This window comes from Natrix helvetica (assembly GCF_964273705.1).
Source record: "Natrix helvetica genome assembly, chromosome: Z".
NCBI lineage: Eukaryota > Metazoa > Chordata > Lepidosauria > Squamata > Natricidae > Natrix > Natrix helvetica.
The window spans coordinates 92,455,456-92,527,544 of NC_138554.1; the positions used below are offsets into that span (position 1 = coordinate 92,455,456).

Here is a 72,089-nt window from a genome sequence, read left to right on the forward strand (position 1 = left end):
CTTTGCCTTCGAGCAGCTTGCTGCTTCCCTCAGGTAAGCAACTAAGTGTGAGGAGGGGCAGTGGCAGCGGTGGCAGGCTAGCTTACACCAGCTCGCGGCTTTCGTGAGGGAAGGCCTTCATGCCTTGCCTCGCGAAAGCTGCGGGCTGGCATATGCCGCATGGCTGAAAGGAGGTGGGCGGCAGCGGCAGTGGGAGGCTAACTTACCCCAACTCGCGGGTTTCGCGAGGGAAGGCCTTCAGGCCTTGCTTCGCGAAAGCCGCGAGCTGGCGTACACTGCATGGCCCAAAGGGGGTTTCTTGCTCCCCCCGCACCTTCCTCCCATCTCCAGCCTCGCCTGGCTGACTAAGCCTGTCAGGCGGTGGCCTAGCTGACCCGGTTTCCCTTGTCCCTTCAGTCCAGCTTACCTGCTGCCTCGTCACCTGCCTGCTCCCTGCTGCACCCATCACATCGGAGAGCTACTGATTCTGCCTGCTGGTAAGTGACCCATTTTTTGTTCTTTTATGCTTTTAATGTTTTTTAAAGAATCTTTTATTTATTGTGTATAGAATTTTTCTAATCGTTTTATTTAAAAGTATTGAGTATAGAATTTTTAAAATGGTTTATTTCAATTTATTGTGTGTAGATTCTTTTTTTAAATTGTCTTAGACTATTTAAAAAAGATTCTATCAAAAATAAATTAAAATAAACCATTTTTAAAAATTCTATACTCAATACTTTTAAATGTATTGTATATAGAATATTTTAAAATGGTTTTATTGTAATTTATTGTGTATGGAATATTTTTAATGATCTCATTTTGAATTATTGTGTGTGGAATACTTTGAAATGGTTTCATTTTAAATTATTGTCTGTGGAATATTTTGAAATGGTTTCATTTTAAATTATTGTGTGTGGAATCTTTTTTTAAATTGTGTTAGACAATCTAAAAAATATTCTATCAACAATAAATTAAAATAAACCATTTAAAAATATTATATTTTTAAGTATTTAAAAGTATTCTGTATAGAATATTTTTAAAGGTTTTTAAGGACTTTTTATTATTTATAGAATATATATTTTTAATTACTTTAGGAAATTTTTATTTATTTATTGTTTATAGAATATGTTTATTACAAGAAATGTTATTCCTTTTTGCAAATTGTTTATTTGTGATGCAATACGTTGCTTTTAAATGTGCAGGTTGGTGCATGGTTTATGTGTCTCAAAGTGGCTGCTTTTCTATGGGCAGGCCAGATTGGTGCAAGGCAGCTTTGCCAGATTTTGTGTGTTTCTGTGTGACCCCTGGTTGTTTAGGTAATTGTGAGGTGGTTGCTGGTTCTGTGAGCTTCCTGGCACTGTCTTTTATAATTTCCCACAATGCCTTGATGGTTCTTATACCAGTGACTTTGTCTCTCCTGTCCTTAGAGTTAGGAAAAAAACTGGTTTCATCTGCGGTCTTTTGGGGGGAAATTGTTGTTTTTTTGGTGTTTTCTTGGCATTGTCATAGTTTGTGGGTGTGTAATGTCCCGCAGTTATGTACACATTAATAATGATCAAGTACTAATAATATTTCCTTATACATTTTAGTGACCTTTCCTTACATAATTGGTGTTTTCTTTCATACTTTTAGATTTCTAATTTCTGTTTCTGTTAGTTAGCAATTGCTAAAACAAATCCCACATGAAAAAGTATTCAAAGCCTTCTTGATTTTAATTGTCAATTTATTTATTCCTGAACATTCTAATATTTATTCATTTTCATATCTCCGTTTTTCCTTTGTTGTGCAAACACAAGTCCAGCAGTTGTGTAAAATTAAATATATTAATTAAATATATATTGTACGCCCTTTCAAATAGCCAACAAAATATTTCTGGTTTTAAATCCATATCTTGCTTTACCATTGCTTCTAACCACTAACTCTTGAATAGCTACTTGGTCTGTCCTAAGTACTGAACCTAATTCATATATTCCTGTTTTTTTGAACTGAGAACTAAATTTCAGAAAAAGAAATCTGTATTGCTCTGTGAATCTACCTATGACATTCATTCTTGATCTAACTTCTTAGATGAAAAACTATATCTTTCTTGCTTGTTGGGGGACATCCTTCCTGAAAAGACTGAACATTGTTGGGTGAAAATAGGTCCCTTCTGTTACCTGTAGTGTAGTCCTCAGCTTACAAACACAATTGAGTCCAATATTGTTTTATTTCTTCTGCAGTTAGTATTAGTAGTCCCTTTGGGGAGAGGGGGCGGTATAAAAATCGAAATAAAAGGTAAAGGTAAAGGTATTTAACAGGATGAAAAGGCAACAGAGTATGACCGCTAGGACACTCATCTTTCCTATGTAAGTAGCTGTTTTATTGCTTTGTGTGCTTGTTTCATCCTTAATATAGTAGTGCAAGGAATTAAAGAATTCCTTTCTGTATCTCTTTGTGCAGGCCATTTATTGGAGCAAGGTGGTCAGTGGGTGACTTCAACACACAAAAGGACAGTAACCTTCCTTTTCTATTATTTTGTGTGCTTGTTTCATCCTAATGCAGTGCATGCGATTAAAGTTTTCCCTTTCTCTGTTTTTTCTTTGTGCAGGTTATTGGAGCAGGTGGTGGTACAGAAGATGGAGAAAAGGACAGTAATCTTCCTTTTCTATTATTTTGTGTGCTTGTTTCATCCTAATGCAGTGCATGCGATTAAAATCCTCCTTTCTGTGTCTCTTCTTTGGGCAGGTTATTGGAGCAAGGTTGTGGTGTCCAGAAGACCCAGCAGGGCAGTAATCTTCCCTCTGTAAGTAGCTGTCTTTATTGTTTTGTGTGCTTGTTTCATCCTAATGCAGTTCATGCAATGGAAGAGTTCATTTCTGTGTCTCTTCTTTGTGCAGGCCATTCATTGGAGTCAGTGATACTGAAGACTGACAAGGACAGTCATCTTCCTTCTGTAAGTAGCTCTTTTATTATTTTGGGTACTTATTTTAATCTTATTGTAGTTTATCCATTGGGGCAAAGAATTCAATGACATCGTCTTGGCCACTCCACCCGGTCACATGGGCAGCAAGCCACTCCCACCCGGTCACATGGGTGGCAAGCCACTCCCACCCGGCCACATGGGCAGCAAGCCACTCCCACCCGGCCACATGTGTGGCAAGCCACTCCCGCCCGGTCACATGGCCAGCAAGCCACTCCCACCTGGTCACATTGGTGGCAAGCCACTCCCACCCAGTCACATGGCCAGCAAGCCACTCCCACCCAGTCACATGGATGGCATGCCACTCCCACCCAGTCACATGGGCAACAAGCCACTCCCACCCAGTCACATGGGCAACAAGCCACTCCCACCCAGTCACATGGGTGGCAAGCAACTCCCACAAAGCAGGCCACACCTACAGAAGATGTTCCAAAAATTTTGAAACTCACCACTGATGCGCATGCATCAACCAGTTTTACCTGGGTGAGAGAAACCAGAAGGAAAGAAAAAGCTGCTTGAGATAAGTGATAGAAGAAAAAGAAAAGGAGGAGGAGGAGGAGGAGGAGGAGGAGGAGGAGGAGGAGGTTGCCTGCCCACAACTTATCCTATTTCCCTGTCTTGGTGTTAACATTTTAAATAATGAAAGCTGATATTCTAGTTGTCAAGTGAACTATTCTTGTTCTGCAATTCTCCTCTTGCTCAGACAGAATGATAGGAAAAGTTGGTTCATTCTTTCTCTGTCTCATAGGGGGGGGGCAGGGAGAGATTCCAGAATAGCATTATTTTCAGATCAGCTGCACCCATGTCCAAAAATTCCTTTTCAATTGATCAGCTTCAGTTCCCTGCTTGCTTTTTTTTTTTTTTTAGACTTTTCTGGCAGGGATAGGATTCATGAGGAAGAACCTTCAGTACATTAACCAAGCACTTTGAGAAGGCCTGGTAAAGCATTACTCAGGCAAATTTTTCCCTTGAAAAACAAATATCCAGTGTCTTCCACTGACTAAGGCAAAATGCCCATGGAAATGCCAAGAAATCAGAAGAGAAGTGGTAATAACTATGGCAACCCAAAGCAGTCAAGAACAGTTATGCGAATGCAAGTTCAAGATGATGTCATCGATAGTTTTAAATATAAGTTATTGTAGATTGTTCATACTGCAATAATTACATAAAATGAAACTGCTGTTTTATCACCAGAAGAGCTAAAAAAACAAAAGCATGCTGTCCTTTCAGTAATCTAGAGATGTGTGGAGTTCACTATCATAAGGATATTTTCTTTAAAAATGATAACCAGGACATATTCGTGCTGCATTTGATAGAACAAGATGATGAGCCCATTATGACTCATTCCTGAGGGCTAAACATACCATAGCACTAATTTATATCTAGAATATAACAATAACATATACATTGGCCCAATCAATCCAAGGTTGTTTTTAAAATATGTTTTGTGAAAATTTTGCAATTATCTATTATCCTTCACATTTTTTCAAACAATTAAACTACATGCATATCAGAGGTGGTATTCAGCCAGCTCTGACAGATTCTGGAGAACCGGTAGCAGAAATTGTGAGTAGTTCAGAGAACTGGCAATGAGGATGGGCCCCGCCTGGCTGTCTCCCAGCTGATCTTCTTTCATTGCCCTGAAGAGGAAAACGGAGCTGAAAAGCAGGTTAGTAAGGTGGGGAGGGAATGGGGATTTTGCAGTAACCTTCTCCCAGGAGTGGGGAGGGAATGGGGATTTTGCAGTATCCTTCCCTTGCCACATCCACAAAGCCATGCCCACAGAAGCAGTAGTAAAAAAATTTGAATCCCATCACTGATGCATATATAGCTTAATGAATAGATCTTTTAAGAAGTTTTCTTTCATTCTCTTTGCTCCGAGTTGATTGAAAAATTGTGCCTTCCAAAATTCTTATAAAGAGGCAAACATTTCTTCTATATACACCATCTTAGAATTATATTCCAATATATTGGACGTGGAGGACTGTGATCAAAGATTTGATTCCAAGAACACTGAACTGGCATTTGAAAGATTTATTGTAATTGAAAGTTTGCTGTAACTTGCTCAGCATTTCTGCCAGATTTCTGTTTCCATATGGTATTACTGGTCAATATCTAATCTCAGTTCAATGCTACAAATCAAAATATAGTGATATCACTATATCTGTGATATCTCAAACACATATTGTCAGCATAGTGATGAACAATTATTCTCATGCCAAATGTCAGTGCTTTTAAAGATCTTCAGGTGTTGACATGCTGAAAAATAAACAGCACAGCAGGCAACACATGACTGCCCTAACAAAATGTGCTGCTGCTGCAAAATATTATAAAGCAATTATATGCTTGGGAAGTACCTGAATCTAGCTATCCATGACTGAATCTTCCCACTGTGGATAACAATGAAAAGAAGCAGTATTGTATGTTCAGAAGGTCCTGTTTCTTTCATTTAATCTATAATATCATTTGTGGGTGTTTACCTTTAATCAATCTTGATTCCTGGTGACCATGTGGACAAGTCCATGCGTTTTTTTTCTAAGCAATATTTCAGAAGTGTTTTGCCCTTTCCTTTTTCCTAGGTCTGGGAGAGTACAGCTAGAATTAAGTTACCTAGCTGGCTTCCTTGCACAAGGCAGAACTCCCATTTCTTAGATTTTAATATAGTTCTTTAATTAGTAATTACTAAAGTTAGCCTAAATGATTATTTAAAGAAACCATATGCTTTGGTTTGAGATTTCTCTCTCTCTCTCTCTCTCTCTCTCTCTCTCTCTCTCTCTCTCTCCCTCCCTCACCCCCTCCCTCCCTCTCTCCCTCCTTGATTATGGAGTACAGACATTTGATACCCCATTAGATAATAGCATCAGTACAGGAGTTTGGGGGGGGGGGGGGAAACAAGAGTTGTTATTTGGAAAGAATGATATAGCCTTCTGGTTTGCCTTCTTTGCATGTGCGTGGATTGTATGCTTCTGTGGGTGGATATTGTTTTGCAAGAGATAAATGCTTTCTTGTTGGCAGATTATTTGTTTGGCTGAAAAATAGTGGTTCTGTTTATCTCTGTCTTGGTAGCTGGCTATGTAATAAGTTATGTTGATAGCTGCGTGATGGAATAGCTCCTAGCAGTAAAAACCATATTGGAGAATAATGCTTTTATTTTCTAAAACTGGGGAAACCATCATTTTGTTTCTTGTTAAGTGTTGGATGAAATTGGACACCAAATACCTTTATTTCTAATGTATAGATACAGTGAACTAACATAGTCTTAAGACTGAGCCTAAGGCTACAAACCTCGTGAGTATATCTGCCCTAATTTTTACACTTTTTACACTTTTTTTCTTTACACAGAAGTTTTTCCTTTCTCTCTGGAAAAGGGAAAAATCTGAAAAATTCTATATGGGAAATTTACCCTACAACTCCATTTTGGCCTTTCTTATTAATGTCCTTAAATATTATCTGTGCTGGACTCCCAGATTCATCTGCTCTGATATTTTTGCATGCACAGACGCATCTACAGACAGCCTATCATCCTGGAAATTTAATATCCAAGAGACAATTGGTAGCTTGATATTTGGTTCAACTTTCAAAAATCCAGTTCCTTTATTCTAGCCAACATATCACTTGGTAATTTCTGCAAGAACTACAGGATTGATGTTTGTATATATATTTAGTTCGCTGAAACTTTTATTCCTGACTTTGTCAACAGATAAGCACAAAATGGCATTAAAGATACCAAAATTCTAGGTCTTTGCTGACATCTAGTCATCCAGATTTGTAAACCCATAATATATAGATATAGTAGACATACAGAGAGTGTTCTTATCCATAATCTAGTGCTCTGAGACCAGTGATTGAAGCCTGGGAAACAGGCCCCTCATTGGTCAACAGGAGTGCTGATTTACCACTACCCTTTCAAGTATTTAGAAGAAAAGAGTTGGGAAGCACAAGCAAATGACAGTTAACAACTTAAAAGCCAGCCATCAACACCCTCCAATCAACATTTTAAAAGCCTCATACAACAGGCACCATAAATACGACACCATACAGAACAGCACACACTCTGCTAGAGAGAAATTCCCTGAAGATGGGCTCCAATACAAATCTGAAAGCTAGGAAGACAACCTCTGGTCCTGTTGACCGACTCAGATCAGATCCTGCAACATTATCCTGGGACATGTATATTTGTCTTCATTAGTCCAAAACTAGTATATGTGTGAAGGCTTTGAGTCTTGGGTTTTGTTTTGTTTTGTTGTTGTTGTTACTTTATGCATATAGATACTGGCAAATGAGTCACCATGGACACTAGTGCTATTCAAAGACCATTTGTGGTGGTTAACTTGATTATATTCTTAAATGCAGTTCTACATGCAGACCAATCATGGTGATTTTTGAACTGCTGAAGTGTAGCCTGCACTCACAGTTCATTCCAATCACTGCACATTGTCTGGAAGTGACATTACCATCTAGTGAAGTTAATGAGAGTTCTCTCCACTTAACTTATTAAGAGCTACACAGAAAAAGAGATAGCTGATGAGAACCACATGATGTAAGCAAGGCAATTCTCTCATTACTACCCAAATAGGTCACTTTCAAAAAAGCCAGCTACTACAAGGAAATCACACTGAGTTTATGATCAAGCTAATCAATGAGCTCTGCCATGACTGGGTTAGAAAGAGGAGGAACAGCAAAAACACGGTGGAGATATCGTGTTTCCCTGAAAATAACATGTCCTGAAACTAAAGCTTTGCCACATTTTTCGGGTGGGCAAAAATATAAGCCCCCACCCTGAAAATAAACTCTTGGACAACCCCTCACCCCCCAGCAAGGCAGAGCACCGCTTACCGACCTAGTGGTATCGCAATGACACCAAGCCGCGGGAGCTAGGGGGGTGGAAGAAAGGCACTCACGTTGTTTGGCACCTTCAGGATACTGCTAGGTTGGAGGGTGGCATTCTGCCTGGCTGGAGGGGGGAGTTGCTGGGTGGCTGCTCCCTTGCGAGTGGGCTCCCAAAGAGCCCGGCACAGCCTCAGGGGCGAAGCAGCCATTAGGTGACCATGCTCACGAACAGCCACTCGGCAAACCCTCACTCCAACTGGGCAGAGCACAATTCACTGACCTAGGGAGTATCCCTAAGGCACCAAGCCATGTGGCGCTCTGCCCACCCCCCAGCTCCCGCAGCTTGGCACATTCAGGATACCCTAGGTCAGTGCATGGAGCTCTGGGGGAAGGGGGTTGCGCAAGCACCTGCTCTCATGCCTCCCAGCCTCACCATGCCCTGGGCCAGCTGTCTTTGCAGCCATCGCTGAGCTCTGAGCAAAACTTCTTGTTTGGCGTTTTGCTCAGAGCTTGGCGGCAGCTGCAAGGACAGCTAGCCCAGTGAGACTAAGAGGTGAGAGTAAGAGGCATGAGGGCTGGGGGCGGAGCAGGCACTCACGCAACCCCCCTCTCCAGCCAGGCAGAGCTCCATGCACTGACCTAGGGGGTATCCCGAATGTGCCAATCCGCGGGAGCTGGGAGGCAGGCAGAGCGCCATATGGCTTGGTGCCTTAGGGATACTCCCTAGGTCAGTGAATGGTGCTCTGCCTGGCTGGAGAGGGGGTTTGCCGGGTGGCTGCTCGTGAGCATGGTCACCTCATGGTTGCTTCGCCTCTGAGGCTGTGCCCGGCTTTTCGAGAGCCCGGTCACAAGGGAGCAGCTGCCCAGCAACCCCAAAACAATAAGCCTTCCCCCTCTAATAACCCCAAGGCCATATTTCATGTGTCAAAAAAATATAAGACCCTGTTGTATTTTCGGGAAAACACGGTAGCTAGAGGAGGAGGAAGGAGAAATTTCTTGGAGGAGGAGTAGGTGGATAAGCATAGCTATTGGAATTTATCCTTTCAATTCCCATACCTTTAAAAACTTGATATTTTGGTTTAGTTATTAGTGGTACGATGTGATGTATATAGCAAGGAGATTACTAGGATTAAGTAATTTCTGTAACTTCAAGGCTTCAGATATTTTGCCTTGAAGTGACTGTTCCTTAGCACCGCCCAGAGGTCTCATGTGACTTAAAGAATGTCAGGGAACAAAACATTTATAGGTCTAAAAGCTGCATATGATACATGGAGATATAGATTGTTACATAAATTAATACAGGTAATACCATGCCAAAAAAATATCCAATTTATTGATAATATGCTTGCTGACAGAACTTGTTCTGTAACTATGGGAGACGATATTAGTACTAAACAATGGGCTACCACAAGGTTTGAATAGAATAGAATAAGAGAGTTGGAAGGGACCTCGGAGGTGTTCTAGTCCAACCCCCTGCTTAGGCAGGAAACCCTACACCACTTCAGACAAATGGTTATCCAGTCTTTTCTGTAAAACTTCCAGTGTTGGAGCATTTATAACTTCTGGAGGCAAGTTGTTTCACTGATTAATTGTTCTAACTGTGAAGAAATTTCTCCTCAGTTCTAAGTTGTTTCTCTCCTTGATTAGTTTCCACACATTGCTTCTTGTTCTACCCTCAGGTGCTTTGGAGAATAGTTTGACTCCCTCTTCTTTGTGGCAACCCCTGAGATATAGGAACAGTGCTATCATGTCACCTCTAGTCCTTCTTTTCATAAGACTAGACAAATCCAGTTCCAACAACCGTTCTTTATGTTTTATCTTCATATCCCCTAATCATCATTGTTGCTCTTCTCTGCACTCTTTCTAGAGTCTCAACATCTTTTTTGCATTGTGGTGACCAATGGATGCAGTATTCCAAGTGTGGCCTTACCAAGGCATTATAAAGTAATATTAACACTTCACGTGATCTTGATTCTATCCTCTGTTTACGCATCCTAGAAGTGTGTTGGTTTGGTTCTTGCACACCTTCTTTTCAACTTATACATTGCCAATATGCCTCATACAAAGGCCAGGAAGTTTGGCGATGCAGATAATTGGATAATTATGCCAGTCAGCATAAATTCTTTGCGGTAACTGAAGATTTCCTCACTTCTGACAGATGTATTAGATAAGTACTTTTGTAAATTGAGGTTACAGCCTAATCCAACCAAGACAGAAGTAACAAAGCTTCCATCTTTGTAACAGATCAGCAGGCAGAGAACTTAATGTACATTTCAAGGGAAACCAATTCAATCAAAATAAATATTTCAAATATCTTGGGGTTACCCTGGGAAAGAACTTTGCTACAAAGAACAGTTGATGATGACTGCTGACAAATTGACAAGTGGAAATAACATCCTGCACAAATTATGCAGAACTAGTTGGGACTCGGCAACAGACAGGCTGTGAAAATTTGCATACAGCTTGGTTTATTCAGCATCCAAGAATTGTGCCCCAATATGGTTTAATAGCACATGCATAAATAGGATTGATATACTATTGGATGAATCAATGTGCATCATCAGTGGGATGATCCAAACCACTGCCACCTATTGGCTGCCTGTTTTGAGTCATTTATCAACCCTCAGACGTAAGATTATTGATAACTCCCAGCTATACTAATATTGAGCAACATAGAGTGCCTGGAACAAAAGGAGGTTGAGATCTAGACATACAGCTATTTCTATTGCTAAAGTACACGAAGAAGATGATTTTAACATACACAATATGTGGAAACAACATTGGATAGAAAATTGCTATCTATGATGACAAAGTTTGCCTTGCATTTTGGAAAAACTATCTGGATTTGACCAGCCCTGTGCAATATGGGCAACACTGCACTGGTCCTGGACGATGTGCAGACACACTCCATAAGCGGAGCAAAATACCATCACCGAATTGTGACTGTGGGACCAAAAAACAAACTATTCAACATAGAGTCAGATGCCAAAGTAGAGCCCATAGTGGATAGTTTGCTGGCTGTGACAAAAGAAGCAAACAATTATATCTGTAATCTAGACATACCTTTATAATATTTTAGATTTCATATTTTGTATTTTTATTCAATGTATTTTTATATAAATGTGAGGTGAATGTGCCGATAGATAGACAGACAGACAGACAGACAGACAGACAGACACATATGTAGATAGACAGACAAATAACAAGGACTGTGTATTATTCATATAATCTGATCAAGTTGGGGAAAATGACTCTCTCTCTCTCTCTCTCTCTCTCTCTCTCTCTCTCTCTCTCTCATGCACACACACACACGCACACGTCATTCCTTTAATAAAATGTGTGGTCTAGAAATGTGATAGACAGAGAGATACAGGAGAGATACAGGAGAGAGTGGGGGGAGAGAGAATTGTTATTTTATAGCATTTATTCTGATAAAAAGAAAAATAATGTACTGTAATAATAAAAGAATCAGTTCTCTAATCTATACTACAAAAACAAACTTACTACTATGGCTTTAGTGCCATCATGTGGTCAGATTTTTTTTCTTTCATAATACCCTAGATTTTATTCTTTCTTTGTACATAAATAATAAAATTAGCCCTTTGTTTTCAAAATACATATATATGTTCAAAATGTGAGTATTTAGGTTAGGGCACAGAAAACATGTTGTATTAGCAACTGACAAAATTCAACCCATAATTTATGCTGACAAATAGGCATGCAAATTTATTTATTTGTTTATTTATTTATTTATTTATTTATTATTTATTTATTTATTTATTTATTTATTTAAACTTATTAGTCGCCCCCTCTCCCCACAGGGACTCGGGGCGACGTACACAAGCAAATTGAATAAATAATACTTAATATGTATTATTTAATACTTACTAAGCCTGCATGCATGTGACTATATATACCTAGGAGGAAATTAAAATAAAAAAAATATTAGATTCCAAAGAGGGACTAGTTTGAGAAACTGTTTCAAAACTTTTATCATGCATTCTAGATAAGCTCTGGGTGATCAGACAATAGACAAAAACTCCCAATAAATGGGTGATGCCAGGATTCATGCCGTACTAGGATTTAGATTTCAAAGCACACCAGGTTAGGATTAAATTAAGATTAGAATGAAGAACAAAGACACCAGAATAGAGTCAAATTAAGATAGGATTGAGAACTCTGAGATGCCAAGTTATCAAACATTTTTGAAATTTGTACTTTGGGAATTATTAATATTATCTACCAAAAAAAAAAGCCAACACAGTTCTAGGCTACATAAACAGAGGGATAGAATCAAGATCATGTGAAGTGTTAATACTACTTTATAATGCCTGGTATTATAAGGCCAAACTTGGAATACTGCATTCAGTTTTGGTTGCCACGATGTAAAAAAGATGTGGAGACTCTAGAAAGACTGCAGAGAAGAGCAACAAAGATGATTAGGGGACTGAAGACTAAAACATATGAAGAACGGTTGCAGGAACTGGGTATGTCTAGTTTAATAGAAAGAAGGACTAGGGGAGACATGATAGCAGTGATCCAATATCTCAGGAATTGCCACAAAGAAGAGGGAGTCAAACTATTCTCCAAAGCACGAGGGCAGAACAAGAAGCAATGTGTAGAAACTAATCAAGGAGAGAAGCAACTTAGAACTGAGGAGAAACTTTCTGATAGTTAGAACAATTAATCAGTGGAACAGCTTGCCTCCAGAAGTTGTGAATGCCCCAACACTGGAAGTCTTTAAGATGATGTTGGATAGCATTTGTCTGAAACGGTATAAGGTTTTCTGCCTAGGCAGGGGGTTGGACTAGAAGACCTCCAAGGTCCCTTCCAACTCTGCTATTGTATTTGCATTTGCATTTATTTATTTCTTTATATTTCTTGAAGCAGCTGGCTTATCTGTGGTCATAAAGTACTGTTTGCAATGGAAAGGGAATATATTTTCTGAAAGTTTAAATTTAATTTCTTTGGACAATACATCCAATAGTTGCTGTATTTATGTCTACCTTTGATAATTCTAGAACAGTAGTTCTATGTAAGATTCTAATTAATTGTTTTTACCTGGGGGGGAATATATATATATGTTTAAGCTTTTCTATCCTATAGAGCTCTGATTAAATAAAGAACATTTACTGGATGAAATTAACATTGAAATATACAGTATATGCCAATCTATCACAATGAATAAAAGCCTATGCTAATCCAAACTAGGTACTTAACATTCTTTTAATTCTTTCTAAGAAGAAATAAATGTGGTAAATCTGCACAAAATGTTTCCTCTTTCAACTCCACTCCATGTAAAAACCATTATGGTATAGTGGTTAAATGTTAGAGATTCAAATTCAAGTCAATTCTTGGTCATAGAAGTTTACTGGATGACTATGGGCCAGTTACTCTGTCTTACGGAACCTAGTCCACAGGGTTGTTGGAAAACCTGTATAGGAAATACTCTGTGTGCCATCTTGAACTCTTGAAGGAATTCAATTCTTAAAACTGACAAATATATTAAGTATATATAAAGTCTAACACACCAAAGTAGATGAAAGTAGATGTCTACTGGCAACTCTCAGTCCTATACAGTCTAAGAATGGCTTCCTGCCATTTCATACTAGAGGAAAAATTCAACATAAGTTTAATTAAGAAATAATAAAAATTGACTTTCACGTGATTATAAAGATAGGAATGTTGATTGCTGTTTGCTCCAAAAAATATTTCTGAAAGTGAAAGCTTGTATGCTAATATGCTGCTGTACTAGAACTCTTCTGAGGATATGAATTTTGAAAAGAAAGTCAGTGTAATCAAGATGTTTAACTAAGTGTAAGGAAACATAGGTTCAAGTCAATCCTCAGCCATGAAAGCTTATTGGACAGCTATGGGGTAATTACTCATTCTCAGCTCTTAGCTCAAAAGTGGTTTGAGGGAAAAATCCACAGCTAGTATGCCACTTCGTATTTCTGGGGGAAGATGGCATAAAAATATTACCATGAAATACCATAAAATGGCAAAATTTAATTTATCAAAAGCAAAAGTGTTGAATGGCAACTTTTCTTCCAGATTATCATTGGCACATACATAACATTCCTTATGCTATAACAAATATTACCTACCATTGATTTCCCCAATTCAAACTGACATTCTAAGATCCAATTCTACCCTTAAAGTGAAAAACTATAAAGCATGGGTAATTAATTTTGGCATAATCAGTAGCTAAAAATCAAATTCTTTTTAAAGAGTTCCAAGCACACATATCATGTGCATTAAAGCAGCATTAAATTAATTACTCTTATTCAGATAATTTTGTAAACAGCTGTCTTACATGATTTCTCAATGCCATTTCATTAGTTTAATCTGGTTAGATACCAACAGTATATTACCAAGGCTATTTATATAGTAAAGTCATATATTATACAGTAAAGAGGGCTGATTATATGGTAAAAAACTTTTAGAACTTTTGGTATTCCTTGTCAGGTCCAAACATATTGTATGCAATTCCACATATAAAAATAATATTTTCTGGGATCCTACCTATTATAGATCTCCTTCAACACATTTGAAAACTGCTCTGAAGATTTGGGACACAACTTCAAACAGGATTCAATGTGACATGAAAGACTATACAGGAAGTTAAAATTAAATTGAATAATATTTATTGTATAAAATAACTATGGTGGGTTTGATACGTGTTTCTGATAAATCCCCAGTGCTGCTGTGCGGAATATAGCCACCTGCACTGTAATTCTGGACTGTTTGTTCTTAAACAGCTACTGAAGATAAGCAGTGTCAGAAGGGCCAGAATATCTAGCAATTATTGGAAAGATATGTTTTTTTCCGAATCTCTCTGTAAAAGGAACATCGAAAGAGTATGTAACCCACAGTTTCTACATCTCCTGGGCCACAGGAACAGAGCTTTTCAGTCAGTGGTATCTTTTTATACTTCCCATATAGGGCAGCCCATGGAAGAGCTTGACAACGTGTCAATGAAAATGCTTTCTGATGGTTTGCCAAGTCCAAATGGCTAAGATATCTGGTAGAAGTAACAATATATCTAATGGTATCTGAAACCAGAAACAACAGAGCTTTCCCTAAGTCCATTTGTCTTTCAATGTTCTCCACCCTGTGATGCAAGGTTTGTTTTGCTTGGTTGTAGTCCAACTTGAGTATTGAGGCTGGGGAGAAGCATAGTCTGGCAAGGTTGAACTCGACAGTCTTGATCCATGATGAGAATTTGTCTTGCAGGATTATTGGAACAAGACCTTGTGGAAAGAAGTTAAGCTTTAGCCAGAGATTTAAATATGCTATACAGATTGTTTCAACTTTTGTCAATCCTGTGTGTAGGCGCAGAAATGCATTTGAGACACATCTGGAGAATTGCGCTAATAAATTTGGATTGAACTTTTTCCAATAGTATAAAGCACAAAGCTGAGTGTCCGAGCAAGGTCCCATAAAGAAATTGTGCTAGTGACATGGCCAGAAAAAGCTTAATTGCAGCAGGAACATAGTATTCTTTCTTTGTGCAAAAAAAATTAAGGATGACACTCGCTGATCTTTGGCCCAAGGCAGCTGCATATTCTCCATCTGCTTTTCTTGAACCATTGGCATGAATGACCACCTCCAGGTATTTGAAGGTGGTTACCTGCTCTATTTTGTGGCCATTTAGATACCATGAATAAAGTTTTGGCCTTTTTGCAAAGGCCATGATCTTTGTTTTCTCATAATTTATGTTGAGTTTATTGAAATTACCGTACTGGAGAAGGGCTTACAAAGCTCTTTTAAGGCTTATTGGTGTCCTAGAGAGGATCACAGTGTCATCTGCATAGAGCAGCAAGGCAATGCTTCAATCACCTATTTTTGTGGGGTGGTAATTTGGTTTATTTAACCATTTTACCATGTCATTTATATAGAAGTTGAATAGCAAGGGGGCTAAAATGCACCTCTGTTTAACCCCGTTTTGAGTTTTGATTGGCTTTGAGGGGGACCCTTGCATATTACACTTCACCTTGAGGGATGTTTTAGTATGTAAGGCACATAATAAATGAAGACACCTGAAGTCAATTGACACAGCTTCAAGCTTCTCCCATAGTTTACTCCTGGTAACCATATCAAAGGCTGGCTTGAGATTTATAAAGCTGGTGTATAATGATACAGGTCTATTCGATACATATTTTTCAATCAGATGATGGAGAACTAAGCACTGATCTATAGTGCTTCTCTCCTCTCTAAACTCCGCTTGCTCTTCAGCAATCAAGTTCTCAAGATCCAGCCACTCCTTTAATTTATCTTGGAGGTAGGATTAATTTATTTTGGTGTAGAGATTGCTACTTATATTTAGCATGCTTATTGGTCTGTAATTGGCAGGGCCATCTCTTTTTCCCTTTTTAAAAATTGGGACAATTGCCAAGCCCAATATTCTGGGACATGGAAAGTGGAGTTGATATGAGTGAAGAGTGCCATCAGAACTGGTATCCATAACTCCAAATTGTTCTTTAATAATTCAGCAGAAACAAACAGCTCTTGGCGCCTTCCCAGTCCTGAGTTGGTCAATGAGAGATTTAATTTTGGACTCTGAAACTGGGGACTACTCAGGTAAATCCTTCATTGTATACCTTATACTCTCACTGGGAAGGGGGATTTCATACATTTTCTCAGGTTGTAGGAGGTATATTGGCATCTAGTGGGGTATGAATTGTCAGAGTAACTAGCTATTAGATGCCAGAATAGGGAAGAGTTCTTTTGCTTTGCTGTCACAATAAGCTGTTCCCAGGAAGACCTTGTGTTGTGTCTCTTCTTAAGGGCAATCAATTGCTTAAATTGTTTTTTGATTGTAAAATGTTCAAAAGTTGTTTTATTGCCATTCCCAGACTCGCTTTTGTATATCTTATAGGCCAGGTTGAGAGCTTTCTTGGCTTCAACACAATCCTCATCAAACCATGGTGTGGAGATGATATAGGGTCTCTTAGCTGAGAAGTTCCAGTCATGTGCTAGTAATGGTTGTAGCTTATTAACTATGTTTTTATATAGTTCTAATAAATCTTGGGAAGGGTTGGTTGTGTATTATGTAGAAAATCAGCAAATAAATTCTAGGAAAAAATATGTTGGCCTAAGTGCTTGGGATATTTGGATATGTTTGAAGTCAAGTCATATTAATATTTAGAAATGATACTTTCATTTATGGAACATATAGAAGAGATAGAACAGTAAAACATTCTTGATAAATATCTAGAAAGTTTTCAGGAAATAATTAAGGCAGGATATAAGTAAATATGACCATAGGTTGCATCTGAAAGAAAGGATGAGATCCCCAAGATGTCTGTCTGAGGACATCTTGTTATCTTAAGCAAAATAACTCTCATAAGACACAATCAAAAACAATCATTGCAGTAATATCAGTGTTAACGTATCAAACAATCAAACCTTGCTAGAGTTCTCTATTATATGAGTGCTACAATTATAAGCTGGATCCATGTCCCTTCTGCATACTTTTGTGTTGGTGAAGGAATGTGAGTAACTGGATTCAAGAAATGGTAGATACTTCTTTAAGAGGGGAGGAGATGAAGAAATCATCTCTTGATCCAGCTATATTGGTTAACTATTTCTCTTTCTCTGACTTTTCTTTCTGGGAAACGATTGTGGGAAAGTAGTGGTGGTTTGCCTTTAGAAGCAGCATTGGTCACTTTGGTAGATTGCTTTTATCAGCATGCCCTTCTAAATCTTTTAAAATTCTTAGTGGTTTTTCACACCATCAACCAGATCAACCTACTCAAAAACCTGGGGCTGCAAATGGGGATGAAAGTTATAGTACTGTTTTGGGACGGTTCTAATTTCCACTCCTACCTTAGAAGTAGTTTCTAGTCAGAATTAGATAAAAAGTTGGACAGTGTCTAGTGCTTCAAGCTACTTCTTTAACATCTATATGAGGTTTCTGAGAGAAGTACTTCATCAGTTTGGGGTGGAAATATCAATTTCCTGAAGATCCATTGCTAACCAGCACTGAGCTGCACATAATGTGGAAGTTCTAAGTCTTGAAGATTGTGATGATCGGATAGGTAGAAACAAACAAAAATTAAATGCCAAGACAAACACAATTGATCGTTGTCCATGGCTCAGGAAATGTTAGTTCTTGAAGGATTTGTTTTCCTCTCAAGGACCAGATGTGCAATTTGGGATGATTTCTGCATTCCCAATTTCTTTTGGTAGAAGTTACATCTAGGCAAGTCTTTGTCACACTGAGACTGTGGTGTTATTTGGCTGGAAAGCCGTGGCAACAATTCTCACTCTCATCTCTACTCACTTATATTACTGTAATGCACTCTACACTAGCCTGTCTCGGAAAATGAACTGGAAGCAATTGATATAATACAGAATGTGCTGTTGATCAGTTATGTGCATGTAGTATCTTTTTCTCAACATTGTACTTTTACAGACTATCAAGTTCAGTTAAAAAACTCCACATGGCAAATGTAAATATACATGTGTCATGGCTCTCTCCTGCCCCACTGGAATCCTTATCCCTCCCCCCACCGCCCAGTGTGAATACCTGGCTGTTCCCCCAGGCCTTAGGGCTAGACTGTTAATTCACTGGAGCGCTAATGTGTGTATATAATCTATATGAGTAGAATAATATTTTTATAAGGGCCTTGATTTGGATTTTATTAGGTTTTTTAATGGTTTGCAATTCATGTTCTTTGCCTAGTTTCCCGTGATTTATTATATTTCTGTGAGATATTTAATAACAAGCATTTTCCTTGTGCTACCTGATTCAGTTATTAGAAGGTTTTCAACAACTGAGGGCCAATTTGATATAAGACACAGGGCCAGAAACCAGGAGTTTTGGACCCTTATTAAGTATCAAGCCAGCTGGGCAACCTTGGGCCAATCATTCTTTCTTAGCCCTAATAGAAGGCAATAGAAACTATTTTTGAAATCCTTGCCAAGAAAACTTTAGGGACAAAGCCAGGCACTCATAAGGAGTGAAAAACTGATTCAAAGGCACATTAAAAATGTGCAAAGGTTGTCATAGACTTGGAGAACAGATGCATCAAGTTTAACAAGGATTTAAATTTGCTTCTGAAACAAAAGAGAACAGGCAGCTTCTGCTTTAACTTTGCTGTAACTAAATCCAGTGCCATTCAATAGACTATATAGTAGCACCATATGTAAACAAGAACACTTCTTAACCCAGCTATTTACTTTTACACACTTAGAAATTATTTCTGCAAACTCTAGAAATTGAAGATGTTAGGATTTTAATTTAGGCAACAACATATTAGTTTAATATCTTCCCCAATTATATACAAATTATATACAAAAAATATACAATCTTTAACTTTTTATGTTAGCCTGGATGTTAGGCATTATTATCATTACTCTTTTAAACAAAAAATATTTTATATTTAATTGATACCTGTTTCTAACACTGCATTTTCAATATTACTTTTGTTTAAAAAATTTACTTTTATCATTGCTATGAAGTTGGGTTACTAAGACATTTTATGATATGAAGCTATCTATTCTAGATAACACGCAAAACATTGATATTTAGCAAATGGAAGTAATTCCACTAGTTAAAGTTATTTGCAGATTCCAGGGCTTTTCACCGAACCAAGAACTCATCCATTTACTTAAGTAAAGGAAGAAAATAATCGGCTCAGAAATGTTATACAATGGAAGAATTAGTAAATAGATAAAAGAATTGGGAACTTAAAAAATGAAGAAAGATCCTTGACTACTCTTTCTCTTTAGTGTGCATAAACATAGCACAAAAACTGGATTAAAGAAATTCAGGGCATACTTATTTATTTAGTTAATAAATTTTATTTGGCCTCCTAACCTAAATACATGACTTTGTGTGGGTAACAGTTTAAAGCAAAATAAAAATGGGATAAAATAACCTGAATTACCTTTTTGATTTAGAGTAGGTGTTCACTCACTTCAAATTTTCTGTTTCAATTATTTCAGCCACATGAGGTATTATGAATTCAAAATGTTCTGAACTTGAAACCTTTCGCATCCTTTTAATGAAGAAGTTCCAATCCTCAGAAATTCAGCTGAAACAAAGCATTTGTTCTGACCTAGGCTTCCCCAAAAAGCATGAAGCAGATTCCTGGTCCCGACAAAACCCCTTTTATTAAACGAATGTGAATTCCTCTCATTCACATTCAGCAAAGGTCTGGTAAACAGTATTTCAAAGGTGAAGTTATAACCACAGACCTTATCTAGCTTGGAAAGCTATCATGTAAATATTTTCCAAATGCAATGCTGTGCAAGGAAAGACTTGGCACAGTCTCCGAGATTCACAAACAGATCTTCACACTCCTGAAACGAACAAACAAACAAACAAACAAACAAACAAACAAATAAATTATTTCCTGCAAAATCACCTTTCCCATTCCCCCTCCACTCCTCTTTTATTTCCTATGGGAAGGGTCATTCACCGCCCATCTGTGGGTTTACTCCCAAGTCAACCCTGATTTCTTAGCTGTTCTTTTCTTCTGGCACCTCTGCGCATGCGCACACTGGGAAGAGGCTCCAGCTGTTCCTCTGCCTCACTGCTATCTAGCTCCAAAGACAGCTGACAACTGCCAGACAGCCTTGGTCCCACCTGTCTGACGCAGAGACCTCATCTGGGCCTTCCCCAGCCTCCAGGACTGGCCTAAGTTCTTCCCCAAGCTCCTCACTGTCTGACTCTGCTGCCAGCTCTGCTGGCTGCTTGCGGACCACAACGGCATTCAAAAGAACAAGCAAGCACTAGTAAAAAAGATGTGAATAAAAAATAGACAAATGATTTACATTTATACTTATATTTTGTTGGTATGTAAATGGAGGAGGGAGCATGGTACTTACATATAGAGATTGCAATATTAAATACTGGCAAAACACAATGATGCATTAGTTCCACCAAAACCAAAGGAGTTGCTAAGAGCAATACGCCGCTTTTTACTTTTCCATTCTTGTGGTACTAGTGGAACATAATTGAGATCAAATAGTGGCTCTGTCTGATCCAGATTTAAAGTAGGTGGCAAAATTCCATGGTAACAAGCTAAAGCAGTAAATGCTGCCTCAATAGCCCCTGCAGCACCCAAGAGATGACCTGTTGCTCCTTTAGTTGAGGAGACTGCAAGAGCAGAAGCATGACCTTTAAAAAGGTCTTTGATAGCTTGATTCTCTGCAGCGTCTCCTAGTGGAGTGGAGGTAGCATGAGCATTGATGTATGTTATATCTTCCAGAGAAATTCCAGAATCTTTGATTGCTGCAGACATGCACCTTTGGAAGAAAAAGGAAGATATTAGCTTATCGGATATGAGAAAGTTATTTCAATCCATTTGTGTGCCTGAAAATAATGAAACATGCAACACTGTAAGGATATAAAATGTGATATATGTAAATGAGATTCTCTGGGATCCCATCTACTGCAATCCTATACTGAAGATAAGGAGATCCTCACCCAAACTAAGAAGTATGAAGAACTTCACATGACATCTGTTATAACTAAATGTTGAATTCTTAAGCTGGGCCTTTAAGACATGGATAGACACCCTTTTCTTCTATATTATAATTTTAATTGAAAAGTGATATTCTATACTATGTATTGCCAGGTTAGTTGAAACTAGAAAATTAAATTCTAGTGAGCTGATGAATTTAATTATCTTGAATCTTCAGTTGTGCTGGTTGGTAGAATATTTCATTGAATGCTGTGTCTCTCCTTAACTGTATGTATTTTGGAGCTGAACAAGCAGAAACAATTAATAGCAGTAAATGTAGGCTTTTTTTTACATAATAGGGAATTATCATTATTTTAAGAATGGACAAGATAGATTAGTTTAACTTTTTATGCAATAGTATCATCAATTCTGACACTATGTAGGTACTATGTATGGTAATTAATTATTTCCTTATTTACATTGAGCCAGCATGATTGTCTCATGATTATCTCCATTAATCACAACAGTATTTCAAATGGCTTTATCCAAATTCAAATTTAAAACTATATCAAGTTCACATCCTTTCTAAATAAAAGCTTTGCTTTTATTTAAATAGTAAGTCACAGTATCTGCTCACTGACCATGGCAGTGCACCATTCTCTTTGCCAGCAGTCCCAAAGGTGCTTTTTCAAAAGGCAACTGGACTTTCTGGTTAACAATCTTCATAAACACTCTTTGCCAGCAGGCTCTTCACACATTGAGACACATATTTATGTGAGCTTGCACACACACAACCACCACCACCACCGCACCCAAAACTGGTATTGCTTGCAGGTAAACAGATTTCTCAATTAGCTAGTTAATGTTCCCATATAAAAGACCCCTGATCAGCCTGAAAGCAAGCCATTACTACATTAGGAAATTATACCAATGATTTATGATAATAGTTATTACCTTAAAGCTCCATCTCCATTTGGATCAGGTGCTGTAATATGGCAGGCATCAGCTGACAGTCCATAGCCTAAAATTTCTGCATATGGTTTGACTCCTCTCTTGATAGCATGCATGTATTCTTCCAAAACCAAAACTGCAGCACCTTCTCCCATAACAAATCCTTCTCTTAGTGGATGGAATGGACGACAAGCTTTTTGAGGGTTAGAGTTAAAGCTAGTGCTCAGAGCCCGAGCTCTGGCAAATCCAGCCAGAGACAATGGGCTAATACAAGCTTCTGTTCCTCCGGCCAACATCATATCAGCATCACCATGAGTTATAAATCGAAAAGAGTCTCCGATGGCATGTGCTCCAGTGGTACAAGCAGTGGACACAGCATGGTTTGGTCCTTTCAATTGATGTTTGATACTAATATGACCTGCTGCCATATTGATCAAAATCTTTGGAACAAAAAATGGACTGACTTTGTTGTAGCCTTTTGTTTTGAATGTCAAGGCTGTATTGGAGATATCTTCCAGTGGAACCATTCCCATTCCTATAGCCACACCAGCTTTCAAACTATCCTGGTCAGATTGCGGAGACCAACCAGAATCTTTTAATGCTAGATCAGCAGCGCCTATGGCCATGATGGTGGCAGAAGACATAGTTTTGCTGTCTGATTTTGTTATAAAATTTTCTTCATGGAAATGACCTTCATCAACCCCTTTTGGCACGCAAGCAGCAACTTTACAAGGAACAGAAGCATATTCTTCCCCTTCAAGGGCAACAATCCCACATTTTCCTTGGAGAAGATTGTTCCAAACCAACTGGGTTCCAACACCAAGAGGAGATACTAATCCTATACCTGTGACAACAACCCTTCTTTGACCATGAATTAACCTAGTATTCAGACACCTTTTATTGATATTAAGATACTGCTGTACTTGTGAACTTGGAAGGCAGAGGCTTGTAGCTCTGAATACAGTTCTCAAATGCTGAAGAATCGTCATTGTACTACTTCAAAGTTTATTCCTATGAAGGGGAGGAAAATAAAATTATTATTTACAAGCTTTCACCATGGGTAAAGTTTGTATTTCTTATAACAGTAAAAAAAAGTTATCAATATACCAAACATACAAAATATGATCATGCAAATTTAAGTAAAATGAAATAAATAGTTCCTACATTCTAATTTTCAAGTCTAATTGAAGAATTTATGATTGAAATTTGAAAACAGACGTAAGCATTTTCTCATAAAAAGTTTCTAGTACATTCCAGAGTCAAATTATTCATACATTTGCAAGAAATTATTCTTTGGTCATACTAAATTCAATGTATTTGATGTATTAAATTCAAAAATATATGCATGGAAATTTTCAGCTCAAACTTTAAAGTCTTTACTATTATAATTTTATCTTTCTTGTAAATTTTTGGAAGTAGGACAAAACTTTGGTATTTTACTGCTTTGCAGGAAATAATCTGAAAAATAACTCACTATGTCATAGTTTTGTGTCAGGCTTGATTAATGATTCTACGGGACACTACCAAAGACTATCAAGCCTGAAAAATAGATTCAGATTTTTTTTTAAACTCCTAGGAAAAGGAAGGACACTGTTGTAATGAAAACTCTGTCTATTAAAATCACTTTTTAGTCAACAACATCATCAAGAACAAACTGCAGTAGCCAACTTCATGATAAGCAATTTGGTTCATATCTCTGATTTGCACATATAATTCTCTGACGTTAACTTGAATTGAAGAGAACAAGGGCCAAAAGGGATTATGATAGCTATTCAAAATCAGAGACAATTTATATCCTTGCTACTGTTTACTTTATACCACCAACAAATCCTTACAAGTCTTTTATGCCAAGTCTTTTATGCCATACAAATCTTGATCATATACATTCTAACTGTATTGCATAGAAAGTGTAAGTAATCCTGTGATCCTATTGATGTTACTAACCTATGGTTCTGCACAATTTGCTTGTGGTAATACAATGTAGATAGATTTTAATTCCAGATCACCAATAGTCAAGTATATGAGCAAAGAATTTACTGTACTAAGGAGCTAAGCCATAACGAATTTGGCAGCGTTTGTTTCACTTTCAACTAATACACAATTTTTCAGATATAGGAAGAAACTCCCATAAAGGTAATCAAGATTTAACTTTACAGGAAAATAAAAATACATCATTTAGCAATTTATATGAATATTAAAATGCATGTTTAGGATTGCAGTGCAGATGCATCCAGTTGAGCATGCAATTCATATAGCTGCCTTGTCTCATTCACCAAACGGATCTAGGGTGATAGTGTTTTCTATTTATAAAACATCTTGATTTCCCTTATAATTTTTCCTCTTATTTTCTTAAAAGAAAAAAATGGGAATAATGAGAATAAGATCCATTGTGTTTTTTGATTAAAGCTGCCAAAGCTGAATTGCAAAAGCTGAATAAGTACTAGGTTACAGGAAAGTTTTCTTGTCTTCTAGTTACTGTCTGGATTCTGCCACATATATTAGGCAGGCATAAAAGACACTAGCATTAACAAAAATAATTTGCTCGAAAGCCCTGTAGGGTTACTATATCTGGGGATGTAAAATCCAAACTACCCTAATTGGCAACAAAGAAGGTTTATTTTGCTGTCACTGCCATTCAGTAGCTCGAATTTCTGTTGCCCGGCGTCGGTAAACCTTCAAGGAGTCGCCTCTCGACACGTAAGGTTCAGGAAATCTATCAGGTGATGTGTGTGTGTGTGGGGGGGGGGTTGACAATGTAGTTGCTACGTGTTGCTCATCGCGGGGAGGAGAAAGCGGTCCTGTCACACGAATGAAGGCGTCATCGCCATCCTTTTCTGAGTCTCCGTACTCGGCGCCCCATTTAGACGCACAGTACTCTGAGTCAGGAAGATTTAGAATTGAGTGCGGGCGGGCGCGCCGCGAAAAAGAAGTTTCTGTACTCTGGCGTAGACAAATGCCATTGCAATGGGATGGTGGCCGCGGTGGAATCTGCCACTACAACAGTCTCGCGAGTATTAAGCGACTTGTCCCAGAATTCTAGAGAAACGTTTTTAGAGGCCTCGGGGTTGCTGCTTACCTACGTGTGTAATATCACCAGGTGAGAAGGACGGACGGGTCCGCCAACAGGAGGTGACGACGTCGGGGGTCAGTTTTTCCCTGAAGGCCGTCGGGATAGGACTTCCCCGGGTATATATTTTAAAAAAAAACGTTCTGGATCGGGGGCATAACAATTGATTTTAGTGTCGCGGGCGGGTAACTAGTTGACAAATTCAGTTGCGCAATTTCCTGTTTTTGTGTTCGTTCAATTGCAAATTTCTCCTGCATTTGTTTAAGGAGAAAAAAAATCACCATTAAGATTTGCATTGTATCAATACAGCACTGCTGGGGCATTACTAGTTTATCCGTACATTTGTTCAGAGTAATACGAAGCTGCATTCCAGCATGTCCATTATATTGTGGGAAAGGCGAATCTCTTGTATTAGCTTTTTTCTTCCAAGTAGATGAATTTAAAACATGTTCTGTCCATGCACATGCAAATTTGAGAGCTGTGTATAGTGGATATTCCCTCCACAAAATAATGTGTGTGTGTTTTAGATTGAATAGCAAAGTGTGATTTAGTATAATTGGAGTTGCAAGAATTCATTTTAAAAATTAAGCATGTAATTTTGGAAGCTGTAATATCACAATAGAAAAACAAGCAAGAAATGCAGCTATCTGGAACACCTATTTAAAGATCAGGATAAAAGTATAGGTTAAGATTGGAATAATATGCCTCTGGATGTTTGGGGCAGCTTCCTTGTTGGTTAGAAATTACATTGATTAAATTAAATTGATGGCCATTGCAGGAGATTTGGAAAGGGTATTAATTGTTAAAACATATGTGTGGCTCAAAATATATTAAAACTAAAATTATCAAGTTCCAAAGAATCAAATAAGATTAGTTCGATACTCATTCTTATCCAATTTCTGAGATGTTTGACTGCAGAAAAGATAGTTGTGAAGAATAACACTATATTGCGCTCTTCTAGTTGTATGTAGCACAAAACATTTGAATGTGTTAACATTGGGAATTTCAGTTTATTTTTATTTCTTCTTAAAGAAAAGAAAAGTGCAGCTCTGAAGGAGTCTTTGCATAGACTAATTACATCAGTCAGGACGAAAAATACATCCCTTTTTTGGTATATCACCAGAGGATTGGGGAAACCTCCCCTACCCCCCAACTAATCAGATACCGATTCATGCCTGGGAAGAATATTTTAGGGAGCTATATACAGACCCTGACTATGAAACCAAGGAGAACCAAACTAGTTTGGACCAAACTCCTTATTGGCCCCCTGCTACACCAGGAGAGATATCCCGGTTGATCGGAGCCCTAAAGGCTAATAAGGCACCTGGTGCTGATAATATCCTGCAAGAAATAAAAAAATAAAAAAAACACCAGTTGGTGGGCTCCACTTTTAGCATCTCTGTTTACATTTATAGATAAAACAGGCCATATGCCAAGAGATTGGGGAGTAGGAATTATCATACCAATTTATTTAAAAGATAATAAAAATGACCCAGGCAATTATAGACCCATTAGTCTTCTGAGTGTTATTAGTAAACTGTATGCCAAACACCTAAACTATAAACTTCAGGATTGGCTAATTTCAGGGGGGATAATCAAAGATGAACAAGCTGTTTTTAGAGAAGGAAGATCTACAGTGGATCATATCTTGGTACTCCACCTTTAGTACAAAAATACCCGTATTAAAAAATCCTCTTTTTTTGTGGCCTTCCTTGATTTTAAACAGGCCTTTGATTCAATATCTAGGATCACCCTTTGGGAGAAATTAAAATGCACTATTATCGATAAATGCCGCCTCATACAAAAATTGTATGCCAATTCCACCTTGAGGTGCAATCCCCAAGGGAGTTTAACCAGCCCAGTAAAGGTACAAAAAGGGGTACTACAGGGTTGCATCCTGTACCCCTCCCTCTTTAACTTCTGTATCGATCCCCTGATCGATCTCTTACAGAACCCTGATTTCCATCCTCCTAACCTAACCTAACCCAGCACAACGTAAAATTCCAATTCTCTTATATCAGCGATGGCGAACCTTTTTTGGCTCGTGTGCCACAAGTGGGGGAGAGCAGGGGGTCGTGTGCGGACTGCCGCACCCATAATGCAATGCACGACCCCCCAGTGCGCATGCGCGCACTACAGCCACTCCCCCCACATTTTTATATGCTTTTTTCGCCTTCCCCAGGCTCCAGAGGCTTTATAGGAGCCGGGGAGGGGGAAAAGAGCCTCCCCCGTCCCCCCGGAGGCCCTCCGGAGGCTTCAGGGATCGTCCGGAGGCTTCCATGAAGCCTTCGGAGCGCTTAAAACGACCCTCTGAGCATACCGGAAGTCACTACCAGTTTGCTCGGAGGGTCATTTTAAGCGTTCCGAAGGCTTCAGGGACCGTCCGGAGGCTTCCCTGACGCCTTCGGAGCGCTCAAAACGACCCTCCGAGGACACCGGAAGTAACTTCCAGTTTGCTCGGAGGGTCGTTTTAAGCATTCCGAAGGCTTCAGGGAAGCCTCCGGACGGTCCCTGAAGCCTCCAGAGAGCCTCCGGGGGGCGGGGGAGACTCTTTTTGCCCTCCCCAGGCTCCTATAAAGCCTCTGGAGCCTGAGGAGGGCGAAAAATGGCTTTTAAAAACGGTGAACTCAGCTGGCCAGCACGCGCATGCGCGCTGGCCAGCTAACAGGGCAGCGCCTCGCGTGCCCTAACAAATGGCTCCGCGTGCCACCTGTGGCACGCGTGCCATAGGTTCGCCATCACTGTCTTATATGCTTATGATGCCGCTATTATTTCACAAACCCCTGTAGGACTGAAAAGAGCAATTAGGGCAACACTCAGCTATTGCAGGCAAAACAAGCTGGTCCTTAACTTTGATAAATCAAAAGTTTTAGTTTTTGCTAAAAGACCTAGCCAATACCCCTGGAAAATAGAAGGACATAGTTTGGAACAGGTTAGAACATTTAGATACCTTGGAGTGGTTTTCCATGGACATAGAAGGCACACCTTGCAAGCAGCCAATAGGTCCGCAAATGCAATTAAACACTTCTTTTACACAGGCAGAGGTCAGCTAGTACCTGCTGCCTTAAAACTTTTCAAGGCCAAAACATTGGCGCAAATTCTATATGGGGCACAAACAGGAATCCTTGCAAAGAAAGACTTGCTAGAAACCATACAAACCAAATTCCTGCGAGCCATCTTAGCTGCACCGAAAGGAACTCCAAATGCCCCGTTAAGAATTGAGACAGGCATGCCTCAAATTCAGGTAAGAGCCTGGAAGATGATGCTCATTCATTGGCTTAAAATGCATTTCTTTCCAGAGGGACTAGTGTTGACTGACAACTTCCCTTCCCCTGAAAATAGGCAATTGATCACAAGCTGGGCTCTTATGGGTTCTCACTGGTATTCTTAATGTCTCTAGGCTTTGACCAAGCAAAGCAAGTAGTAATCAATAGAATGAAGGACATGGAGTTCCAAGAAGAACTAAATAGGTTGCCTCTCCACAGTAGGGACAGAATCAAACAGGGAGTGTGGGAGTCAGCAAGATATCTAAATGACCTGATCTTCCCAAAACAAAGAATAGCTTTCTTCAGAGCCAGATTTAACATTCTTCCTTCAGCACTCCTCCGGGGCAGGTATAAGAGAACACCAATTGCAGAACGGGTTTGTATATGTGGTAAAGGAGAAGTTGAAGATACCTCACATGTTCTATTACACTGTGAACTATACAGAGTTTGTAGGTCTGCACATATTCTCCCCTTATTAGAGAGATTGCCAGAGAGGGCAGACAATTTTTATGTAGGCTCTCTCCTCCAGGACACAAACCCGGCTACCATGTATGCAGTGGCAAAATTCTGTGTTGCTGCAATGTCCACAAGAAAAAAATTGGTTACAGAAGTATAGTTGTCATCTTGTACCATTTATTTAGACATCTCTCTAACAATTTCTGGACCATTGTATTTACTCCCATACTTATCAGCTTTTCACCCAGGTAAAACAGGGAGTGACCCGAACGATTTGAGAACATGTATGTTATTATCCACTTTTAACGTCAATACTTTTTAATTATATTTTAATGTCAGTATTTTTTAATATATTGTAAAAGGTATTGCTGGTCTTTGTCTGTAATAAAGATTTACACTATACCAGTTTATTCTCAAATTGGAATAAATTCTGATTAAGAACGCCAAAGGTGCTTTTTTTTCAAAAGACTTTCTTCAGAAAGTCCAGTTGCCTCTTGAAAAAAAGCACCTTTGGGGCAACCATGACCTGAATGACTTTTCTCTATAGACATTCTTATTAAGAAGCATTAAAAGAAATCTAATTATGGACAAAATAGTCCCACTAAAATCCAAAGCTGTGAGGGTTGCCTTATTTATACCTGTCATGGGCAGAAATGGGAGGAATGAATACTTTTTAGAGGAGGAGTTCCTTCGAGGGAGTAGCTGATACTGCAGGAAAAGCAGAAAGAATAAATTTATTATATAAACAGTACAGGAACCTAGTGCCTACGTTGAAAAGTCAGAGAATTGAGGAAGTCTTCTAAAACCAAGTGCATTTTTGGAGAAGGCTGAATCAGTATTAAACTAGGACAGGGGTGTCCAAACTTGGCAACTTTAAGACTTGTGGACTTCAACTCCCAGAATTCCCCAGCCAGCTTTCTGGGAGTTGAAGTCCACAAGTCTTAAAGTTGCCAAGTTTGGACACCCCTGAACTAGGATTTTAAACAGAATCATAGGAAGATTAAACTATGTCCATAAATGTCCTACCAGGCAATGTAATTATTTGGAAAATAGCAGCAATATACTCTTTGAATGGTTCAACCCTTATTATTTTCAACCTAACTGAATTTTCAGATAATTTTCTTGAAGTTTCATTAAGTACCTATAAACAAAAGTATAAGAAGATTTAGTTATAATACATGTTTGCAAACATAATGCTCACACTAATAATAAGAAGAACACAAATGTTTATTATTTAGATTTATATACCATTTAAATTAAACTGGCTCCTAAGCATACATTGCAATTCCATAAACGCATTAAAATGGTAAAAATGGTAACTGCAACAGTAACTATTATAAAACACAAATCATACTTTAAGAATTATATCTCAAATTATCTTTCATTTATAGAGGGAAATGTCACGACTTATATCATTTCCCAAAGACTTTCTGGAATAATGTGGATTTTTAAAAAATCTTCCCCTAGTTGAACAATGACAGATGTATTGCAACAACAATAGCTTCCCTCCTTGGAAAACAGGTCCAAAACTTATACATTTTTATATGTATTTGCAACCCAATTTGACCTGTTATACATTGCATATATGAATAAAAAATAGTTAAATAGCTACCCCAACAGCAGGTGGTGGTGGTGGTTGATTTCACACACCTGCCTGTTGCTTGCACAGCCCAATTCCCAATTGGCTGTGGACCGGGGTTAAGGACCCCTGAGTTAAACAACAACAAAGTTCAAGGCCCTCTGTTAACAAGCTATTATTGTAGTTTACTTGTAGAGAATCTACAATGGTTTCTTATCTACCTCAAATACCCCAGTTGTCATCTCTGATCTTTCCAGGATCAAATACCCTCATTTGAGTCTTGATAATAAAACCTTTCTTTGGATTTTAATTGGGAATTTTCCCAAAAATTGCATTTTATTTCTGAAGTTCATAAATCTCTGGTGTGAATATCTCTGCAGCATACATGGTTGAAAAATTATCCTTAAAAACACAACATTAATCTTGCCAAGAAAATCCAATCCATCCTTCATCATTCATTATCTCAGAATTTCTTGTATGCAAGAAATTTTAAGTATCTCAAATATTTTCTTCTTCACGTTTGGCAGCAACAGATCGTACTTCAATTCATGAAGTTGCAAATCAAGTTCAACTGTTATTTCCTGCTTTTGAACTCCTCCTGGATTTGGTTCAAAGTCGCTGTTGACCTATCACATTTTTTATTTCTATTTTCAATTTAAAACCTATAGATTGGAGATCATTCTTTTTTCAAATGCTTCCCAAACATTTTTATTTCCTTTCAGAGACATTTTTAAAAACACACTGTCCTTTCAAGGGACAAGAGAATCATAACCTAATGACCATAGACAAAAATTGAGATGAAGTTTTTTTCCTAAAATAAAAAATAATTTTAAAAGGGAAATTTTCTCATCAAAGTTCAATCATAAAAATCAATGTTCTTTTTTTAAAAAGTGTTCGAAAGAACAACAGTTGCAATATAATTCTGTATAAGTCCAATCGGATGACTTTCACTGCCAGAAAATGTATTTTCAGAGTTCCTTATGGCGAAAAGGGAAGTGGCTTGGACTTCAATAGTAAACAAAAAAGAGCTGTAAAACTCCAGCAAGGGATTATAAAATAGATCAGCAGTCAACTAGTTGCAAATCAAAAGATAGTAAACTTTAAAAGTTCCCTTTTGTGATCAAAACACCAACAAAAAGTTTAAGTAGATCAGGTGATATCTCCTGGCCAATCAGAATTCAGAAAAATCAGATGATTTCAGCCCCCAGAACAAACAATCAAAAATTGCAAATTATAACTCCCAACATTAATCAGGTGGGCAATTCATGAAAATTACAAAATAAAACTACTTTTTAAATTCTTGTGTTTCTCCATCAAAATTAAAAAAGAAAAATATACCCCATACCACTGTTCCCTCTAAGGTGCGCGGCCACGCGGCCACACAAGTGGTAAGAAAACACCGCGCAGCAGTTTCCAACTGCCGCGCAGTGTTTTGTACTGTCACAGGCACCGGAGGTTGGGGAGGTCCTTTGCAGGCGGCTAGAACTGGCCGCCCGCAAAGGACCTCCCCGGACTTGTTTTGATGAGCGCGGGGTGACTGAGTTCAGGAAAGCAAGCCCGGGGAGGTCCTTTGTGGGCGGCCAATCCTAGCTGCTTGCGCCCGGCGCTGCGGCTAAGGTAAACCCCTAAAGCCCCTGCCGCTACCGGAATATCTGCTGCCGCCTCCTCCTCCTCTAACAGCACCACCACATTTGCTGCCCAACGCTCGGCCTAGGTGAAGCCGCCAAAGCTCCCACCGGCGTCCCCGCCCGTGGCAGTGGTGCCTCCCCCTCCGTTCAGAGCACCTGAGCTGAGCCCCGCGTTACCACTGCCCCCTCCTCCTCTGTTGTGCTTTTGAGGAGCCATGAGGCTGCGGGAGCCAGTAGGAAGGCGGCGGAGGGGGCGCAGCAGGGGGAAAAGGCCTCATGGCTTCTCAAAAGCACGGCGGAGGAAGAGAAGGCAGCAGGGGTAATGCGGTGCCCAGCTCAGATGCTCCAAGTGGAGGGGGACCTGCCGCTGCCACGGGCGGGGGCGCCAGCGGGAGCTTTGGCTTCACCTCAGCCGCAGCGCCGGGCAGCAAATGTGGTGGTGCTGTTGGAAGAGGAGGCAGCTGCTATTCTGGTGGCGGCAGGGCTGCAGGGGCTCGTCGGCATCTTCAGCAGCAGCCCTGCCCCCTGTGAAAAAAACTGAAGATGGAGCAGATCTACGCAGATGACGTCGCCGAAACATGACTGGAGGAGGAATTCTGGGAGTTGAAGTCCACAAGTCTTCAAGCTGTCAGGTTTGAAGACCCCTGGGTTTTTTTTTCTAAAGGGTTAGTGGTGCCAGGATCTTGCAACTTGACAGCTTTAAGACTTACATGCTTCAATGCCAGAGTTTCTGACCCAACATTTTGGTTGCTAAGCAGGAGCGTTGTTAAGTGATACTATATAACACTTTTAATTAAGCGGGTACCTTGAATAAACATAACTTTGAGTTTCAAATAATACAGATTTCGTTGTTGTCTTAGATGACACCTGTGAAAAAAATTCAGGTGCTGCTCATGCATGAAAATGTGTCGCTCAAACACTATACTTTTCTGCTCACACTGAAAAAAAATTAGAGGGAACATTCCCCCATACTTCCTTATTTTAGTTCATCAGTAGCCTCCTTTCTCATCATTCAACAACAATGCCCCCAAAATGGTGACGACCTTCAAAAAGGAGTAATAGGCTGTGACTGAAAGGAGCTTCTTTTAGCTTAATAAATGTAATAAGCTAATAAATTGTCTAAGAAGTGAAAGAGAAAACTTATTATCCACTTGAAAAATAAATTCTAAAATGGCTTCTTTTCCATAAGAGTGACAGCAGCTCCTACCTCACCTCTAGTTAAATGGCTCACTAGGTTTCTTTGAAGTGCTGGTCCAGAGTCTCCTTGCAGACCACTGCTGTATGGAACAGGAGTCACCAGCCTTTTGGACCTCAGGGGCCACTAAATTCATTAATTTGAATCCTGCGGACCACTAATATGAATTTTGTAAAAAAGATAAATAGTATTTAGTGCAATATAAAAAATGCAAATATTTTTTCTGCAGACCACCAACATTTTCTCATAGATCACCAGTGGTCTGCGAACCACTGGTTGGTGACCGCTGGTATGGAGGATGCTGCAGGGTGATTATGAGACTCTCCCCAGTTGAGGAGACTGACATAGAGGACAACTTATCCAACTTAGTTCATTGTTTTGTAAAATTGAAAAGGCTTTGGTCTGGAAAGAGGTTTCTGCACTGGTCAGTTAGCCATCTTCGCTGGAAGCTAGTTCAAAGAATTTTCAAAGGTAGACAGTACAAAAGGTAATGTATCCAGGAGCTGATCAATGTGTATGTCTATGAGTAGGATTTCTTTATCTAAAAACACTAATAAGAGGAAATAGAGGAAATATTTGCAAATTATGGCAAGATAACGTGATTAGCCCAGCTATGTTTTCTTTAAAAAATACTGATTTATCATTTAAGGTAGTTGGGAATATAAGCAATAAAAGACTTTAATCGTTTTACAGATTTGATTTACTATGAAAATAATAATAATATCTCAGAATTGTGGAACCAGAGAATATATTCATGGGACTCAAAATAGTCATGGTTGGGGTCAGTAAACAGCCATAGTTTGTTACTGAAATATGAGAACAATGTTCTTGGCTTCAAAACACAAGCATGCCTTAGAGAAATATTTTAAATAGTTTTCACTCTAATCAGATACTCAAATGAAGAAAAATATTGATCTCTTTGGATTGGAAATCAAGCATTTTCTACTAGATTTTTGGCTGGGGGGGGGGGCTAATGAATGCCTGTTTAAAATGGGATTTGTAGAGGTAAGTTCCTTGAAATTGCTAGGTAGAAGAATTTTATTTGGTCCTTTTGAAATGTCTCATTATTCTCATCTTCCACAGTGAAGATATTTTGTCTGTTGTTCTGGCTTCATGTGCTAAGGAAAACTTGATCATTTTTTAAGATTACGAACCTCTATCCTAGTGAAAAGTATGTATGCCACATTCAACCGTTCTTGATTGTATTATCTATATTATTATTTGTATATATATATTTGTGTTACAACCCCTGGTATGCCTAAATATGGGAGGAAGGTCACACTCCCATATTTAGGCATACCAGGGGTTGTAACACAAATATATACTTATTTCCCTGGCTCAACTGATAAGGAAGAGAACTTGTGGCTTAGTGGTTAAGACTCCTGCCTAAGATATATACAGCCTGGGTTCTAATCCCAGTAAGGGTATGGCTAGCTGATGAGAGCTAATTAGCTTGAAATAGATCTATCCTAGTCTCCCTTTATTTATTTATTTATCAGTACAAATACAACACACACACACACATACATACATACATATATATATATACACACATACATACATACATACATACATACATACACACACACACACACACACACACACACACACACAAACTAGTCATGGTCTGTTTTGTGAACCAGCTGGGACTTTAGATTTTCTGCTAACTTTCCCATTGATTTTGCTTGTTTGAAGCTGACAGGAGGTCACTAGTAAGATTTACATGAAGTCCTTGCTTAACTATTGATTCTTACTTAAAGATGGCAATGATGATTGCTGGGCTTGCCATCACTAAGTGATGTGGTCTCATGAGTTTTACTTTATGATCACATCATTTAATGAAAGTAGAAATGGAAATTCCAATCCTAGTTACCATTATTAAGCAAGATTACCTGTAATTGACGAGTATTTTTTATTTATGCATTTACTTTACCAGTCTGGAATACATGGTATAATGCAGAACAAAATGATTTTTAATATAGATGATTTTGCTTTTGTAATTGTAATTTCAGGGGGAAACACATCTTACTTTTCCTAAGGAGGCATCAATTGAGCAACTATGCAGAATTTGAAATCTAATTGCTGGGGAAAAGAATAGCTGAATAAATGGATCAGATCAAATGAGATCCTCTGGAAAGATAACAAATATACAGCCTACTACTGACACCAAATTAGACACAAATACTCAGTCTGCTGTCATGGTAACCTATTTTAAAATCTGTTACATTAAATAATATTTGAAATTGGGAGTGTAAATTGAAGACTTTTAAACCACAGTGTGAAATGGAAATGTAGTTCATATGTAAATTCCTAGAAATATTATTTTCTGTGCTTATAAAAAATCTTTAAAGTTATATATTGCATAAGCATTTAGTCTTCAGGAATATACCCAATGAAGTATGACTGCAAATATGTTATAGAATACAAAAACAGAATTTATAGTGGATTTAAGGTCATTTGCGTGATATTTTATAAGATACTTGCAAATCATGCTGAAATTATTTTTATGTCCTCCCTATATAATTATGCTAAGTATTATGAAATTTACTTTGAAGATCACTTGATCAAATCTTATTGATGCTTTCAATATCTGAATCAGCTAGAGATTCCAAATTGGGTGAATGATCTAGTCAGCGATTCAGATTGAATCAAAGCTGCTTCATACACTCTGAGTTGAATGTACATGTATCAGTTTTGTTGGATATATTGGTGATAATAGTTCTGGCAAATCTACAACAATACATTAATTCAGTTTCTATCAGAGATTTTCTAAAGCAAGAAGTTTATTTATCATACTTGTATATCTGTCTATCTTATGAATGTGACTCTGGGTTGTAGGAATCAGAACTCTTACTAAGTGGATATCCCTGGATCACATGTGCCCCTCCCTATTCTTTATAAGGAAATATGTCACTACACATTCAGAAAGTTTGTATATAACATCAGTTTGCCTTCTGGTAAATTAATATTTCTGATCAAAGATATACATTATTCCAAAGTACACTGGATCAAAAACCTTACTATGTCTGTGAAGGTTGTGGCGATCTAAGTCCACTTCCTTTCCTACCTCATAAAATATCTTAGGAGACTGTGGAGAACAATTGTTAAAGAAAAGTGGGTGGGTACTTTGTTCTTATCACCAAAAGATACTGTAAAATCACCTTTTGGACTCTTGGTTATTAGGTTCAATGTAGTGACATAAATTGATTCACTATACTTTACAATATATTCTAAGATAAAGCATAAGAAATATCAGGAACCAACAAGTGACACGTTGTCAGGTATGGAAGGGCCAGCCAGTATTCCTTTAAAATCTCTGAGGAGCTTAGAGGTTGAACAAAAAACCTTTTGTAACAAAAAAAAGCATACATGATCGCATATTTGGGGGTACTCTCTGATGTATAATTATTCAGTGACTGATTGCAACAGTCTGCAATTTCCTTAGAGAATTATTCTAATCACCTCATAATTGCTTGTGATTATTTTCTTTTGAAACTAATTTATTAACTTCAGATCTGGGTATATTCTGCTTAGTGGTTTATTCATCTATGTCAATTGAAAAGAATAGTCATAGCTCAGCAGTGAACTCCTATTTCATTACTAAAATAGTAACATCATCATTACCAACAAACTAACCCTAGAGAACATTCTAATTAAAGAACCATCAAGACCACTCTCACCAATCCTGACAGGGCAAGCCACTAATATATAAAATGAGAGCAAACCCCACTACTACAATGCATACTAGCACTGATAATGTACCTGGTTTGATGATGAAACATCTGCGCTCAGAGTACCAAGGACCCTGCAATTCTTCTCTATTCTGCCCTAGAATCTGATGTTATAAACTTGTAATGGTTGCTGATATTATTTCTATTCCTAAGTTATGTCATGTTTTAAAAAAGCACACCCAGGTATTTTGCATTGCATATTTATTTTGATCAACTGGAGATATTTATGCTTGAACAGCTTGTTTAAACTTGTTTTACCTAAGTATGTGAAGAAATCTCTGATGCTAGTGCAAACGTCCTTTTTGAGATATTTCATTTTTAAAACCATTGTTCCCCAAAGATATTAGGACCATAACTTCCAATACCCTGAATACCTTGATATCTATGTTGTTAGAATATATCTGGAGGGTCATTAGATTTAAGAACATTTATGTAGAAGAATAAATTTATCTTAAGTTCCTGGAAATTCTGTTTAAAACAATTAAAATGAGAAGATTTTCCTCCATTTTAGACAACCGACTCAATTTTCTTGAAGACACTTCAGTCAAATTTCCTGCATGTAATGGCATATGAAAACCCAAGTTTACAAAAGAAAGCTTTGGCTTGTATTCCACTCCAAAATCTGAAAAAGCAAGCTCAGAAAAAGTTATCACAAGCCCAAAAACTGGACAGAGGTAATATCTGAATAGGTTGTTTGACAGTATCAAACAAACATTACTATATAAATGCATTCATCTGTTAACAAACAAAATTGTCACAGGAGATGCATTTTGGAATAGCTTTAGAAATAATAAAGTATGTATTTTATATAGGTGTAAGAATTGTTCATGAAATCTGATACAAAGATGTTTTAGATTGTGCAGTTATCTCCATTACACTGTCATGATTCTATTAAAGATGGTCATTTTTATTCCTGATTTGTATTTATCTAGTGCAGCAAATATTTTTAATTCACTTACAAATAATTATGATGTTATACTCGAAATAGTTTCTTTCACAAGGTACCTTCAGATTAACTGCCATAATGTTGCATCTTAAGGCAGCAAAAGCCCAACTTTTGGTTGAAATTCTAAATTGAAAATTTGAATGTAAATATTTAAGATCTGTCATCCTATTGGTTCTGTGTTAGTTATGGCAGGGGAGATGTCTTGATATCTATGTATAGAATGCTAATATTTCCAATTTCCTGGCTTTGAATTCATGAAGAATTTCTTTCAGTACCTGAACCTTTAAAGCTACTGTATTTTCCCCCCAAATATTCATTAAGTCAAATAAGAAACAAGCCAAGTGTGTCTTAAATTAAAACACCCTTATTATAGAAGTTATAACACATTTGATATAAAGTTACTATTTATTGATGCTCCTTCAAAATCATTTTCTTTTCTATTCTGTGTAATTCCTGGAATGGTTATTCCAATTTTATAACCTGGACTCCTGCTTTAATTTTAATTATTTTTTAAACGTATAGATTGCATTCTGAGAGAAGAGGATATTCTTCTGGTGGAGTTAATCAACTGGTTTAAATGTAGCTTTTTCAAGTGGGTAGATAACTTACCATGTAGCAAATGCAGGGGACAAACAGAAACTAAAGATAATTTGTTACCTAACGAGGATGACCTGAGATGGGATGCAAGTAGAGTTGAAAATCACTTCTGTAACCAATGCCAGTTCAGCAACAGGTTCCCAAGGTGAGTTTAGTAAATTGTCTTTAACAATTTAGTTTGTATTAGACATTACTAATTTAATATATGCATCTCATTTGTATTTCAGTCTGTATAATTTGGAATTCCAGACTATATAATGCAAGGTCCAACAACCACTGGGTAGAATATGTGCCTTATCTTCTTTCTGATTTCTTTTTAAATGATATTGGTGAGCAGAGGAAGATTGTCATTCAGATTTTATTGTTTCAAGACTTACTACAAAATCTGGAGTTGAGCAGCAGTGCTATCAATAAATTTAAAATATTAAAATATCACTTTAGTTTTGTAGGTTTATTTTAATCAGGAATCAAGTTATAAGATTTTATACATCTGGATTTATTCAGATAATAATAGCCAGCTTAAAGATTTGAAATAGGATGGTATGTTTATTTAAATTATAAAGTGCTTTGTTTTGGGCCCCATATCACACAAAAGAAACAGTGGTAGAAGATAAAAATAAGCAAATTAAAGTACCATGATGACGGTGTGAAGAACTGTGGATGTAATAAACCAAAAGACAAATTTCAACATTATAATATTTGACCTATTGTAAAATTTCTAGCTACTAGCTTCTAGATATCGGTAGCTCTGGGTAAATTTTTAAGATAATTGAATTATTTTATAGCAGTAACAAAAAACTTCATATTTAAAAAAATATGTTTCCAGATACAACAATCCTGAGAAACTCCTGGAAACTAGACAAGGGCGTTGTGGTGAATGGGCCAATTGCTTTACACTTTGTTGTAGAGCAGTAGGATTTGAAGCAAGATACATTTGGGATGCAACAGGTATAGTTGTTTTAGAATAACTTATGTTAAAGCAAAATGTTCCTTAGGCATTCTGAAATTGTTAATCAATAGTGCTGTACCAAGTGCCATTATAATAACTTGCAGTTTATAGTATTAATGCAATCCTATTTATCTAAATCCCATTGAGTTTCTAATTGTAAACTGCATCAGAATACATTGATGTGGCCTCTTAAATTTTAATGAGTAAATTTATTATTACTAACATACACACTTATCATCTTGACTGAGAAAGTTTCTAAAGTCAAAGAAATTATTTTGGAGACAAAGAAAGACTCATAAATTTGGAATTGGGATAGTAAAAATAGCTTTTTCACCAAAAGAATAGACCTAAGAAGGAAACAGACGGTCTATATTTGGTAAGCAGTGTGTGATAATTAAAGGAGTTGGGTAGGAACTGCAACTATCCAAGTTGAGACTTCGTCCACAGAACTTACTGAACATTCTTTAGTTTGCGCACACGCAAACACACCCACACGCACACCCACACACACTATGAGAAGTTTATAACCTGGGGCTTGAGGTGATATTTCTTTATATTCAGCTATTGAGGGGACTGTCAACTGCCTCACTATTAAAAGAACCAAAAGGTGTTCATATATGGTAGTTGGAACTCCAGCTATGGAATCCTTGGGAAGATAGTACAAAGAAAATAACATGTTTTTATTTGCCATAATTGTTGTTTAGTCAGTCTACTTATTTAAATGTCTTTCATTCTTTTTGAACATCATCTAGCTAAAACAAAGTTAGCAAAACAAACTTACCAATTTAGCAAAAAATACAGTTTTATTAATTGTACCACATCCTGAAATCTATTAATGTAAAGGGCAAAGAAGAAAAAGTGGGAGAGATGGAAGGAAAAGAGATTAATACTATAATCAATACCTTTATTTATCTGCCTAATCTTTCTAAATAGTCCAAATCAGGAGAAATCATTACAGTTAGACATGCTTTTTCTCTTGGTAAAGCAATATGAGGAGAGTATATATTTAAATCAATAAGCAAATAAAATTTAAGTGACGTGTAAAAAGAAAAAAAAACTTTCCTTGAGGAGTTTTAACATTCTAAAATTGAGAAGTTTCTTTTTTAATACTCGCTTCTTTTCTTGGAATTTTTTTTCTCAGATCATGTATGGACTGAAGTTTATTCTGTATCACAGCAAAGATGGCTTCATTGCGACTCTTGTGAAAATGTTTGTGATAAACCCCTTTTGTATGAGATTGGATGGGGAAAAAAATTGTCGTATATTATTGCCTTTTCTAAAGAGGAGGTAAGTGAACAATTTTTACTAAATTAAACACACTTCCAGTAGCTATAGCTATAGCATTGGTTCTAATAAAGCAGTTGTATACCTATACAGCAAGGAGGATATTATTTCTTCATTGGAATAGTTCTAATCTTAACATGCTTGAAATTCAGTCTTTTTCTCTCTATAATGCCGTATAAGGTATTTTGTTTCATAATTTGTGCTTTCAGGTTGTTGATGTCACCTGGCGTTACTCTTGTCAACATGAAGAATTGCTTTCTAGAAGGACACAGGTCAAAGAAATTGTGCTACGAGAAACAATCAGTAATCTTAACAAAATTGTATGTAGTTTTAATTTATCTTTTAAATTTACAGAAAAGTTGAATTCAAACATGTCTTGAATCAAAAATTGAAAATGTAATTCACAGCCCTCTCTAAGTGATTTACAGAGTCAATATATTGCCTCCAACAATCTGGTTCCTCAAAGTAACAATTCGCCTGAACCGGCAGGAAAAAAATGCTTTAAAAAGCAGGGAAAAAGCTCCCGACGATCGCATGGCTCACAGCTGATTTGCGTGATCATCGGAAGCTTTTTGCCTATTTTTGAAAGCATTTTTTTCCTGCCTATTCACCCAAACTGGCGGAGGGGGGGAAGCTTTTAAAAAATGAAAAAAGGTTGGTAACGCCCACCCAGTCACATGACCTCCCCCCAAGCCACGCCTACAGAACCAGTGTGTGTGTGTGGGGGGGAATTTAGATTTCATCACTGACCTTAATGAAAGTCAACCGGATAGCAGAATGCAGGATATCTTGCTGCCTTGGAATGTAGAGCAACCAAAAGGGCAGAGATACAGGGAATAGGCAATTGTGGAAAGTTGAAGAGGAGGGAATCCCTGACTTGGAGGAACCGTTCAGGACTGAGAGGAACCAAGACTGGAATGGCTTAGGTTGGAGAGGGTCCTTACCTAACTGGTGAAATTTGCTTAACAATGGCATTAGTCAGTGTCATGATTGCCATTCCTAAGAGGTGCAATGTCAAGCCAGCCTCCCTCAGCAACCAAGAAAGAAACCACTTAACTTCATTTTGCAGAATTAAGAGTACTTTTACTGGTTATGAAAAGATAGCAGGTAAGCCAAGCAAGATCTGAGGCATGCAAAAAAGCATGCAAAATCATACATATCAATATGTGACCAACCCCCTCCCCCTGGTAACCCTCATCCCAGTATCCAATCAGCAAATCCCAAGCACTAATCTTCAGCATGCGCAGTAGATGGTGAGATCAAAATTCCCTTTTCACAATCTCTCCTGTACTTAAACTTCCCTTCTCAAATACCAGCCCCCCCCCCCCCCACGTTTCAATGGCAGCCAAAAGCAAATAGCAAAACAGAGGCTGACATCAGGCCCTCCTTCAGGAAAGGAAGTCATCCCTGCAAGAAAATAAAACAATAGAAAAGACAACATAAGACATGTATGATTCAAATATGATCAAGGTTGATCAGGGTACTTAGTGCAGAACATGTGCCTGCTGGCCAGCTGAGTTCACCTTTTTTAAAGCCATTTTTCGCCCTCCCCAGGCTCCAGAGGCTTTGTAGGAGCCTGGGCAGGGAGAAAAGAGCCTCCCCCGCCCTCCCTGGAGGCCTTCCGGAGGCTTCATGAGCTTCCCTAAAGCCTCCGGAGCGCAAAAACCCGGCCCTATGGGCAAACCGAAAGTTCAGGAATGGACTTCCTGTTTGCTCGGAGGGTCGTTTTAACTGCCCCAGAGGCTTCAGGGAAGCTTCCTGAAGGTCCCTGAAGCCTTTGGAGCGCTTAAAACGACCCTCCGAGCAAACTGTAAGTGACTTCCGGTTTGCTCGGAGGGTCATTTTGAGCGCTCCAAAGGCTTCAGGGAAGCCTCCTGAAGGTCCCTGAAGCCTTCCGGGGAGGCGGGGAAGGCTGTTTTTGCCCTCCCCATGCTCCTATAAAGCCTCTGGAGCCTGGGGAGGGCAAAAAAAAGCATGCAAAAATTGGGGGGTCGCGCCTGTAGTGCGTGCATGCGGACTGGGGGGGGTGTCACGCATTGCATTATGGGTGTGGCATGCCTGCAAACAACCCCCCTGCGTTCCCCCCACTTACGGCACGCGAGCCAAAAAATGTTTGCCATCGCTGGTCTAGGAGCTCTAACATGAGATTTATCAACCCACTCAGCCTGGGAGTGGGGAAAATGCTTCCAGGATACCAGATATTGAATTCGATTTCTATGTTTCCTGGAGTCCAAGATTTCCTTAACCTCAAAGTGTTGCTCTCCCTCAATAAGAAGAGGAGCAGGGGGTGCAGGTAGGGTGCACAAAAAGAAGAAGTGTGCTCTGGTTTCAACAGGTTTACATGAAAAACAGGATAAATCCGCTTAAGATGCTTTGGTAACTCCAATCATACAGAAACAGAATTAATGATTTTCACAATAGGGAAAGGACCGACATACTTCGGCCCCAGTTCCTTTGACTTCAAGGCTGAAGCATTAATAGCTTTTTTAAGTCTTCAAATGACCAGTCATATGTTGACAACTACACCCGTAAATGAAACTGTCAGTTTATCTGACTCTACATTACAACATGATTTAAACCACTGTTAAATTTCCCCCCACTTTTTTAATCTTCATATTTAACTATGATTTAATATTAATTCTAATTAAAATTAATTTTGTTGTACTGTGTGAATAATTCAATAACATCAATTTAATAAATAAATGTGATACAAATTGCAGCTGATATCTTAGATTATGTAAAATAAATAATCATAAATTATTTTTATATTATTTGTTACAATGAAATTCAGATTCTAATCCTTTCCTGATATTTGCCTCTTGAGTACATAGGTGTAAGGTTCTGGTGTAATTTTATTGTCATTGATTCTAGAGGCAGCAAATATTGAGTGAGGGAAGAAAACACGAGCTCTTACAGAGACTCATCGTAGAGCTTGTTGAGTTTATTTCTCCCAAAACACCAAAGCCAGGAGAACTTGGTGGAAGAGTGTCTGGATCATTGGCTTGGAGAGTTGCCAGAGATGAAATTTCTTTAGGGGTATGTACAGCATCTAGTAGCAATTTTTAGAATTCTTAGTGTAAGCCTAATTGCCACTTGTTGGTTTGGTGTGTGTTCAAAGAAAATTATGCTTATATTTTTGGGGTTTTTTATTTAGTTACCAAAGATTTCTCCTATTTATTTCAGACCAAAATTGTAATGCAGTTTTTCAATTTATTTTAAACTCACCTAGAGAAAATTTGAATCAAAATTTCAACAGCAAATAGATCCTACTTGAACAAAGAAAAGCAGGCTTATTTTATTCTTTTGATTGGATTCAACTTCCTATTAATAAAACACTAAAATTACAAGCAACTAAAATACAAAGCATTTTAATAATAATATTAATTTGTGTTAATTAATACTATTAATACTATTAATTAATTAATACTATTAATACCATATAATTAATAATTAATTAATACTATTAATACCATAAGTACAATCATGCTTCTAGGCATGTTAGCAAAATATGTGCTTCATCTGTTAATATCAACTAACTTAAACCTCATTTCCCAAATTAATATGAGAATCTGAATGTCTTTGCCTTTCTGGTTTTACATTTTTAAAATTTTTGTGATGTAGCGATCTAGTAAAAAAAACCAACACCTTATACCTGAGAAAGCCATACAGAATATATTCCTTCTTCTGTTTCTTCGTTTTGGCTTTCTTTTTGTAAGATAAATAATAACATGGATAATATGTCATGTGTGCTGTTCATCTGAGGTTGCATTTACTTATTTTTAAGTACTGCTAAGGACCAGATGACTTTTACTATATCCTGATGCATAAAACCATAGAATCCAAAGAGGGTGTACTTTCTTTTTCACATGACTGTATATTATATAAAATGTTTGTATCAGATACATATTAGACATTCATTTGTGATGTTTATTAGATATCTGACAAAAAGTAATTTCAGTTTTGGGTTTGATTATTTAGGTTAAACAAGTAGTATTTATTCCAACTATAAAAGAGAAAATCTCCAAGCTTTTTCACCTCAACTATAATATAGTGGAAGATAGTTACACACGAATATCAAATAATAATGAAAAAATCAATGGTTGGGAGAATGGTGTTTGGAAAATGGACTCTTTATGGAGAAAGATTGAATCAGATTGGAAAATGGTAAGTAGAACAAACATTATTCTATAATAGGGCTGCACATGATTCCTATTTAAAAGGAAAAGATACTTGTCATATGCATGCAGGGCAGAGGTGGGTTCTTCCTTGTAAGTTTCAGTACGCCAGAAGAGGTAGTGAAAATCTGGCATACCGGATAGGACCAGTAGTAATAATGGTGACTTGGTCACGCACCTGAACCTGTTCTCCCGTCAGAAGCTTTGTCAGAAGCTTTTTTTAAAAGAAGTTTTTTCCCCTGCCGGTTCAGGCAAGGGAAAAAAAGCTTTAAAAAGTAAGAGAGGGAGGGAGGGAAAGGAGAAAGAAAGAGAAGAAGAAAGAAAGAAAGAAAGAAAGAAAGAAAGAAAGAAAGAAAGAAAGAAAGAAAGAAACTTACTTTTCAGCTGGGAGATTCAGCAAAGGAGAAAAAACAAATGCTGCCGCTTTAAATCTGAACTGAGCATGCCTGGCTGTGGAATTCTGGGAGTTGAAGTCCACAAGTCTTAAAGCTGCAAACTTTGGAGTTCTGCTTTAAATTGAAAAGCTGCTCAGAGGGAAGTTTACAAAGTGACATTCAGCAGTTCTTTTTTTTGGGGGGGGGGTTGCTTCCCACAGAGGAAAGGGAGAAAGAAGGAAGGAAGAAGGGAAGGAAGGAAGGAAGGAAGGAAGGAAGGAAGGAAGGAAAGAAAGAAAGAAAGAAAGAAAGAAAGAAAGACAGCACAGCAATTTAGGACTAGAAGGCTACTCAGAGGTCATCTAGTCCAAACCCCTGCTGCAACAGGAAACCTTACATTGTCTGAATTATTTTGGTACCTCTAACAAAGAGGAAAATTGCCAGAAAGGAGAAGGAGTTTACTAGGACAAGACTGCCATGCAGAGGAAGCCTGAGATAGTTCTTGACTTATGACTACAATTGAGCCCAAAATTTGGGTTGCTAAGCTTCTCGGCCTTTTGGCTAAGATCAAGTGTAGTAGCGAAGCCAGGCAGTTGGCAGAATATTGATGGCCTGGGAACCTCAGGTAAGCCGGTGTGGGATGCGGGGGTATCTCCACACACACCCCAACCTCATTTTGTCCTCCATCCCCACTACTTCTGCCCTAGCTTGATTTTTACAACTGCACCTCACCCCACCTCATACAACCAGACAGTGGGCAGAGTTTAAGTAGGCCTTATTTTGGGGGTAGGCTTATTTTAGGTGCAGGCATGAAAATCGGGCTAGGGCTTGTTTTTGGGGTAGGTTGTATTTTCAGAGAAACACGGTAGTGACTAGGCAGGCATATAATGGGAAATATATGGTGGGGCTATCTGTGTAGCATATTAATGACAGCCAGTCCATCCCATTTGATGTGTATTTCCCATTGTATACCTGTTACTGTCTTGTAATCTCTCCCTCCTCAATGCAAAATACAGATATGAATTTAGTTATTTCAAATGCTTATCTCAGCACCAGGATGAGGCTTCCCAAATGTGGAAAAGTGGTAGGAGGCAAAAAAAGGGCAGAAAATGTGAAACATTAGTCTTTTTACTTTCAGACTGCCCTACCATACTAAAGAGAAGGGGGAGTTAGAAAAGGAAATCATAGGGAGATTATGTGATTTCCCACTTAATAATAACTTGACTTAGCAACAGATCTTCTAGTCCCAACTGTAGCTAATAAGTGAGGATTACCACCTCTGGTATACAGATCTTTGATCAGGTGTGTTTACATCTAGTTCAGCTATGCAGTTCCAGATATATGATTCTTAATTGAAGTTGAAGGTAGCAAACACTATTTTAAAGCAAGCGACTAAACTTTCACCTTTTTACTCTGGATCTGAATATATTTTGCCACATATCTACCTCATTGCTGTATGTAAGAATCAGATAGGTTTTTAATATCTGTAATGTTACTTTCTTATGTAGAATATTATTTGATAAAGCACACCACCTTTAAATAGCTATAAAACTATGCATATGAATTTTATTGTAAAACCATAAGAAAACTCTGAATTCTACTAAGTTATACCGTGTTTCCCTGAAAATACGACAGGGTCTTATATTTTTTTTGACCCACGAAATATGGCCTTGGGCTTATTAAAGGGGGGGGGAGTATTATTTTTCAGGTGCAGAAAGCAGCAAGCCCACCAGCCCCACCCTCTCCGTCCCACCATCTGCTTGCCTGCGGCCACAATGACCCAAGTTCTCCTTGCATCCTGGACTTCGCCTGCCCTGCTTGCTGGCCGCGGAACAGCTGACTGTGCTGCTCTGGCCTCGCGGGCGGGGGGGGAGGGAGCTCTTCCTGGAAGAACGAACGAACTAACACACACAGACACCCTCCCCTTCCAAGGCAGCCACATCCCTTTACTAACCTGCTTTCAGCTCCATTCTCAGTTCCACGTGCAGGACAAGAAAAGTAGACTGTGTGCCTATGATAAAAAAAATCCCAGAAAATACCTTCCAAGTTCTCGCCAAAAAAAAAAAAAGATCTCGCAAAGTTGGAAGTAAACTAACAAACTACTTTTCTTCCCTGCACGTGGCAGTGGAGAATGAAGCAGGAAAGCAGGTTAGTGGAGGGATGTGGCTGCCTTGCGGGGGGGGGGGTAGGGATCCCTCTCTCTCTCTCTCTCACATACACACACACACACACACCATCCTTTCCTTGGGAGCTCTGCACAGACGCAGAGAAGGCTTCGGATAGAGCATTTGGGGGATGTGCGTCTGCGCTGAGATCCCAAGGAAAGAACGATTGCCAGGAAAAGGGGTGGGGAAATTTTGCCTCTTATCCTATTCTGAGTCTGTGCTGAGCTTCAGAACAGGGTAAGAGGAAGGAAAATCTCCCCTCCCCATTTTCAAGCCGTTCGCAAAAATGCCTCATTCCGATCCTGCAATCCTGCAATATGCTGAAGGCTCGTAATGGAACGTTTTTGCAAACCGCTTGAAAATATGGAGGGGGATATTCCTGCCTTTCCCCCTGTTCTGAAGGTCACAGGATAAGAGACAAAATCCTCCCTCCCGCGTGCCTTCAGTCCTGCAATCCTGGATAATGTGAAGGCTTGGAATGTGGCGTTTTTCAAACCTCTTGAAAATGGGGAGGGGAGATTTCGTCTCTTACGTATCCTGTGCTGATCTTCAGAACAGGGGCAGAGGCAGGAATATCTCCCTCCCCATTTTCAAGCCATTCGCAAAAATGCCCCATTTCGAGCCTTTAATGTGAATATGCAGGTGAGAAGCTCCTACCTCCTGTAGGCATTAAAATCCATACTCTTGGGACATCAAAAGAAGCCTGCGAGGAGAAGCTGCTGCCGAGGTTCAGGAAATCTCCGCCCCCCCCAACCTGCAGATCGTCCTTTCAAAGAGGAGTTTCACCAGGATGAAGAGGTGGATGAAGAGGTGGCTGAAGGTGGCGTTTCTGTCACCTTCATCCTGGTGAAACTCCTCTTTGAAAGGACGATTTGCAGGTTGGTGGGGAGGAGATTTCCTGAACTTCGGCAGCAGCGTCTCCTTGCATGGCTTCTTCCGATGTCTCAGGTGTATTGATTTCCATGCCTTCTTTTCCTGTTTTCGTGGACGGAATTGCGAGCTGTGACTGTCACCGTTAGGCAAGGAGGGCCTGAGGCATTTGGATTGTGTTGTTTGGGCTCCGGCTTCTTTTGCAGCAGTGATTGGCTGCAAAAGCGACTGGCATTTGCTGTAGGTAGAGGCCTGAGCGGCACCCTCGAATCAGCTGTTTTGTGAACGGAGCAGTCCAACTGATCCGATTAAGGGGCCAAGAAGCTCTGAGGTGACCGGGGAAGGGAAGGGCTGCCCCTTGTTCTGGCTAAACCCACCCCTTCACTAGGGCTTATTTTAGGGGGAGGGTTTATATTTTTGCCCACCGCTAAAATCTGGCATGGTCTTAGTTTCAGGACATGTCGTATTTTCGGGGAAACACGGTATATAAATTTCTTTTTAGAAGTTATTTTTATAGGATGAATGCTCAGCATGTACTAGGAAATAAACTACATAATTTAGTAGTCTGTATTACTAAATATACTAAGGTTTGCACTTTTAAGAAGCAACTAATATTTCACTGTTATCAGTGAAAGTATTATGCACTAAGTTGAGTGTAATATCACAATATTAATGTGCTGCAATTTAGTAGTTAATATTTACATTTTTGTCATTCTAACTAGGTTTATTTAGCTCGCAAGGAAGGCTTCTCATCTGGCTACATCTGTTGGAAGTTTGAATGTGGCTCTGTTGGTCTAAAAATAGACAATATTTCAGTTAGAACAACGAACCAAACGTTTGAGAGTGGAAGAGTAAAGTGGACGCTGCACTCTGGAAGCATTACAGTTGATGTTAATGGAGGTATATATAATATTTAATAACTATTTACAACCAGTGCAAAATATTAAAAATTACGATTGTGATGATACTGTATCCAATGCTAACAATACATGTTTATCAATTTTTAGTAAAACACAAAACAAGCAAAATGTGTCATTTTTCAAAATAATTAAGCTACTAACAAATCAGACTAAAACTTCAAATTTTTGTGTTTTATATTGCAACTCTAACAATATTTGTTTAGAAGGTATCTCTATTTGTGAATCTGATTCCAACCTGTAGCTGGATTCTCATATATATTTCATAAATATTTGAATATAGTTGGATTAATTTTGGTTAAATAACCAAAGGATTATGTTGCTATTGTGAGAGTTACATGTTACAAAAAATGTATATAATTCTGCATTTGTTGGAAACATATTTGTCTCAAAAATTATTGTTTAGTCAGTATAGGTATGACTGACACACAATCATAATGGAACCTGCCCATTATGGTCAAAAGTTGGAACTGCATCACTTAACAACCCTCATCCCTGCTCTGCAGATGTAATCATTAAGTGAATGCATGTATTGTTAAGAAGAGCACAGGTGCCATGGGGGTTCTGGGAGATCTAGTGCATGCCCTGCCTGAAGCTTACCAATGCCACCCCCACTCCCTGAACATCTGTACTCTGCTTTTTCCCCCTCAGGATCTCACATGTTCCTCCCAAATCTGTCACCCATTGCTTACCCATTGCTCACTTACCTTTTATTATAGAAATCTATCTGCACGTTTCATAGATCACACTAACACTGAGAACAAGCTGCCCAAAATCAAGTGCTATTTTCAGAGTGGCACTAATGAATTAAGGGTGCTTTAAAATTGTGCTCACTTCCAGAATGGAGGAATGTTTCCTTTAAAAAAAGCAGCTTCTTTTTTTTCACCAGTGTGTCTCATTTGTATGAACACCACACAACCTTTGAGTGAGAAGAATTGGAGGACAATGCTGCATGGTTACTTTTGCTGTTCCTGCTGCTGTCTTTTGTCCTGGGAATAACAGTTGCAGAACTGACAAAGGCAACTGCACACATCTCTTCTTTGCCAATGCTTCTTACTTGCTCACATGGCTTCTGCACAGCTGTCTGTCTGTTTATCTAATGAGAAGCATTGGGAAAAGATTACAAAGGGATAGAAAAAGGGGCTAGTTACTGCAAGTATGGAAACAAATGTAGGAAAACTTTGTCCCAACATCACTTTCCTGCAGCTTCTAGCCCCTCATGTGCCCAAACAAAAATTGAGGAGCTTTTACCTAAAAACATTGACTTTCCCAGAGCTTCTAGCATGCCTGGGTTAGAAAGAAAGGCATTGCAGAAGAGAGGCTGTTGCATTCCTAGGCCACGATGCTGAGCTGCATTGCAAGGTAGCTTTTCCTTAGTGGTGGAGGCAGCATCCAGGATGGGTTAACCTTCATCCACTCATCTTGAGGACTGAGTCTGGTAAAGTTGTTAAGCCACGCCCCTGTTGCTAGCAGACCCAGCTTTCGACTCAGTCCCTTGATGAGGACGGCTGCGTCATCACTTATCTCCGGTCTAAAAAGGCTCGTGTGTCAGCTCTAAAAATTTGTAGATTGTGAGTAATTGGAGTTATTACTGACAAGAACAATAGCGTAGAGACCCAACAGCTCTAAGGTCTTTAGCGGCCACGCGTTTAGTGGGTCAGAGCCTCTAAGCCCTGTCAGGGCATGAAGGCTAATGTCTGCTGAGGTGGCCTTTTCAAGCGTAAACGGCTCTCATCACCTCGCCTGCACCTTCCCGCTTTACAAAGTCTCGCAGGGAATCCATTTTTGACTGTCAACGGCGTGCTTGGGGAGCTGTTATTTCTCCCTGTCAGGATAGTAAGATCGACTCTGGGAAATCTCCGCCGCTCCTGGCAAGTAGTTGAGTGGCGAACCGCAGCAATTCCAAAAAAAGGGAAAAAAAACTTTTAAAATAACTCGAACGGCCGCAGAGTGACCCAGAAGGGAACGCCAAAGGTCTTGATTACAAGTAAAGAGCAGGGAAAGAGGCAGCATACTGTCCTTCACTAGCCGATTATTGTAAGAGCGGGCTTCGCGACCGTTTCAAAAGGGCAGAGTGACCCAGAAGGGAACGCCAAAGGTCTTGATTACAAGTAAAGAGCAGGGAAAGAGGCAGCATACTGTCCTTCACTAGCCGATTATTGTAAGAGCGGGCTTCGCGACCGTTTCAAAAGGGCATGAATCACCATTTTAAATTGCTGTCAAAGCGCCCAACATGGCGGCCACCGTTCCAGCAGATGCCTCTGCAGCTTCAGATAGAGGTCAGGAGGCATAAGCAACCCTCCAGGCGAAGTGGGCTTGTTGCCTGAACCCCCCCCCTCAGCCTTCCACATCTGAAGGCAGGGGATCAGCCACCATTACAAATAAAAAATCTGCAAAGGCTGCAGCAACATCAAAAAAGCCTCCAGTTCATGATATGAGAAACAAAAAGAAAAAGCTCTGGAGCGTATTCACAAGAAGGCGGCCAGTAAAAAGGCTCCTCCTCCTCAGGCAACTGATAAGTCACACCAAGCTCAAGGGCAGTTGTCATTGTTACTTTCTCCTGGAGACAGGCTGAATAGGAAGGCCCCTCTTAAACCCATCTTCCCAATTGATACCTCAAATATATGGGGGTCATCTCAGGAGCCTCAGGTCTCCATGCCTGACAGTGGTGATATGCTGCCACCTACTTTCCAGAGATTGGACTCACTTCCTTCTACCTCTGCTGCACTGTACCTAGGCCTGGCACCTTCCATGTTCCTGCCAAATTTTCAGGACATCATTGCCAGTGCCATTTCACAGGGCATCACAGCTGGCATACAGCAGAGAGAGGCCCTGTCACAGAGACAGGCGACTGCCCCAGTCACACCACAACCAGCGCCAACCCCAGTGGTGCCACTCACACACCCGGTTGTGTCTGACCAGGAGGAGCAGGACCAATCCTCCGAATCAGAGGAAGGAGAGCTCAAAGAGGCTGAGCTTTCTGAAGATGAGGAAAGGAAAACTGACCAGAAAGCCTTTTCAGGACTATTCCCTCCGGCTCTCTTTCCCTCTTTGCTGTACAAAGCTAAGGCAGCATCTAAAATTGGGACTCAGCAGGCAACTACCACTCCCCGGCCAACTACTGTTAGTGCAGAATCCTTATCGGGATCGTATCCTGCCCCATACATCCCTTCGGCTGATCTGCTCACACAGAGAGGGACTTCTCCGGGTGCCGTCCACTAGGCTGTGCCAGCGGGTGACGCCCAGGGGAAGGGCCTTCTCTGTGATGGGCCCAACCCTCTGGAATGACCTTCCCCCTGATATCAGAACAACTACAGACCTCCGCTCCTTCCGTAAGAAGCTTAAAACCCACCTGTTCAATTCAGCCGGCCTGGCCTAATCCCAGCTTACCCACCTCAAGTCTGCATTTTTAAATTCTATGGGTTGGTTTTAGGCCGAGTTTTAATTTTTATCAATTTGTACAGGGTTCAAGGTTTAATTTGATTTTAAGGGTATTTATTATGTATATGGTTTTTTAATGTGGTTCCTGTACACCGCCCCGAGTCCCTTTGGGGAGAGGGGGCGGTCTAGAAATCAAATAAAATTGAAATTGAAATTGAAAATATTCTGAACAGATGCTGCCAGCCGAGACAATACCAATGCCAAAGATCTTTGTGGATTTGATCCAAGGGCAGTGGGTTCCCATATCGGGTCCCTCAGCCTCAGATAAAAAATTATTTAATGTCGCTCACGAGTTGGCGCAGTTTCTGTCTGTTCCCACGATAGATGCCCCAGTGATCGCCCTCTACACACCAGCTCATATGCCGGGGGCTCCAGAGGATGTTCTTAAGACGGAGGAGAAAAATGCTGATCTCACTCTGCAAAGGGGACATCAGGCCGCAGCTTGGGCAGTCAAGGCCGCCACTACAGCCTCGTTCTTCTTTGGCTTCAAGAGCTGCAACAGCGAGTCCCTATTTCTGACATAAGAGCTCACCAGGACATTGTGAAGCTAGTGGCAGCAATCCAGTTCGCTTCGGACGTGACTTTAACTTCTGCCAGATTCGCCACCAGAGCCATGGCTTCTTCGGTGGCATCCTGAAGACTCCTGTGGCTGCGGCAGTGGCAAGCTGATGCACACCACAAGTGGAAATTGGCCTCTGCTCCTTTCAAAGGCAGCTCCCTCTTTGGGGATGCCTTGGACCCATTTCTGGTGGAAAATAAAGAAAAAAGGAAGGTCCTCCCTTCAGCTCCCAAGAAGGGCTTCAATCATCAGATGCCCTACCCCAGGCGTTCGTCCTTTCGAGGTCAAGAACTGGGTTCGTCCTTTCGGAACCAGGACTATGGTTCCTCCTTTTGGGGGACGGACTATGGGAGCCAGGGATATAGGAAACAGGGAGGCTACTCCTCCAGGCAGAGGCCCCAGCCTGACCGCTTTCAGCAGGGAAAGTCCTCCAGGCGCCCCTTTCGGGGAGGGGGAGGGCGTTATTATCGCAGAACCTAGCCACTCTGGGGCCAGTTATTCCATAGGAGGTAGGTTAGCCATGTTTGCTGATGTGTAGGACACAACTACCTCTGATGTTTGGGTTAGATCTACTGTTAGACAAGGGCTTTCCCTTGAGTTCATCTCCAACACCCCATGGTCCTTCAGGACCTGCCCGGTCTCCTCCAACCCGGCTCGCAGACGCCTCATGCTAGAGGCAGTTCAACATCTACTCGATATTCGGACAATACAACCAGTACCGGCAGAAGAATGTGGGCTGGGTTTTTTTTTCAATCCTATTTGTTATTCCTAAGGCCCCGGGGAGCTGGAGAGCCATTTTGGATCTTAAGAAATTAAACAAGTTCATTTGTTATAAGCATTTTAAGATGCATTCATTGCATTCCATTTTGGGCTCCATCAGACATGGAGATTTTCTGAGTTCAATCGACTTGACGGAGGCATGCCTCCACATTCCTATATTACTCCAACATAGACAGTTTCTTCATTTCTCCTACTTAGGGCAGCACTTCCAATACACTGCCCTCATGTTTGGACTTTCTTCGGCACCCCAGGTATTTACGAAAGTGCTAGCGGCCTTGATCGCAGCACTATGAGAGGTGCCTATGAGGCTTCAGGCTTACCTGGATGACATCCTTATCCAATCCTCGGCCCCTAGACAGGCACGAAGGGATCTGGCAACTGCACCCCTCGATCTTCCAGGACATAGTGGACAGATTTGGCATGCTGGTGATAGATCTATTCGCCACCCCCAACAACAGCCAGCTTCCGTGGTTTTACACATGGTTCCCAGCAAATCGGTCGGAGGGGGTGGATGCCTTACGCTGCAGGTGGCCTCTAGGCCTTCAATACGCCTTTCCCCCACTGCCTCTCCTTCCCAGAGTTATCCAGAAAATACTCCTGGAGAAGGCCGAAGTGGTATTGATCGCCCCGCACTGACCACATAGAACTTGGTTCGCCAACCTGTGGACACTTTCGGTGGACAGACCCTGGAGGATCCCTCGGGACAGGATCTCCCTCCGTCAGGAGTCACTGGAGCACCCAGATCCTCAGTGGTACCAATTGACCGCCTGGCGTTTGAGCGGAGCATCCTAGGGGGGGACAATTTCTCCTCCAGGATCATTAAAACGATTCAGGCTGCTAGGCAGCCGTCCACAGACAGAATTGACGACGCCACCTGGAAGATTTTCTGTTCCTGGTGTTCTGCTAAGGCTTTGGACCCCACTAAAGTCACAATTCCTCAACTCCTTGAGTTTTTTTTTAATCACTGTATTCTAATTGTTTTTTATTCATCAGCCGACCTCCTCCTTGTGTATGTCTCGGTATATGTCTCTGTTATATGTTTGTTTTGTCCACATATTTATTTCATATGTTTCATTGTACGCCGCCCCGAGTCCTTCGGGAGAGGGTGCGGCTAAGAAATAAATATTTATTTATTTATTTATTATTATTATTTTTGCAGGATGGTTTAGATAAGGGACTAGCCCCAAATACCATCTGGAGGCAGGTGGCAGCCATCTCTTTGGTTCTAACATGTGGGGGTTCCCTGGCTCAGCTGTCTGTGGTGCGTCACTTCCTTAAAGGGGTGTCCAACCTCAAGCCTCCGGCGGTCCACAGGTACCCATCCTGGGATTTGGCCAAAGTACTTGATGCCTTAACTAGGGCTCCCTTTGAACCTCTGAGAGATGTTTCTCTCAGATTCTTGACATTAAAGGTATCATTTCTGGTGGCAATTACTTCCGCTCGACGGATTTCAGAGTTGGTCTCCCTTTATTTATTTATCAGCACAAATACAACACAAACATAGCAAAGGCAACATTAAAAATAAAAAATAAGGTTTTCTGCCTGGATAGTCTTCTGTAATGAGCCGAAGGGCAGAAAGGGGGAGTAGTGAGCTCCCTCCCATATTTGGGCATACCAGGGGTTGTAACACAAATACATACCTATTTCCCTGGCTCAGCTGATAAGGAGGAGAGCCTGTGGCTTAGTGGCTAATACATGTGCCTAATATGTAATACAGCCCAGGTTCAAATCCCAGTAAGGGTATGGCTAGCTGATGAGAGCTAACTAGCTTGAAATAGATCTATACTAGTCTCCCTTTATTTATTTATGAGCACAAATACAACACACACACACACACACACATATATGTTGTTGTCTTGGTCACTACGTTGTTGATCAGGGGAGTGAGTTAAGCAACTGACCTATACATAAGTACATAAGCAGGACTGTTCAACTGCATGACCGGAGTACAGGTATATTGCAACTGTGAAGATGACGCACGGGGTCTGGTGTTTTCTTCGTCAAAATCTGGGTCTGCCTAGTAACGGGCATGGCTTAACAACTTTACCAGACTCAGTCCTCAAGATGAGTGGATGAAGGTTAATCCAGCTTGGATACTGCCACCGCTCTAGGAGAAGAGGCGTCTCAGGTAAGTACCAACGCCCTATCTCTGGCCTGCTCCAAAAAGGGTGCTTGCTCTGGGCCAGCTGGCTTAGGGATGGAACACTTTGTTGTTCTTTCCCAATGCAATCTGTGGAGGTTCCAGAAGGATATTTACTGTAAAAGATAAGTGAACAATTGGTGATGGAACTGGGAAAGTGTGTGTGAAACCCAAAAGCAGGCCTAGTCCCTGTGGGTTAGGAGCGAGAAAAGCGTAGGGTGCTGCAGCAGCTTTGTGGTCATAAGCATAGCAAAATCCATGCTATTTTATACACGCAGTCATTGACTTATACCAGTTCATTTAGTGACTATTCAAAGTTAAAATGACACTGAAAAAAGGATTTTCACACAACCATTGCAGTATCCCCCTGGTCATGTGACCAAAATTCAGAAGCTTGGCAACTGACTCATTTATGTTTGCAGTGTCCTGGGGGGGGGGGGGTGTTGCATGATTACCCTTTGTGTCTCGACAAAGTTAATCAGGAAGCCAATTCACTTAACTACCATGTTACTCATTTAACAACTGCAGTGATTCACTTAACAAGTATTTTCAAGTACAGATAATCCCTGAGTTATGAGTTTACTTAGTGATCATTTGAAGTTATGGTTTATCTCCCCGTAAGTACTTACAACCCATTCGGTTTTCATGAATTTTTTTCCTCAAATCTTTTATTAATGTCCATTAGTGCAACTTGATCCTCTTTAAGGATGTGTTTTACATTTTCTAAGTTACTTTCTGCTGTAGACACTGTGGACACTAATTAAACTCATTTTCTAGAACCATTTTTTGGAACAGTATTACCATACATATGCCAGTTTCCAAATATATGTAATGTACATCCGATGTAATATATGTACTACAGAGTCAAAAAAAAAGAATGTACAAAAGAGAATGTGCAAGCCTTTTTAAAATACCGTATTTTTCAGAGTATAAGACGCACCTAGATTTTTGGGAGGAAAACAAGGGAAAAATATCTGTCTCCCACCAATTCGCCTCCTTGCAACAAACAGTACAGACAATATAAACTGTTTGTAGTGTTATATTTCAGACTATACTTGTACAGATGCTGTTAAAATTGATGTGCTTTCTGGAAGTATAGTTATTCTCTGCTATTTAAAAGAATAGCACTTTTTAAAACAATAGCACTGGGCCTCTTCAGATCAAGCATTTATTTTAAAAAGCTTCTTCATTTTGTTAAGTTGTCTAGAATAATAATCAAGCAGTCTTTAAAAATAAGTCTAATAATTTTAACATTCTATAGGCATTTATAGTTGACTTATCTCCTTGCAGCAAAGAGCCTGATTAGCACAAGGAAAAATAATCTTTCTCCTAGCAATTTACCACGTGGAGCAAACAGCAAGTTTCACTTGCAATTTCTCCTGATCATCAGCTGTTACAGGCTGCAGGGATTGCTATAGCTTATTGAAGCCTCCGCAAGCCCCCCATTTGCTGCAAATAGGTAAATTGCTGGAAGGCAGAGGCCAGAGGGTTCGGGCTGGTGGGTCTACATTCAGTGTATACGACGCACCCAAATTTTCACCCTCTTTTAAGGGGGGAGTCTTATACTCCAAAAAATACGGTACATGACAAGAAAGTAAGCTGATACGTATTCGCTTGCCTGTTCTATGTAAGCAAATTGTGAAAATCATTTAAACAATTACTATTGTATAATAAATAATTTGCAGAGCTTATCAACATATATATAGATATTTGTGTGTGTGTGTGTGTAGTTATTAACATTGTTTTAACTGGACTTTTTTGTTTCCATTTCATAGATAAAAGGCTTCATTTTTATCCTGACATTTCCAACACAACAAATGTTACGTTAGAAGCCGAATTAAGTGGCGGAGATGGAAATATTGCATGGCAACATGCACAGCTATTTAGACAAAGTTTACGAGAGATTGAAGATTGTTTTGAAATAATTATAAAATTAAGTGAACTCTGAATGTTAAATTAATATTCTGAAGAAACAGCAACTTCCAGACAAAATATTTTTAGAAGTAAAAAAACCCCTCAATATTCATATTTTCAGTATCACTGTTGAAAACAATCAGAATTCGCTAATATGAAATTCAGTAAAATTCTATATTACTTTCTTTTCTAGAAAAAAAATGAAAAAATGTATCAAAGGGGAAAAGGATATGATTTTTTTTTATTAATTCAGAAAGCAATTCTCTAATTACCTGTACAGTCAGAAACAATTGAGAAAGATGCTAAATAATCATGCATGGCATCTGCATATTCTTTCAAATCTTAAAATAGAAGTTACATTTTTTAATCTGTAAAAAAAGTTTGAAAAAAAATGAATGAAGATTTTAGTGTCTTAAATGTGGATTCTGGAATGTCATTTTAAAAAACCAACATGTGATATTTTAACATTTCTGTTTACCTGTGATTTTATAGTAGACAGTTTATTGCATTAACAATATTAAACTAAACTAATAGAAGTATAGTACTACTGTTTGTAATTTCTAATTTACTTAAACTTTAGTTTTTAAAAATGAAATTTTGATAAAAGATAATGTTGATGTGTTATTGTGTTATTCCTAATTATTCCAAATTTGGTGTAGATTCTGATCTAGAAAAATATTAAAAATATTAATTATATTCCTAAAATTTGGACAATTCCAATATAAATATCTATGTTACTTAAAAGTGTAGAGCTTTGATAAACTATCTAATTTGGATAAGCATGTTATAATGTATAAATTTGGATTGACTCACATTTTTTATATAAAGTTGCTACTGTTCTTCATTTTGTTATAGTTACTGAAGAGCATCTTATGTTAGTTTATGCTAGAGAATCAACCTTCAATCTGTTCCAACCACCAAATATTTGTTTAATTCTTTTCCACCAACTGACTCTTAGTAATTCTGGATATATAAATTTACTGAGTGAGATAAATATACAACTGTATAGCTACAAACAAAACAAACCTAAGATTTTCCTGTTATCATAAAGACAGCAGCCAGACTGGGTATGCTCCATCCATTAACCAATCAGACTGAGTCTACACTTATGATGTCATTGTCCCTTGTGGCTCCTCCCCAGTTTCAGACTCAGTCCAACCTGGACTGGCTGTGAGAATTGATCTCAAAATTATTTAATTATATCTTTTTTTTTAGAAATTTTTTATTGTTTTAATTAAACAAAAACACACAAAAACCCCATTCTTCATTACATCTTGTAGAAAGCATGTCGATTGGTTACAAATGAATTTCGTGCGTTACTAAACATCCTTCATATTTTTAATTTACATTTTAAAATCGAAGATCTTTATGTATTTTACCATCAATGTACCATCATTCTCATTTAGCTGTAATTATTTAAATATACTTTTATCTAGAATCATTTGCACTTGAAGACACAACCACCTACTGGCATTCATTAGCTATTCCTATAAACCTCCAATAATTGAACCTTTTATAGCATATTCCCTTTTTTGTTTCCAACTCACTATCTAAGGCTTATATCTAATTGCTTTTACATTTAATTACATTAAACATTATCCATTAACATTTTCTTATTGTTATTATAGTTATCTAAAGAAAAAAAAAGATTTTTTTTGTCATTTATATCACATCTCCTCCCCTCCGACCCAAGAAAAATTACATCTTTATAATAAAATCTAAACAAAAATATATTAGTGAAATTGATAACTCTTTTCCCCAGGTTGCAATTTACAGTTTATATCCAAATTATTTTTACTAATTGAGATTATTACTTCATTATTATTATCATAATGAGTTATTAATTAACAAATAAACATTTTAAAGAAAACATTCTAAAAGTGTCTAAGAAATCCTACTTATTAATCACCAAAGGTTAACTAAGTTTTGAGTTATCAACCTTCATCATCAACCTGTGTCTTTCCAGTAACAAAACTTGTCTTATCTCTTTAGCCAGTTGTGTCAATTCTCTTATAAACTTCTTTATAAAGTTTTAAAAAACTTCTCTCTGCATTTTTTTGCTTGAAAGATCTCTCATATACTCTTGTTGCCCTTGAACTGGTATTAAAATTAACGTGTCTTTGATTATCTGATGTCTTTCTAAAGCTGTTTCTCTTCTTAATTCCATCATCAAATCCATATCTTGACGGGGGGTAGAGCTCCAGATCATCAGGTATATAATAATAATCAGATTCACTTTTCCATGTTCCCTCCTTTCCACTTTCACTCATAGGTGCTCCATTATTAGGTTCATCTGTCATCTTGTCTTTATCTTCTTTATCTTCACTCCCTTCTTTAATTTTTGAGACTCCAGTCCCTTCATCTTTTATTGAGCCAGACAATAATCTATCTAACTTCTTATCAAACCTCTCAAATCCTTCCAATATCTTTAGAATTCCATCCAAAAAATCCTGGTAACTTAGGGTTTCTTCATCTGTATATGAATGCATATTTCCCAGAAGAAAAGAAAAAATTTAAAATCCACTGCCACTCTCGCCTTCAATATCTCTTTTATGTATAAAAATATTTTTGTTTTAAATTTGCTTAAACATAAGATCCTTTTAATTTTTTCAAAAAAAAAGTGAGGGTTCTATCTTTTCTTTTCTTTCCCTTCCCTTGTCCAAAATATTCCACAAAGACACCTGCAAGAAAACAGTCCATGTCCTTGAGCCGGCATCAGTTTCTACAGACAAGCTGCAAATCCTCTAGTTACAATGTCAACAAACTCAGAAAAAATAGAGCAAAGGATACTTTGTTTCAAAAAGAGAAAAAAACCAAGTTCTGGCTTCTGAATGGCAGATTCAACTTTCTCTTATTCGTATCAAGCTTAAGGAAAACAAAAGTCTCTAAGTGCCTTTAATAAAATTTAATAAACAGTAAGAGGAAGGATTATTAAAGCGAAAAAAGTTTTAGATCAGTCAAAAAATAAAGGTAGCACAGATTAGGAGAAAAAATCAATTCATTCACTTAAGAGGAGAAACGGGAAGCATTCCAATCACTTCAATCCACAAAACGCTGTTACATAGAAGAGGGGGAAAAAAACTTTCTAAGGCAGTCCAATAAAGATAAATTTCGCCGCTTTATTCTTTTGCTTAAAGGACTAATTTATCTTTTTTTAAAAAATTCTTTAGGCAATCATTCTCAAACAAAAAAATCTCACCAGCTGGATTCACTTTCACTGCCTTCTTTCCGGAGCCGTCTCCGACTTCATCAGCCTGGGGGCTGTCTGTTTACCACCGGCTTGGAGAACTTCCCTTGGGTTAATCAGGGACTTTGCGATGTCCCTGAGACCAGCAAGGATTTGTCTCCCTGTCACCGTCTCTCCGGGACGGTTTAGGTCCATATGGACCGTGCAGTTGGTGAAAGAATCAACGGCGGTCTCGGACTATCGAGACCGCACATTGTGTCGTCGTGATGTCTGGCTCGTTCTCTTAATTATATCTTTAATTGGTGAATTTTTCCCAAAACATTTGTTGTTCCTTTAAATTGGTTCCTTAAATAATCCTTTATTCTACAAATTGGAGGGAAATTCGAAACTGATCTCTGACTGCCTCTCCTCAGCCGTCTGATTGCCTGTGGCCACGAGTTCGCTCAGGAAGACTGCCTTGCAATCAGATCGTCCAGCTCACGAGCTACGGCTCCACAGCTATTTCCCCGTGGCGCTCTTTGATTCTGGGCACTCGGAGGGACACATGACCAGCCATTTTGCGCACAGCAATTCCAGGCGAGTCCGGTGGCCATTCTGCAGATCACCTGGCCACACTTAGTATCGGTGGCCATTTTGCGGGTTGGAAAAGCCCGCGAAGATAGTGGTGGCCCTTTTAAGGCTTAGAAAAGCCTCAGAGAAAAAAAGTCGGCCATTTTGGATGCTTTAAAAAAGGCATGGACTCTACAGCAGCCGTTTGGAGTGCCCAGCAACGCGGGATCACCCCAGGTGGACCAGATCAGGAGCGACTGGCCAGCAAACAGGTGAGACCGTTGCCTATCTTATTGGGGTGTTGATTTATGTTGGGGAAATGGCTGATCCAGCTATGGATACAAATGCAGGATTAGAGGAGGCAGGGCCATCAGGGGCAAAGAGCAGCAGAAAGAGGCAAGCCAAAGAGGCCCCTTCCTCAGGAGTAAACCCCAAGGTTTCTAAAGCGACTACCAGGACAGAAGAGCCCAGGCAGAAGGCCCTTGAGAAAGAATTTCAGAGTGCCCAAAAACAACAACATATTCTCTCCATCTCCCCATCAAGAGAGGGAGCACAAGTGGCACACTCTTGACGTATGTCGTGCCCTCAAGATCTACATCGACCGCACTGCCTTGTTCCGCCACTTGGAAGCTCTCTTCATCTCCTTTCACCAGGCCTCCTTGGGTACCAAGGGTTCATCGTCTAGTCTGGGGCACTGGATAAGAGCCTGTATTAAACTGTCTTATGAACTTCGATCCATACAAGTCCCTGCAAACAGTACAGCTCATTCTACAGGTAGTGCTGCGACATCTGCGGCTTGGTCCACTCAAGCCACCTTGGGAGAAGTCTGCGTCTCCCACAGTCTTCATATGTCATTACAAGTTGGATAAGTACGTGTCGGCTGATGCGCCTTTTGGGCACAGGGTGCTACAACAAGTGCTTGTGCCCTAATGGACCTTTTTTACAATTTCCCACCTTAGTGGACAGCCCAGTCTTTGGTACGTCCCAGTCTGGCTGCTGTCTCTATGATAACAGGAAAATGGGCATTGATTCTTACCTGATACGCTCATTTTCTGATAGAGACAGCAGCCAGCCCTGCCCTGGTATGGGTCACACGAGGGAATTCCTTGTGCAGAGGAGAGAGATACAGTGACTACGGACTTTCACTTTTTGCTCACTATTCTCCCTTGAGTCTACAGTTTTCCTTCATCTGAAACTGGGGAGGAGCCACAAGGGCCGATGACATCATAAGTGTAAACTTATAAGTGTTTCCTGTGTCTTTTTTTCTTTTTTGAAGATGGGAACCACATCAGCTGTTTTCCAGTCCTCTTGTAATTCCCCTGTGTTCTAGGATTTTTGAAAGATATGGTAAAATGGTCTGAGACAACAATTCGCTAGCTCTTTCAGAACTCTGGGATGTAATACATCAGGTGACTTATATTCATGAAGATCAGATACATGTTCTCTAACCATTTTCTTGTTTAATTTTTTTACTTCTAATCTATCCTTTACGGTTAGTTTTTTGATACGTTGGGCTATAGTTTCTTTTTGCAATAACTTTCTCTCTACTGCATATTACTTCCTTGCCATGTTCTCTCTTTAATGGACATCCTGTTTTGATTTGTTTTAATGTTGTTTAGTTATTTTTTGTTCTACAATACACACACACACGTGTGTGTGTTATTCTACTGCTGATTCCCTGTACTCTTATTGTGCCTATGGTACCAATGTGGCAAAGAGATACTTTGTCTACCATCTAGCTATATTTGATTTGATTTGTTTTGTAACTGAAATTCTAAATATAACCTCATTCATAGAATCAAAATAAATTTATAAAGATGAAGAGGGAAGAATTTTGATAGTGGAAGTAATGATGAATCACAAATGGACATTATTAACACTAACCAAATACTAACCAAGAAGCTTTTTATGAACAATTACACACACAAAATTACAGAAATAGAATATGAGTACATTTGTATTGTGGGAGACTTTATTGAATTGTTGATGCAAAATTAAAGTAGCAAAATAAACAAAAAAGCTAGGAGAACTTATCAAAGACCTTTTTTTAAAATGACAGAGGAACTAGGAATTAAAATGCTTGGAGGGAATTAAAACCAGAGAAAAAACAATATACTTTCTATTCAAATATTCAAAAATCATGTTCGAGAATTGACATGACATGGATGTCACTGGAATTGCAAGATAATATACACTATGTAGATGTGCAGTCAAGCATATGGGCAGACCATAACCCAATAATAGTAAAATGGAAAGGTCAAACAAAAAAACCAAGATGGATATTAAAACAGTCAGCATTGGAAGATAAAAAGTTTATTAAAAAATGGAGAAGGAAATGGAGTTATTTTTCAAAGATAATAAAAATAGACAAATGTCCCTGCAAAATGTATGGGATACTGCCAAGGCATATTTCAGGGGATTGGTGATCTACATAGGAAGGAAAAATAATAATAATAATAAAAGATAAAAGGAATTAGAAGAATATAAAAGACTGGAATTGAAATTACAGAGAGACCAACAAAAAAAGAAATAGCAAAAATCAAATGGAACTAGTAAAACATGAATTAAATATTTTAGAGAGAGAGGAACTGGCACAAAAAATCAAAGCAGGTAAAAGAACCTTTTTTTGAAAACGCAAATAAGTAGGGGAGATGGTTGGCATTCAGACTCAAAAAAGAGAAAGAAAAGAAACTGATACAAAAGTTACGAGATGAGGCGGGTACAATCCGACACAAAAACGAAGACAAGAAAAAAACAATAAAAGAATTTTATAAAAAAAACTATTCAGCAAAGAATAAAATTAAACAATATATGGAAGAAGTCAACCTACCCAGAGTGCCGGACGAAGTGAAAACAATGTTGAATGAAAGAATTATAATGATGGAGTTAACAGAACAATTAAGAGGCAAAAAAAAAAAAAAAGACACCAGGACTTTTATAAACACAAGAGATCTTAGGTCCATCCAAGTTTGAAGTCTACATTGACGTATTGTTGGAAGCAAAGATTTCTAAAACGTGGACAGAGGCAATTATAGCACTGATACCTAAAGAAAATTCCAATTTATTATAAATAAAAAATTACAATATCATTGTTAAATGTAGATTACAAAATCTATGCCTCAATAATAGCAGGAAGCCTGAAAAGATTTTTAAATGACTTCATACATGCAGACCAGAATAGCTTCCTACCTAAGAGGCAAATCAAAAATAACTTGCAATGATTCTGAATACATTGGAATATTATGAGACACATTCGGGAAAGCAGATGACTATGATTTTTCTTGATCCACAGAAAGCGTTTGATAATTTGAGTTGGCAGTTTAAGTTTGTACAATTAAAATGTATGGACTTTGGAGAGAAATTTACCAACATGATTAAAACGCTGTAGCATAGACAAATAGTAAAGGTTATTATAAATGGAGACATGACTGAGAATTTAAAGATAACAAAAGGCACAAGGCAGGTTGTCCCCTATCCCCACTGTTATTTATACTGACCTTAGAAGTATTAGCCAGAAATGTCAGACAAGATATGAAATAAAAGGTATGAGAATTAATAAGGAGTATAAGTTACAAGCCTTTGCTGATGACTTGGTGTTTATTTTAGAATTTTCTATTTCCATAGGAAACAGGACCTAAATTAATTACAAAGATAGAAGAATACGGGGCTGTTGAAGGTTTGAAAATAAAGAGAAAATGAAAATATTAGTTAAAAACTTTACAGATAAACAAAATAGAGAATTTACAAGAATAATGAACATTCAAATTGTAAATTAAGTCAAATACCTAGGAGTTCAATTAACAGCAAGATGTGTAACTCTTAAAGAAGATAACTATGACAAACTGAAAGCACAGATTTGAAAACAGATTTCAAAAATTGGCAAAACCTACAACTGTCCCTATTGGTAGAATAGCAATGAAGATGAATATTCTGCCGAGATTATTATACCTATTTCAGACAAACCCAATAAAACTCTGGGAAAATATTTTGAAGGCCTAAATATAATATTAAAATTTGAATGGCAAGGAAAAAAAATGAGAATAACATTAAAAATGTTACAAGATCTTAAAAGTAGAGGAGGTTTTGGTCTTATGGATTGGGGACTATTTTACCAAGCATCAGCACTGGGTGAAAGATTGAGTTAATCTGAGGAATATAAGGCTATTAATGTTGGAAGGTCATGATCTGCAATTTAGATGACATGCCTTTCTTATGATACGAGATACACAGCTACTTCCAGAGGCATCACATTAGAAATGCATTATTGCTAGCATGGATCAAAATTAAACAACAACACTACTTGAAAGTGCCAGTATAATTATCTATAATGGAGGCATGGATATATCCTAATGTCAAAAAATATGGATTAAATTATGATATAAGGACATATTAAATGAAAGGGGAGAACTAAAAACAAAACAAGAACTAAAAAGATTAGGGATTGACCTGTCATGGTGGCCACAATTGCAGATACAATCCAGGTATGAAAAAGACAGGCAGGAGTATGGGTTTTATAATGAACCAAATTAGATAGACCAGATCTTAATGGGAACAGATCAAAAATTAATCAAGAGGATATACAGTTATTATTAACTTGCAAATTGGAAGAAACTTGTTCTTATAATTTGGGCTAAGAATTTTGGCTGCACAATAGATTTGGATAGGTGGCAGAAATTATGGAATAGAAATCATAAAACTCAATGTCAACAGCATATAAAGAAAACCTCTATAAAATGTTTTATAGATAGCACTATTCACCCGCAAGATTAGCGAACATGTATAAAAAATAAATCTGTCAAATGTTGGAAATGCAATCAAACACCAGGTTCATACTACCACGTGGTGGACATGTCCCAAAGCAAAAAAATACTGTAAGAAAATACACATACGGCTGGAAAATATGACAACACGTAGATTTGAAACCTGAGATTTTTGTTGGGCATGCTTCCAGGAAACTATAAGGATAACACATATTTGGTTTTACATATCCCAACAGCAGTCGTATGTTGTATATATACAATGTTGGAAAAACCCAGAAACCTCTCCAGATGATATAATTAGAAAAATCTGGATGTGCAGAGATGGATAGGTGGAAAAGAAGATTTGGATTATTTTATAACATGGGAACTATTATACAAATGGTTAAATGACAGATATTAAGGTTACAGAAGTTGAATTAGTTGAAATATGGTCTACATGAGAAAGAAAAACTGATAAGTAAAGATTTTGATAGCTATACAATCGATACTATAATGGAAGATAGTATATGTTATAAAATGATTGATAGTTTCACATATTTGTTTATACATTACTGCATATTTGTGTGTGTGTGTATGTATGTATGTATGTATGTATAATATATATTACATACATAACTTACATACATAATCATATATATATATGATTATAATGACAATGATGTGTGTATGTTAACACTTTGGATGTCAGGGGAAGATTTCCCCCTGAACTAAATGAGGTCTAGGAGTTGACGGCTTTTCCAAACAGGCATATTCTTCAAGAAGCGAAAATTAAAATAAAACCCGAGAACGTGTTCTAATAAAAAACAAACTTTTAATATGAAAATAAAATGAAAATAGAAATAAAACAAATCTATCTAATTGTTACATTTTGGCAGAAGCAGTTTGTCTCCCAGCTTCCTGGCAGACGAACAAAGATCAAAAGGAAGAAGTCTCTGGAATGTGTGATGAGTATGCGCAATACATCACTTGCTGATAAAACCTTATGACCTGCGCAGTAATTCATCAGTAATTATTCAGTTCAGCTAGCAAACATTTAACGCAGTGACATTGGACACCTAAAGAACACACTGCTCAACATAAAAATGGAATGTATGATATAAAACAATAAGAATATTTAATAAATATAATCTCATTTTTGAAATTGCTCAAACTGAAATAGACCAAAATAGCTGACAACCCTAATACATTGAACAACAGTGTTCCCATTATTGGATACATTGTATTGAAAAAAACCCACCAATTTTCTACATAAGAGATTTAATAGTCAAGAAAAAGGTTAACTAGAATCAGCTATTCTGATAGTATTTTTCTTTATGGAACAATTGGAACTGAGTCTATCAGACATCTCATAAGGATACTTTCAGAAATTTATTCTGAACAATGATTTCTTCTATGACATAATTATTAACAATCCACCAAGTTTCACTGTGGAACTTTAGTATAAATAGCCTTTGTTTGTCCATTCCAATTACTTTATTTATAATATCACTTATTTAACCCTTATTTTAATACAATACCATCACTTTATATACTGTACTAAGAGTTAAATAAGAATTATCTGCAGGTATTAAATAAACATCATTAAGCTAGGTGCAACTAGTTTTGCTAGCTCTTGATTAGGTTTATATAAACTTTAGTGGGAAAATTACCCACATCTTTTTCCTAGTACTGTTATATACACATGGTTTAGTCTTTAAGAAATTACAATTGCATTAAAAGAACATACAGGATTCCATTTGCTTGATCATTGGAATGACTGACAATGCATAGGTTTGACTGGTAGAGACAAAAACCAGAAATTTGAACTAAATATTTACACCATTACACAAGGAAGCATGGAGACAATTTTGTTTATTTTGCTTTACAATTTAACATTAAGCTTACTAATAATATATAAGAACTGCTATTGCTAGAATGTAGAAATATTAAGCATCAAAACTCAGTTTCAAAGCATTCTAAATCAAAGGCAAGATAAGGCCAGACTAATTCCAACACTTCCAGTTGCTAGACAAGTCTTGCTTCAAAACGCAATCAACTTGCCTATCTCCTCAGGTCATGAAGGGAATGTGATGAGACACGTTCATAATTTGTGAGAATTTATGTTCCATTTGTTGGATTATAGCAGCTTTGTAACTATCCAACCACTCAATTCTAAGTTGCCTTGCCAAGCCAGTATTATAGTTTTTAGATCTGTAAGTTCACGAAGTGCTCTGTCTCAGCTAGAACTGGATTCTTACACATTAATGAGGATGTCATATACATTCCCTTTTTGTATTACTGTTGAACTATCTTAGCCTGCAGAACAATAGATCATTACTAAGTGAGCTGCCTCCAACCAAGTCTGGATCAAATGCATGATAGTAACTGCTGAATTTATAATGCAGTTATTGATTTTGAACTAAGTTCTACTGAAACAAAATCATAGAATCATAGTCTTGGAAGGGATCACTCATGCCATCGGGTCCAACCAACAGCTCTGTTTGGGAATTCAAATTTAAAATCCATATTAGATGATGGTTAAGCTCTGAATATATTCAGTTTATTTGGTATGATTCAAGAAAATAATAAAAATACATCAAATACTGCAGCTTAAAAATATAAAATGGTTACAGGACGAGCCTGAAACAGTTAACAATGTAAAAGATTTTTCTTTTTTAAATTTTTTTTATTGTTTTAAATAAACAAAAACACAAAAAAAGAATCATCCTTCATTACATCCTGTCGAAAGCGTGTCAATTGGTTACAGTTTTCATGTGTTTCTATCATAATTGTTACATATATTTCCTTCCCATTGAATAGTACATTTTACATCAAAAATCTTCATGTATTTTACTGTCAATACACCACCATTCTCATTTAGCTAAAATTATTTAAACGTACTTTTATCTGATATCATTTGCATTCAAAAACACAACCACCCTCTGGCATTCATTGGCAATCTTAAGAAACCTCCTGGAACATTACATCTTATAACATATTCTAAAAGAAAAAATCAATTAATAAAATATCTAAGCATTCCCCCCCTTTCTCCCCCCCCCTCATTCACCATTTAAAGCTTTTATACAATTGTTTTTACCAATGCCAACATAATATAAATATCATTAAACATTATACATTAACATTTCTTTGATTATTATTGTAACTAATTAAGAATTATTTATTATGTTTATCACATCTCCTCTCATCCGGCCCAAGAAGACTTACATTTTTATACATAATAAACAAGGATTTGTTAATAAGATTTATAAGTCTTTTTCTCAGGTCCCAATTTGCAATTTATATCCAGATGCCTTTTACTAGTCAAAATCATTATTTCATTACTATTATCATTATTATTATAGGTAACTAAGGATTATTTACTGTTTATGTCACCTCTCCTCTCATTAGACCCAAGAAAAATTTACTTCTTTATAACAAAATCTAAACAAAAGTTTGTTTACATTCATAAAAAAAAATTTCCCCACATCCCAATTTGCTATTTATATCCAAGTTGTTTTAACTGATTAGAATCATTATTTCAGTGTTATTGTCATAATGTATTACTTTTTAACAAATAAACATTTAAAAACAATCTTGAAAAAATCTATAAAATATTAAGGTTCCTACTTAATTAATTTAAAATTAATTAAATTTATCATCAACATTCATTATCAACCTGTATCTTTCCAGTAAAAAAGAATCTTGTCTCTTTTGCCAGTTGTTGTGTCAATCTTCTTATTAATTCCTTTATAAAGTTTTTATAGACTTCTCTCCGCACTTTTTTGCTTGAAAGATCTCTCAAAAAAATCTCGTTGCTCTTGAACTGGTATTAAAATTAGCATGTCTTTGATTAAATGTATTTCTGAAACAGTTTCTCTTCTTAGTTCCATCATCATCACTTTTCCCCCCTCTGTACCTTGAAGAAAGGAATAGAGCTCCTGCATATCAAATTCACTTTTCCATATTCCCTTCTTTCCATTTTCACCTAGGTTTGCTCCATCATTAAATTCATCTGTTATCTTATCCTAATCTTCTTCCTCTTCATTCATTTCTTTATTTTTGGGATTCCAACTCCATCATCCTTTATTGTAGGAGATAGTAGTCTATCTAACTTATCAAATCTCTCAGATCTTTCCAATAACTTTTGAATTTCAATCAACAAATCTTGAAGACTCAGTGTTCCGTCATCTGAAGATTGATACATGTTTCCAAATTTAAAAAAAAAGCAAGGAGGAAAAAAAGAATTTCCTTCCCTTGCCAAGAGTGTTTTAAGAAAAGGCACCTGTAGGACAACTTCCGGCAGCCGAAGGAGACAGACGCGTGCGTCCACCTTTTCGCTGCTCCGGTGGGCTCCCCTGAAGTCTAGGGGGAGCACAGGGTGCCTTGGAGGGGTGCCCTGCCGTAGGGGCGGCTCGCTGGGACTCCCTGGAACGGCAGCAGCCGCGGGGGGGTCTCCAGCCTTGCCCCAGGAGCTGGGGAGCGTAGGGAGCACGCGGAATGCCACCGCGCGCTTCTCCGAGCGCAGCCTGGAAGGAAATAAATAATTGGAAGGAAACAGCTGAAGAGCGGTGAGCCAAAGGGTTTCCCCAGGTCTTTTATTATTTTTACACTCTTGACTGTTTTGCAGTTTTCCTTTTGAGACCTTGTTTCAACTTCTGGAGGAGTTTAGATTGGGGGGGGAATTCCACCCCCCTCAGAAAAGCAGCACTTGAAAAATCTCTCCCTCTTATGGGAGAGAGAGAAAGTTTGAAAACTACTTTCACTTCCCTTAAATAATGGGAGGGGGATTTTTTGTTTGGCTACAATTGCGAGAGAAATAATGGCTGATCTGATTCTTTTCTAAACTATCTATGGGAACTTTGACTTTGTTGTTTCCTGACCACCTGTACTGGCTGAGCCAATATGGCAACTTCCTCCTTCTTTGTCTTTGTGAATGACACTCCTCCCTTGGAAAACTTTATGGCTTTCAACTAATTTCCACCCCAGAGACTTCCAGGAGCCTCTTCAAATACGTTATTCTCCTGGATTTGGAATATTTTGACCCACCTATTCGCTTTAGTTCTCTACTAGAGGACTTATTCTCCTTTGGATTTGTTTGTTTGGTGATCCCTGCCGGCTGTGTTCTCCCACAGACGCCATCTTTTTGTACAGAACAACAACTATCTCTGAGCTTTATGATGGGTCCAAGGAAATTACTGCCTGGTAAAGCCTCATTGGCCCCAACATCTTCCATGTCCAGCCCCGCTCACCAATCACAACTAGGATCTTTTCTACAACCTAAAGCCTCTGAAGAGAGTGCAAAGGACTTGTCTACTCAACAGATGCTTCAAACCCTCTTAAAGGGACAGGACGAAATTAGAAAACAATTGCAGGACTTAAATGAACAGCTCAGAGAAACAAATCAGCAAACCACACGAAATTAACAGAGGATAGGTGTGCTGGAG

The 72,089-nt window shown here is 38.4% G+C and overlaps 2 protein-coding genes across 5 annotated transcripts; one reads left to right on the forward strand and one right to left on the reverse strand.

Annotated features, from left to right (window-relative positions):
- Window positions 1-19,556: 19,556 nt before the first annotated feature.
- Window positions 19,557-25,325, reverse strand: OXSM (3-oxoacyl-ACP synthase, mitochondrial). Of its 2 annotated transcripts, XM_081933729.1 has the most exons (4): window positions 25,214-25,325; window positions 22,141-23,148; window positions 20,609-21,028; window positions 19,557-20,080 (listed from the first exon to the last, which is right to left on the reverse strand). In XM_081933729.1, exons 2-3 carry the CDS (start codon window positions 23,124-23,126, stop codon window positions 20,626-20,628), a joined length of 1,389 nt encoding a protein of 462 aa, XP_081789855.1. In that variant the 5' UTR covers window positions 23,127-23,148; window positions 25,214-25,325; the 3' UTR covers window positions 19,557-20,080; window positions 20,609-20,625. The 2 variants fall into 2 exon arrangements, with proteins under 2 accessions (XP_081789855.1, XP_081789854.1); XM_081933728.1 differs by having other exon boundaries at window positions 19,557-21,028.
- On the forward strand, window positions 25,096-60,152 carry NGLY1 (N-glycanase 1). 3 transcript variants are annotated; one of them, XM_081933725.1, is made up of 11 exons: window positions 25,096-25,234; window positions 35,341-35,529; window positions 37,571-37,733; window positions 38,528-38,747; window positions 39,429-39,550; window positions 40,693-40,838; window positions 41,045-41,155; window positions 43,707-43,871; window positions 44,814-44,999; window positions 49,142-49,319; window positions 58,032-60,152. In XM_081933725.1, the coding sequence occupies exons 2-11, from the start codon at window positions 35,449-35,451 to the stop codon at window positions 58,202-58,204; spliced, it is 1,545 nt and encodes a 514-aa protein (XP_081789851.1). In that variant the 5' UTR covers window positions 25,096-25,234; window positions 35,341-35,448; the 3' UTR covers window positions 58,205-60,152. The 3 variants fall into 3 exon arrangements, with proteins under 3 accessions (XP_081789851.1, XP_081789852.1, XP_081789853.1); XM_081933726.1 differs by having other exon boundaries at window positions 25,195-25,323; XM_081933727.1 differs by lacking the exon at window positions 25,096-25,234 and adding an exon at window positions 34,412-34,499.
- Window positions 60,153-72,089: the final 11,937 nt, after the last annotated feature.

Bases quoted from the DNA above. Each gene is read 5' to 3' on its own strand.
- OXSM (XM_081933729.1), bottom strand. From the start codon at position 23,126: ATGACGATTCTTCAGCATTTGAGAACTGTATTCAGAGCTACAAGCCTC. The intron at 21,029-22,140 runs GTAATAACTATT...TTTCTTCCAAAG, and splicing joins AATGGAGATGGAGCTTTAAG to GTGCATGTCTGCAGCAATCA.
- NGLY1 (XM_081933725.1), top strand. From the start codon at position 35,449: ATGAGATCCTCTGGAAAGATAACAAATATACAGCCTACTACTGACACC. The intron at 38,748-39,428 runs GTGAGTTTAGTA...ATATGTTTCCAG, and splicing joins TTCAGCAACAGGTTCCCAAG to ATACAACAATCCTGAGAAAC. The intron at 49,320-58,031 runs GTATATATAATA...TCCATTTCATAG, and splicing joins TACAGTTGATGTTAATGGAG to ATAAAAGGCTTCATTTTTAT.